Raw genomic sequence first — 72089 nt, 5'->3', positions numbered from 1 at the left:
CCATACAATAGTACATCAAGGCTAAATACCCTATGGGGGAGGGGAACATTATCGATGTCCACGTAGAAGGAGAATATAGCCACCTTCGATATGAGGGGTATCATCATTTCCACGCGAGTCACCAATATTCTAGCAATAAGACACCCAAGATTGACATGCACAAATTTGATGGATCTAACCTGTCATTGTGGATGGAACTAATGGGACAATATTTTCAAATCAACAATATATGGGATGAAGAAACCGAACTACATGTGGAGCTATTTACTTGGACTAATAATATTGGCAATGGTGGCAATGGCATTTGAAATGCTACATAGGAAATCCAATTGGAGTATGTTCTCTAAATCCATTTGTGCACATTTTGATAGGGACTCCCACTTTCTGGGTCACCTCACTAAGCTCAAACAAACTTGTATAATTTGAGACTTCACCATGACATTTGAACAACTAGCTATTTGGACCGAGGGTCTAGGGGATTCCTTTTATATGGAATGTTTCGTCAATGGCATCAAGGAATTCATCTAGGAACACATGGTTGAATGCATCATCCCACTACTTGGTTAGAAGCTTTCCACAAATCTTTAGATGTAGAAATCACTATTAATTCTCAATCCAATTATTTTTCATCTCCATCAAAGGTACATCCCACCATTTCTAATGGCCCCACCCAAACCCTTAAGGTTCAAAAGGTGTCGCATACGAAAATGGCCAAAAGGGCCAACATGGATTAGTTTCTCAATTCAATGAAATCCAAGATATTTAACCCAACCTTGCCACCATTCATTCAGATTTTCAACATGTGTTGGCTCACCACTAACAGGTATTGAAAAAACCCAAGGAGCTACCCCCCTCTCGGAGTGAGCATGATCATAACATCCCTTTGATTCTAGGTAGCCAACCACCAAATGTTCGCCCCTAAAGGTATTCATTCGCACAAAATAATGAGATTGAAAATATTGTTCGAGAGATACTAGAAGTACACATTATTTGTCCTAGCATCAACTTGTATTTGTCCCTAGTGGTCATGGTATTGAAGAAAGATAAGGAGTGGCATATGTGTCCTGAATTTCGGTCCATCAACAAGATCACCATCGAGGACGAGTTCCCTTTAATGTAGTTAATGATCTACTTGATGAAATCCATGGTGCCCAATTATTTACCAAGTCAGATTTTTGTTAGGGCTGTCACCAAATCAGAAGGAAGGAACCAGACATTCCTAGTACAACTTTCAAAACCCATGAAGGTCACTATTAATTTTTGGTTATGACCTTCGGTCTCTGTAATGCACCACCCACCTTTCAAAGTATCATGAATCAACTTCTCAAGCCATATCTCAAAAAAAAATTCCTTGTCTTTTTGATGATATACTCATCTATAGTAAAACATGGGAAACACATCTTCAACATGTTGCCACAATATTGCACCTTTTGAAGAATAATTAATTATTTGTTAAATTTTCCAAGTGTTCTTTTAGAATGGAAGAGGTGGAGTACTTGGGACACCTTGTGGGCTGCGAAGGCATTTAGGTTGATCCCAAAAATATTCAGGAAATGCAAGAATGGCCACAACCTAGAACCTTGATTTTTTTTCAAAATTTATGGATGCATCGCCAAACCCTTAATGAGTCTTCTCAAGAAAAATGCATCTCTCTAGACAAATGCAACTCAACCGACCTTCCTGGCTCTCAAACAATCCATGTGCTCCATGCGTGTGTTAGCCCTCCCAGCTTTCACCAAACCATTTGTGATCGAATGTGATGCCTCAAGAACCAACATTAAAGCATTTTCAACACTAGAAATCTAACCACTAACCTTCACTAGCCAACAATTAAGTGGCAGTAATTTGGGTCAATCTACTTATGATACGGAGATGATGGGCATCCTACATGCAGTAGAAACTTGGCGACCATACTTTCTCGGGCGACATTTCTAGATCATAATTGACCATCATAGTTTGAAGTATTTCTTAGATCATCACTTATCATCTCCATAAAAAAATAAATATCTTACCAAAATGTTGGGCTATGACTATGAGATAGTCTATAGGAAGGGTCAAGACAATGTTGTGGTTGATGCCTTGTATAGACAATTTGAGGAGGATGGCCCCATTTTATCCCTATCTTTTCCCATACCATCTTGGATTGAGGAGGCACATCATGAATGGAGCACTCATCTGCCTCTTTCCAAAAAAATCAAAAGGTTACAACAAGATCCTAACCTCCCAATGGGTTATACTTGAAAGGAAGATATTCTTCAATATAAGGATAATGTATTTCTCTCCCCTCATTCTACACTCAAACCCCGCATCTTAGTGGAGTTTCACTCACCTGTTGCAGGCCATTCCAGCTTTCAGAAAACTTATGCATGTGCACACTCCTCTTTCTTTTAGGTCAGGATGAAACATGACATCCTTACATTTGTAGCTGAATGCGACATCTGCCAGTGTAATAAAGGGGAAATAGTGAAGACACTAGGAACCTTATAACCCTTTCCGCTACTTTCTTCTATATGGATGGATGTCTCCATGGACTTCATTACAAGTCTCCCTAAATTAGAAACAAGTTATTTATCATGGTGGTAGATGATCACCTCTCCAAACACACTCATTTTTTTTGTCTTATTGTACCCATTCACTCCAACCTTGGTGGCTCAAGTCTTCATAGATCAAATTTTCAAATTGCATGACATGCCTACTTCTATTGTGTTTGATTGAGATCCCACCTTAACTAGAAAGTTTTGGCAGTAGCTATTCAAGCTACATGGCACACAACTCCAAAAGAGTACAACATATCACCCACAAACGGATGGTCAAACTGAAGCAATAAGAAAAATTTGGCGACCTACTTGAGGTGCTTTGCTTCAGACTAACAACGTCAATGGGTACCTTTAGCAGAATTATCATGAAGAAACAAATATGACACCATATGAGGTGGTGTATGGCCAACTCCCACCTTCGCAACTTCTTATATTTCAAGATCTTCCAAAGTGCAAGCAGTGGATCAGCTGCTTGAGAACCGTGCCACCACTTCTAAAGGATAATCTTCATCAAGCTCAAAACCAAATGAAGTAATAGGTTGAAAAAAATTGCTCTAAAATGTCTTTTCAAGTGGTTTAAAAAGCGTTTCTTTGACTCCATCCTTATAAGTAGACGTCTCTCAAAGAGAAGAGCTTCCAAAAATTAGCTTCAAAATTTTATGGGCCTTATCCACTGATTCAATGAATTGGCTTTGTCACCTACAAATTAGCCTTTCCAACCACTTCAAAATTCCACCGAGTCTTCTTGTCTCTTGCCTCAAGAAATTAGTGGGACACAATTACAAGGTTCATTCAATATTGCCTGAAGTAGATGAGGAAGGTTCTCTTTGGCTCTGACCAAAACCAGTACAGGATTCATAGGAAAGGCATATTTATGGACGCACTATCAAAGAATTCCTCATTCAATGGAAAGAAACCTTACCTGAAGATGTGACATGAGAACCAACAACTATTGCCCAATAATTTTTGGAGCTCCAGCCTTGAGGACAAGGCTGCTTCACAAAGGAAGAGGGCATGTTAGGGTTCGACCCTAACCCCTTTATCAATGTAATAGGACCAAAGGGCCCCATAAGATTCATGATTAGTTAATTTAGTAAATAAATCTCATAATAAGTCAACCACATTAATGGTTATTGTAAGTGGTTGACTTGCTTTATAAAAAAGGGACCACAATTAGTTAGATTAGTTAAGGATGATGAATAAATAGGCCATAGAAAATAAATAAAATGGTTAACCCACATTATGCAAGGGACCATGAGTAGATAGGGTTTTTGATCTCATAACACTATATATAGTCAAATGTAGCAAGGGAAGTCTCGTGGAGTATTTTGTAATTGAACTCAGCTATGTTGGATGTTTCCGCCTCAAAGAGGAAAGTGAGCATTATTTTCTGTTGCTCATAATAAAATATCTTCATCTTGTCTCATTGTTGGATTTATTTCTCTAGTATTTTCTTTCATTTTGATGTTATTTTCAGGTTAAGAGAATTATATATTCCCTCCAATTGTAAAATTGTTTCTAAAGGAACCTCGCTCTGATAAAAATTGTGAATATTCAACAATATTAAGAGGGGGGTGAATTATTATTGACAATTTTAATAATTAAAAACTTGTAAATGTATCCCAATATATAAAACAAATAACATAATAAATATAAACAATACACAAATATTTTTAAGTGGAAACCCAAAGGGGGAGAAAACCATTGAATGATTTTATTAATATATTAAAGAGTACATTCGAATTTATCAGCATCAACTGAAAGGAAGCACCAACTCCCTAGTTTACCAACGCCAATTGGAAGGAATTATCAACTCTCTAATGAGCACGAACTCACACTTATTAGGTATTGTTGAAGGCTCGAAAATCGTTACCTCAACAAGGGGGATAACCACCCGGTCCAGACCTTGGGACAACTCCTTTTCCGTTTGGAATAGTGGCTCTGATTGGGGATGATGGGACCAGTTTCCCAATCTATTTTTATGCTTGTGCTAATGGGATGATGTTTTGAGATTTTTGGAGTAATATCTAGCCTCAAACTAATCTAATTTAACTAATAATCATGTGCAATTTTTCCTAATAAAAAATATTTATCTAACTATAACTATCCCAGGAGTAACATGATATATGCGATCTAAAATGATGTCTGAAAGCAATTGATAATGAAGATCATTCAATTGCGATAAGAAGTGAATCCATTTAACAATGATCGTTTCGTATAAAAAGTTAGCTGAAATGATATGAGAGATATATTGCATAAAAATCATTCATGTATTGAGCATAAACTATAAATCATCATCATACAATAGTGCAATAATGGCAATCTAAAATTCAAACTTTCATACATAAATAACTTGAAGATAATGTATTGCTTGACGCATAAGTAAAAATAATTAAGAGATAAAAGTACCATTTATAATACGTTCTACTCATGTGCTCCAGCAATATTGATCTACTTTCAAATCATCCAACATCATCTAACAGTACAGAGGTGCAATTTCAGTAGAAGATGTCAAATTCAAGTAGAAAATAAATCTTGTTCCATTAATTTCACCAGAACTTCCTTAAAGGGATAGAAGTGCATCTTTCGAAGAATGATTCTGATAAAATTTCTGGACCCCTCTCTAAATGCATGAGAGGGGTTTAAATAATAACTTATGAAACTAAAAATAGATTATTACAAAAAAAGTTGAGGAGGTTTAAACGACCTGCCTCAATTTAAGCAAAATAAAACAAAAATAGAAATGTGCATAATGACTAATTCTGCATTCGATCTTTCAGATCGCAAATATCTAGCATGGTCTTGAGGAGTGTAGGTTGGCCAACTTTGACTTTCAGTTGTCTTGTAAACATGGCATTGTTGAGCACTGACACCATTTTCTTAGTACCTGCCTCAATTTAAGCAAAATAAAACAAAAATAGAAATGTGCATAATGACTAATTCTGCATTCGATCTTTCAGATCGCAAATGTCTAGCATGGTCTTGAGGAGTGTAGGTTGGCCGACTTCGACTTTCAGTTGTCCTGTAAACATGGCATTGTTGAGCGCTGACACCATTTTCTTAGTAGAAACAATTAGGCATTTCAGGGTCATACACTAGCAGTGTAGTTTTACTAGATATTGCCAATATGTCTCCTAGTTTAACCTTGTCACTTGCCTAATTGCTTATGTTCTTTCTTTTGCTGCTTTTTTCCACTATAATTCAAGTTGTTTTGCATTTGGAAGGAAACCGGGAGTGTTTTCTGCCACAAGATTAGCACTATGGAAATTTTCATTTACACTTTCAATGACGTTGTTTGCCGTTGCGGCCACATCCTCTGTTGCATGTTCTGCCTCTTTGAGCCAAGAACCCCAACTTGCAAATAAGATCTCCTTATATGATTCATCCAATTTTGGCATGTCGAATCTTCTCCCATTCTAATAATTTTGCCAAGTTATGAAATCTGAAACCTTTTTAAGAATTTCATCATATTCAAGTCGCATTTCCACAAATTGGCTTGTTAATTTGTCGCTTGTTTCGCAGTGAGAATTCCACTACGAGATTTTTTGGCATAGCAATTCTTTTTGGTGTCTGAGCTGGGAGTTGAGGCTGAGTGCTTCGGTGACAAACTGATCAATCTTTGGGTCATCCTTATGCAGATCTGTTATGCTTTGTATCTGTGCCTCCTTACCTGCCAAGCTGCTTTGGTGTTCTATTTGCATTTGTTGGAACTCCTATTGTAACTTAGCCAATTGTAATTCTGCTTGTTGGATGGTTTTGGCTTGCTGCAACTGCGGTTCGAGTGACAAAATTTTGTTTTCTTTTTCTTTAAGAAACAGTTGTACTTTTGTTTCTTTGTTAATAGTTATCGTAGCATATGCACCTACGAACTGTGAGAGCCTGGTGAGGTTGGCTGATGGGTCGGTGGATGAGTCTTTCCAGAGGACATCCATTGGCTCATTGTCTGGAGTGGTAGAAATTGTGGATTCCAATTTTATTTTCTTTCGATGTCTCTTAACAACAACCTTATGCTGTGGGCTATAAAATATATCAAGAGGGGGAATTTCTTCTATTCTTAAAACAATCTCAAAGGTGGGGGTAACAGGAATGTGTTCTATTTCTTGAGTATTCACAGTTCCCCCTATTCTAATTTCTGAAGTTGTTTCTTGATGTGTCATTTGTGTCTCCGGTGCTTGTTCCTTTGTGTTGAGTTTTTTGTTGAAATTATCCCACTCCTCTTCCAAATTAATTACCAGAGGCTTTATCAGTTGTATAGAGGGAGTATGGGTTTCAGTCTGCTTGATGGTCGAAGTCTGTTCATATGTCTTTGCTGCAGACTGGGCTATCTTCTGGATTGATTCGCTGATCCTTCTTATTTGATTTTCTGAAGACTTCTCAGATCCATTTCTAGAATTGGTTTTAGATTTTTCCTTATAGTTGCCATCTATGCTTACACTGTGAGTGGGCTCCCTTATTGGTTCAACTAACAATTGGTCCAATGGGACCTTTGATAATCTCTTTTCTCTGTAGCTATAAAATGTTTCAAGACCCTCTCGATCAAAAAGTATCTGTGCCATATGCTTCACTTCTCTGAAGGTATTCTTCTGTAAGAAAACATCATTAAATGGGTCCTTCTCATGGCTGAATATTTTTACTTTGACCATAGTGGTAAAATCCTTGAAAATACCGAATGGGTCGTATTGTCTTCAATGGAACTTAGGTAATCGTAGAGACAACATATTATCTACTTCCTTGAATGAATGTCCAAGGTCATGTAATGCAAACACTCCACATGACACAGGAAATTGAGCCCAAATGGCCTTATTTGATTCATTCAATGCTTTTCTCATCCCTCCTTCATTGCATGTTTGATAGGCTATCTCTCTAGCCATTGATTTATCTCGGGCATAGAAAGGGAGAACATGGGAGAGACGATGTTTTAAAACACTCTGATATATGTAAATGTCTCTTCCCCGAACCATCGGGCTACTAGGAGGATGTCTATCTCGGCTTCTTGGGAGAATCTGGGGGCATCTCGATTATAAATTCGTTTATGGATAGGAAGCATAACCCCGTGACAAATCTTGAAAAAATGTGGTTCAAAATTGGATTCCCACATGTCCTATAGTAGATGTGAATAGGAAGTGGATCTTGAATAGTCCACTTCCATCCCATAAGAGGGAATTTAGAACCAAAACAAATAGCATCCATAACATAAGCACACATGAAAAACGGAGGGTAAACCCTCGAAGCAATACTCCTTTTCCTTCTATACTCTATAATTTCTTTAGCTAAATTATTAGACAGGATTTGTGCCCAATCCTGTCTAATTTAGCTAATAAGTGCACAAGAAGGATTGTGCAATTTTTCCTTGGAGGCTGGGAGACTAGCTGCCAGAACTGCGCAAAAGGTAGTCTGGGTTGTCTGGGGTGGCTAGCTGGCTGCTGGAATTGTGCAATGCGCAATCTAGGTTGGCCTGCTGGCTGTTGGAATTGCGCAATGTGCCATTTCATCTAGTAGTGGTTGCAGGCCTAGTGACTGCATTGCACAATTTTCTGGGCCAATAGTCATTGTCCCTCAGAATTGCGAAATATAAGATTGGAGGACAGTGACTAGGCATAAATGCTCATTTTCTGAGAGGAAGACAAAGCCTTTCCTCTCAGGATTGCGTAATGTTGTCTTAGTGAGGTAGAGTTTGGGCCAAGGCTGCCCAGACCCTCCGACGGGCAATTGAATGCAAATGTGAATGTGAATGCATGGCGATACTAAGTGTAAGGAGGAGTGAATGATTGTGCATGCAAATAGTGAATGAAAGATTCAGAAAACGAAACAACATGCATGTGGGTGAAGTAAGTCGCCAAATCGATGACCGTTCGTGCAAAACATTTTCATGCATGTGACAATAGTGAGATGCTAACGAAAACTGAAATGGTACTAATACAAGCTAGCATGCATGTAAACGACATTAAGCGTTCACAGAAATCAAGCAAACAACAATCACACAAGCCAAAACACAAAAAGAGACAGAAATGATGCAAAATAAAAGTTAAGACGACTTACTCATGAATAGCTGAGCTGGATGTGTCGAAGACTCCTAGATGTGTTGTGGGATGTCAGAGCTCCAAGATCGATGTGTATAAGTGAGCTCTGAGGCGTCGAATAAATAAGTTTGAAGCTCATGACACGCATGCCACAAATCTAGGAAAAAAGTGACACTTGGAAGAAATATTACAAAACGATCTTTGCATGTAACCTCCAGCTGCCAAAAATAGATCCCTAAAACCTAGGGATGCTTTTTGCATGTTGCTTTTTTCTATTCCAGGAAAAAGTAGCCCATGCATGCAAGTCAAGTTTTCTTGGTCCCGGGTGGAACCGGTCAACCCAATTGCACATGCAACAATCTTCTCAGCTAAGGGGAAAAATGTGCATTTCTAGGAGGAAGTTGGGTTGGCTGCCTAGAGGGATTGCACAATTTCTAGGTAGAGCAGTTGACTGTTTCCCAAAATTGCGCAATTTCTGGGTTGAGCAGCCCTGCTAGGAGGAATTGCACAATTTTCTCAGTGAAGATTGACAGGTAGATTTGCGCAATTTCTGGAGCCCAACAGGCTGCTAGATAGAATTGTGCAATTTCTGGAGGGAAGGCTGGTTCCCCTCCAGAATTGTGCAATTTCTTGAGGGATTTGTTCAGCCTGTAGCTGGACCAAGTCTGTAGAAACAACCTGTGAGGGGGATGCAACAAGATCTCATGGACAGGTTGTCATTCTGCAAGAAAATCACTGAAGCTTGTGTACTTGACAAGGCAAGACATGCTGTTGTAAAAGGTTGGCAGGGAGGCTCCAAAACGAAGCTAAAGCAAAATTTTGGAGGGTGGTTGTAGCCGCTACAACACTGTCCTAGCCCACTCTAAGATTCATCTAGTTTTTCATGTGTCCTATTTGAAGAAGGTTGTGAGATCGAGTTACAAAGTGTAGACCAACCCACAAGAACTTGATGAAGAATATTCCTTTGGCTCCAACAAAGGTAGTATTGGATACTACAGAGCACTAGTTCCACCAATGCATGGTCAAAGCAATCTTAATCTAGTGGAAATATATGCAACCAAAAGATAGCTCATGGGAACTAGCAGTGATTCTCTAATGATTTCCTCAATTTCAGCCTTGACGAAAATGTTGATTTTGAAGGAAGAGGGGTAGGGTCCTACCCTAGCCCCCTTAGGTACATTACTAATGTATGAGGTCACCTATCTTGGATAAGGCCCATTAAAGTTAATAGTCACTCATTGTAAAAATGATCATTTTTATTAATAAGTCCCAAATTAGTTGGCCAACCCTCATATAAGGGGCCTATAGGTAGCTAAAATTCTCCATGGATATTTATATATTGAGTAGAAGGTTGTGCAATGAATTCTCAAGAATTATTATTGTATATGGAGCATTGCTTTTAGAGGTTGCCCCCTCAAAGAGACAAGTGAGCATATCTCCTTATTTTTTATCATCAAGGAGATCTTTATTATGGTATGTCTCTATTTTCTCTTGTCTTCTTGGATTCTACATTGTACTTTAAATGATTGCTTTAACGTTTTGGGGTTAATTTCACTCTAAAGAGGTCTTCTAAGAGAATTTCAATGAATGGTGCGTTAGTGTTGAATAGTATCCGTGATCAAATGTACTCTTTCATATTGATGACATAATTTTTTGTCAAATTATAATACTTTCAGATTAAATTTGACTTGTCTCATGGACCCATGACTGCGTTTTTTCCCTTTTCCAGCCTTAATTTCATTCTCCCTTCATATTTCCAAACTCTAGCCATTTTCTATTTTCCCATTCTTTTCCATTTAACTCTAGCCATATCCCATATTATTTCATTTATTATAATCCATTTTTGTTAAAGAATCCAACTCTAGTCGTTCCCCATATCATTAAACATGGCCACAAAGTATTTTGTAATACATTACGTTGTAATGTACGTAATACATTATATATAACATAAACCTCGCCTACTCCCACTGCAATAAATTGGGCCCGCAGGCCACGTGTCACCATATCGCTATCGACATATCGCATAAATCAATATAACAGCAGTCCATCTCCCCTTCTCGATTGCGATTGCAATATCGCACATCGCAAAGTCACCATTGGTCTGATGATATCACAAAGTTCCTTCCCGCCTGCTGATTGTGCTATCGTCTCGCCCGCCAATTGCGATAAGCCCCCCCGCTTGCAATTGCGATAAACCCCTCCACCTGCGATTGCAATAGTTCTCATTTCACCGATTGCAATCACAATCACAATTCCTATATGTCAACAAACTCCGTCGGCCCCTCTCTAATTGCGATGTGATAAAGCCAGCGAATGCGATATTTTATATATTGCGGTTTTGAAGTTTCGGGTCCAGCCCGTCGACAAAACAAGAAAAAAACATGGTAAAGGTACCTCCCCTGTTACGATTGGGATAATACAATGGCCCAGATCAATGACCCAGATTTAATCATCCTGGATCAACTAGCCTAGATCAATAGTCCATAATCCTCTCGGATGGTCAAAATTAGTTCATTCTTTACGCTCTGGGTTGCAATTTCTCACTATTTTTCATGTAATTTCCCATATTTTCCCAATTGAATGACCATGGCCTCCACTCAGAGGACAACGAGGACATTTTCTACACATATCCATTCTGCCTCCACTCAAACAAAATGCAGAAAAACAGGGACAACAGGACATAAAAGACAACAAAGCAACAACGCAGCTCATCTGCCAGCAGGACTAACAACACTATCTATTTGAGGCTCAGTTACTACCAGAATGCCCATAACAACACCAAAAACTTAGTCGACTGATATTATTAGTAGTATTGATCTATTTTTATAATTTTTGTAACAAATCTTGAATTCTATTTCAAGATATTTATTTTGTAAATAATTGTATAAATACTTCAAATTTCGAAGTATTGTAGGTTGGATGTTTGTGAATCATAGCTTGGAGCTAGTGTACATTTTGCAGTAATATAACAGGAAGTTGTAGTTATTATCTTGGGATTCTTGTGGTATGTTTCTGTGACAATGTTTTCTCTGATATTTCTTTTTCCTACCATCTCTATGCTTTCTTGTGATCATCTCATGAGTTTTAAACAGAATTCATAAGTTATATGCTTTGTTTTGATGAGATTTTCATGCTAGTGTTCTTTCTTCTTGATGAATGAATTCATGGTTACATGCTCATTCTGACCCTTTACCTTTTCATCTCTGCACCACCATGACAAACTATTTCTGTCACTAATCATGCCTACCTTGCCCCATTATATCTCTACAATTGATCATTAGAAACCTTAGCCTAGTCCTAGATCTATGAGCTTCATCCAGCAAACTCTAAAATCAAACACCCTTAAGCTTAATATCTTGACTAACATCTGATTTCCTCTCCGGTCACTTCATTTGCTGTGAAATCCTTGAGAGAGCCCTCTTTGATTTGGTAGGGCTAGCTACCAGATCTAAAGATTGGTTTGAGCTTACCTCCTTGGCTTCCTTTCTCAGCCTTGGGACACTGAGGAGTGTTAATAGGGTGGAAACATTTCACAAATAAAATTGTTTTTTTCAACATGGAAGTGAATTTTTCAAGGTCCTAATGCAAAGAACATGCACTCCTTCACTTGCTATATGGGAAGAAAGTGATATCAATAATAGGTTGGGTGATGATATGGTGAGATTCCTAATTTCAAAATTGTTGAAGGCATAAAAGTAGCCTTTGAAAATGTTAAAGAGGGCAGAATGAATGCATGTACAAGTGTTACGAGAACATACATTAGGTTCATGGGAAGAATCATTTTTAGGTTCATGTTACTTTGTTTACGTTGATATGGAATCTTGTGAAAAAGAGGACATGAGAGATATGGAGTTTGAGTGACAAGTTTTTCTTATTGAATGTTCCAAGCCAAGATGTAAATCTAGTCATAAGTTGGAAGACACATGGACAATATTTTAACCAATTTCACAAAATATCCATAAACACTTTTGTTTAAAAAATGGTTTGAAAACCAATCAAAAAGGAGGAATTGGTTACCTCATCCACTACCTTGCACTCCATGTCCTTTTGGGCAAGGAGGAGACTTAATCCTCAAATAGAGCCCTTGTGTGATCTTGCACAATGCCATTCCATTTATTTGCCTCGATGTCGACGAACCTCATCGATGAACCATGTTGAAACATTGTTGACCCATTAATGACTCTAATTAGGGTTAGACCCTTTGATTTGCTTATATCACCTCGGGCTTGAGAAATAAAAGGAGAAGAAAATCACCTAACATATTGAACCAATAAATCCATATGATCTAGAAGAGTCTCATCTTGTTGATTAAATGAAGCCTAGGAGATGTAAGCTACCAAAGCCCTTTGCCAGAGTATCCAACATTGCAAGAAAACATTCTTCACACACTAGAGGAACTATCTTGGAAACATTGCTACATAACTGTAAAAACATAGTCCCGTAAGGTGGCCTACCCATTATAAGGAAATTTTGGATAGTTTCCATTAATTGAGAAATATCTCCCAAAAAATCTACCTTTGAGATTCAACACCTAGAGGTAGGACCTCTAATTTGATGACTACATCAACATAATCCAACAAATTATCATTGTTGGTTTATCATTTACTACCATGCCTACATTTCAAGAGGGAGCACCCATAGAGGATCTAGTCTCCTTTCCCCTAATCTAATATTTTCTTAAGGAATCTATTGAAGATGAAAAAACCTTACTTGAAGAAAACTTGGATTGATCCCTCACCGCCTCAAACTTCTCAGGCCAATTTCAAAGAAAATGGCCATGATTCTTGCAAATCTGCAATAGAATGACAAATTTTCACAATCCAAGATCTAAATATGCTCTAAAACTCCTTTCTCAATAATGATCTTCGCCCATTCGTGAACTTCTACACTAGGATCCTTATAACACCTTCACACACAAGGGGTTTTTCTATTAAACATTAGAAATAACCTAATATTTTCTCAATAGCTTGAAGAATCCTCTCATTGCAATAATGAAGGGGAGATTTGATAGCCCAACCTAGAAGGAAATTTCATTTGTTAACAAAAAGATGGAATTAAAAGAGTCATGCCACATCTACAACTCCAACTTTATATTCAATTAGAATAAGGGCCCTTTCTTTCACACCACTCCCTCAACTTTTATACTCTTAAACAAAAAGTATAAAAACCATGGAGCAAAGGATATATTTAGATCTCCCCTTTTACAATTTTACCAAAGTTACATCATCTTGGATATATAAGGTCTTGGACCACTAAAATACATTGCTTTATGCTTTCCCAAATCCATTTTGTTCATACATCCTTGCAGAGTAGAAAAGATCAAGCATATTTCCTTCCCACTTGAATGTTTGAGAAACCCAAAAACACTAACTATTTCATCCCACTCCTCTATCATTTTTATTCTTCTTATATATACATATTCTTCTAGGTGGTTCATAGTCCCTAGAGACCGATGACCGCGAAGGGATCACTTCTTGTCAGCTCAACCATGAAGCTTGACAGCAAGAGTGTCGAGAGAATTGAACCCGTGACCTCTTAATAGTAGAAATGCTTTAATAACAAGAACTCGACCAAAACTAACCCTCAAAGTTATTCTTCTCTTATATTAATATTAACCTATCAAATTAAATTAAAACTTTTTATTTATTTTAAAAATAAACTAAAAAACTATGATTAATGTTAATTTATAAATGTTAAAATTACAAATGCAATTTTTATGAAATTAATTAAAAAGTGTAAATAGTAAAAGATGATATACACATATAAAATTTTAACCCCAACCTATTTTATAACCCCAACCTCCACAGCTAAAATAAATTCAGTAATGAATTTCACAACAATATGGGTGCTTGCAAATAGATTCTCACACCAAAACGGGAGGGGCTAAAATTGGTATTGGGACTTGCTTCCTTGTATCCTCCTCCAACTAATTCTATTCCTTTTTTTTTACTAATTGGGATAATTTTTCTCACGAGTTTCGACTAGAAAAGCCACTCATCACGCCACCAGATGAAATGAAAGAAGCGAAAGGCAACCTTATCTTATGAGAAGCAGAAGGCAGCTAAGAACGTAAACGCACAAACTGTCGAGAAATGGCGGTCTCTTCAACCGGTCAGGCGATCAATTCTTCATATTCCCTCCACATCCCTCTTCTCCGCTCTCCCACTGAACGAAGACAACAATTTCGCGTCATGACAATTCCCAAAATATGCAGAATCGAGAAGTTGAAGTCGAACAGAAGATACCCAATCCCAACTGTGCGTGCCATGTCTCCTATGTCTCTGGATTTCAAAGGCACGTTTTTTGAAGGCGGAGGAGGAGATGATAATGGCCTGGGGTCTGTGCCTCTGGAAGAATTTGGGGAGGAGAAGTCACGCGAATGCCCTCCAGGTCTGCGCGACTATGAGACCATGGCTGTGCTGAGACCTGACGTCTCAGAAGAGGAGCGCCTCGCCCTAACTCAGAGATACGAGGAGGTTAGTCACTCTCATCCATCTCAGACCATTCATATTAGCCTTTGGAATTATGACCAACTGTTTGTGCTCAATTTTAGCGTCAGGTCAGTATGGGCAAATTCGCCTTTTAGTGTTTACTCTTTAATTCATTTTTTTATTTTCCGTCATAAAATAACCTGCTTGCATAGAGGCAATGGCCCATGAGGGGCAACATGTGTCTGTGAGGAATTTGAATCTTGTTCGGGGTGTAAAGCACTCCTGCTTTATTATCTAACCAAGAAAAAATGATTTTATTCAATTTAATTCATTGATTATTAATTTACAAAAGTTGTTCACAGTAATGTCCCCATTTCATTAAAGATCATGTTATAGTTTTTCAGCATTGTTGATGTATGGGGTGGAGTGAGAACATTGCTACCGGGTTTTCCTTATTCAATGAAACTTGCCCACTGCATTGCCGGAATTTGTTTTCCTCATTTTCAACCTTAGCCTTTCTGTTGGACACCTAATCCTAAATGGTTAGTGTGGAAGTTGAATGGACAAAAGCAGTCCAAGAGACCTTGGGATCTGAAACCCAAGAGTCACATAATGTACTATAAATGTATATCTTCTGTTAATAAAAAAATGTACTGCATGATTATTTTTCATATCTTTCTTTGCTGTCCATGTGTGTTTAACATGGTATCAGAACCATGATGTGTGGCCTGTGTAGTTTTCTCACGGTTTAGCAACTGGACTGAGCTGCCTTGAATAATGCTGGCCTCCATTGATTATCCACACCTGCGCTGCCCTGACATATTCTATTTATGATTCCTGCGCTTCTCTGATCATAAACGTTTCATATTCTCGGAATGATGTCCATCAGTTAAATTCGAATTCTGTCTGCCATATTCCCTTGAAACTGCTGTTGCTTAAAACCTGACATACGTTTGAACCGTGGACGCTTGTGTTACAGTGTGTGGGGTCTGTCATATTCCATTTATCAGACCTGCGTCTGACATTACCTGCATTCTGAATAATTTCTCATTTGAATCAGTGTGTAGCGGTTTTGGACGGCCATACAGCTCCAGCAAAGTGTATCAGTGCAAGCATTGATGATTTGTTGAACGCTGCCTGACAAAGAATTGTGGAGGACGCAGCTGGTATCATCGTTCTGAATGAGCAGAGCATTAAAACTGAAATGATGGTGCACTGCACCACCTCTGTCGCTGCCCAGTGTAACGTTTGCCTGAATGCACCAAACTGAATTGGATTTTGCAATTCATTTATGCCATACGCATCTGCCTGAAACGTTCTCTGCCTCTGTCGCTGCCCAGAGATGCATGTAACGTTTGCCTGAATGCACCAATCGGATTTTGTAATTCCGCTTTCGCTCATTTAGCATAAGCCTTCTGATTTGGCATTACTACATAGTTTTCAAAACTTACCGCTCTCCATGATTCTGCACTTGAATTGATTGCAATTCCGCTTACGCTGCTTTCCATACTCAATTGATGGAACATGTGCAGTGAGCTTGGTCTAAACTTGGACGTGCTGTGTTGAACAGTGATACTGAAGTGTGCCTTTTGCGTCAATTATGTTCTAATATTGAAGGCTTTTTCTTCCTTCTGTGGTCACTTGTTGTATTAAACAATGCCTTTCGCACCAACCAGAATCTTCCTGAAGATTCAAGTTGAATTGGCCTGTTGATTCAAGTTCAATCTGTCTGCTTAATGGTGGAAACAATCAGCAAAGGCGAATGCATCAATTGAACGAGAGAGCCCGAGAATTACAGGACATCGCACAGACCAATCTTGTATGTTCTGATGCACAGTCGGTGGCAACCACAGTTTTATTCCAGATCCGGGCAGACCACAACTGTAAGATTTAGATAAACCATGGAATGCGACCATCACGGTCCTGTTTGAATACATAGATCCACTCTTCTGCTATGCCAAGGCTTTTTCTTAGAGAATAGAAGAAATTTCCAGCCAAAAGACGGTACCACCTTTTACATACGAGCCTGAGTTTCCGATGGAAGACACGTGGAACCCGAATTAAGCAAGCAATAGCAAGGTCATCTGGAAGACCAGGTACATATTTCTTAGCATCTATCACAGTTAGACCCATTTCCGCACCTCTCCTGAGTATTTTCTTCACTCTGTGCCTGTTGAAATCGTCCACGCTTTGGTCCATTAACCAGTACGAATTCCACCCATTAACATACAATTCGTTGCCATCCACCACAAAGTGAGATCCATTCCGCTCCATTATTGTCATGTCCTTGATAGGGATCTGATCAGTGTGGGGAACGAGCCATTTGATCAGTTTGTATTGCTTATTTGGTTCGGTGCAATTACAATCAACATCGTTGCTCCGTTCTTCCTATTTCGACCTCCGTTCTTGCTAGCTGCGCACATGCCGGAAGTACACTCACCATGGTGACTGAAGTGGGCTTCACATCTGCCAACTGCATTTGATTGTAAAGTGCCAAAGCCTCGCCGGCATATCCATTCTGGGCATACCCTGTTCCATCTGGTAGTAGAGCGCCAGTGCATCCTCAAAGGGCTCGTTCCAGGCATATCCTCTGATCATTTCATTCCATAAAAAGACATTTCGGTGGGACATTCTGTTAAATATCAAGCGTGCATCATCCATTCTCCCACAGGCAACATAGAAGCTCAGAAGTTTCGTTTTCAAGCTAGTTTCTTGCTCGACCCCGTTTACAACCATGTGGGCATGGAGTTGATTGCCCTGGGAGATAGATTTGGTGTCCATACAGGCCTGCAAAATAGAAACATAGGCTTCAGAGTCCAATTTCATAGAGGCCACTGCCTGCTTCAATAGGCTCTCCTTGGATAGAGCGTTGGGCTTACGATGACTGCTCTGTGAGATGGATTTAGATTGACTCGGAGAGATAAGTTTAATAGCGCCAAAAGGAAAAGGAGAATGGAGATTAGAATGGTAGAAAGAGAATGAGTTTATAAGCCATCCATTGCTTGCTCTGCTTATGGCACCAAAGAATGAATGAAGATTGGACTTCAGCTTCGTCAACCCAAAAGCAAAACTGTTGATTTTTAACAGATGCATAGCAGTTTGGGATTGGATCAATATTGAAGACACTCCATATTTATTTCTCTGTCTTGGAGCTGAATACGTTGCATATATTATCACTGTGGTGTTTTCTCTGTAATGATGGAGCTTCTTTGATGTTATAACACTTATCTACAACCACTGTTCTTCCTAACATTTGCTGGTATATTCTACTTCAGATCTCTGTTATTATTAGAGTTGATATATCAGAGGTATATGTAATCCATTCCTGTAGTTGAAGTTCGAATTTCAAAGAAGGAAGAAGTCATCTAGTTGTGCATCCATACAAAGCGTATCTTGGTATACCTGAGCATTTTAAGGGTGAAACATATCTACTGTATCTGTGTTGGAAGGACTTTGAGCCTCTCATTCTTGCTGGACACAAATCTGTTAGTGATTGGCTAAATTCTTAGCTGAATTAGTTAAGTGCCTTTTGAATACCTTCGGTGAAGTTTTTACATCATTGGGGTCTTTTCCATAAAAAAAAAGGGGGTTGAGATTCTTGGATTTATTATTGAAGGAAGAGGTCGAGCTACCCTTGTGTATATTCGTGGAGTTTGAGCCGTGTCTCCATTGCTAGTATTCGCGGATTTTTTATTCTTTTTGCATTCCTGAGCTTCTAGAAGGGATATAGAGGCAAGTTCTATAAAGTTTGAAGGAATCAGCTACGTAACTTAAAAATTTCTACAGAATTTAAAGAACAGAATCTCTGAAAGTCTGGTATTGGACAATGTATTTTTCAAACTGATATTCTTAATTCTTGAAATCTTCAATAGCTGGGGTTTGTCTAGACTTGCTGAGTGTTCATTTTTTTGTCGAGACAATGGCTAGATTTGATGATGTATTAGAGTTACTGAATACACTAATACACTCCACTATTGGTGGGAAGGTAAATGTTAGCAAAGACACTCTTTGTGACATTCAGACCTGCCTGCATGATGCACAGGAAAAGATCGATTTTTTGCAGCTTGAATCACAGCTACAGCAAGAAGAGCTACATCAAAATAGACACCATTCTGAACCTGTTTTTGTTCAGAACATTGAGACAACCACCCATCAGCAGCATGATAATAATGTTACAGTTCATTCAAATAAAGCAGCAGTTATATATGCAGATGCAGAAACTCAGTCTGCACTTCCCAAGCCCATCATCAGACCTTGGGAACAGCTTGTCCACAACAAGCACAAAACTGGTCTTGGATATGACCAGGACTTGTCCTTTCATATTCCAGACTATGCCAAGCCCATTCAGTTTCAGAGTGTTGGATTCATTCATGACAGTTCACTTGCTCCGCATGACAGTTCAGTTTCAGCTTCAGCTGTTCCAGATTCTACTCCTCTTCCTCCACAGCAACAACAACAACAGATTGTAAAATGCCAACACTGTGACCGAGTTGGCCATTTGAAAGATCACTGTTTTGATCTTCATCCATGTAAGCACTGTCATAAAACCAGTCATTCTTCACACAGATGCTTCAGAAATAAACATCCTGCAAGAACAAAGATTCATCTTGGATAGATCGCTTCTTGGCAATGGGCATCAACAGCCAAGAAGATATTCCAAACACATGTCAGAACTTGTTCCAGAGTATTCAATAGTCTTGCAGTTGAGTTTTCTCCATCTTCTCACCTTGTATCTGACAGGGGGGGAAATGATGGTCATCTACAAGCTTCAAAGCCACATCAAGCGAGCCTGAGCCACAACCTGCCACACCAGTTTCAGAGTTGTAGCCAGAGACAAAGATGCCTGAACATGCCTTCAGTTGGCAATCTGGGACACTTCCTCTAGCAGAAGACTTTAGCTTCTTACCAGTTTTGGAAGAGTTCCAGGAACAAAATTGAGAACACTTCCTCTAGCAGAAGACACCAGCTTCTTGCCAGCTTTGGAAGAGTTCCAAAAATTGCATTAAGCATTCCAGAGTTGTTGGTTATCCTTAAACCATCACAGGTTGAGACTTCCCTTTTCAGGTTGAAGTTTTACCTTTTATGTGGGGTGAGACCTCCCTTTTATGGTTGAAGGTTTCCCTCTTTAAAACAATAGGATCACTTCCTCTAGTAGAAAACTTCAGTTTCTTGCCAGTTTTGGAAGAGTTCCGGGAACTGCACTAAGCGTTCCAGTGTTGGTGGTCATCCTTAAACCACTGCCCTTTATACCAACATTTCATAGAGCACATTCAGCCTAGTGCTGCCATGCATTTTTTGCACATTTTGTATTACAGCTCTCTTCTTGGACTCATACATAACCCTTCGGATTAAGGGGGGGAATGTTGGACACCTAATCCTAAATGGTTAGTGTGGAAGTTGAATGGACAAAAGCAGTCCAAGAGACCTTGGGATCTGAAACCCAAGAGTCACATAATGTACTATAAATGTATATCTTCTGTTAATAAAAAAATGCACTGCATGATTATCTTTCATATCTTTCTTTGCTGTCCATGTGTGTTTAACACTTTCTTCTGTATAACTTGCTTATACTTTTGCTTAGAGGGAATCGTCCTCAATTTCCTCTAAAGTCAGGCTACACCGCTTCCAACAAAGGATAAAATAATGTTCAAGGCATTGTGTAGTTGGGGTCTTTGAACAAATTCAGGTTTGTGCTAAAACTGGAGTGCAACACTTAAGAGTATACAATAAAATATAATAGTTCTGGTGACTCTGTCTCATCATTTTCTCCTTGCTTTCTACTGAAGCCGGGGAACACCCATTCCAAGGAAGGACAAAATAATCTCTAGGCATTGAGTAGTCGGGGTCTTTGTATGAACCAATGTCCTCGCTAAAAATAAAGTGCTTGAACTAGAGGTAGATTACATTATTGAAGTAAGAGGGATGCCTTCCCTTTCCAAGAACAAAATCAGTGGAAGCATATTGAAAGTAGGGGAGGAGAAGCATTGATGTAGAAGGAACATGGACAGGCACTGATATTATACTCAGAATTGTTGAGCTCATTCTGCGTCACAGTGAATGCTCGTGGGAACAAGGAATCTAGTGAACCCTTATCCAAAGTAGGATGAAGAAATGAGGAATCGTGAGGCACAAGGAGTCTTCCCTTAGTTTGAAATTCCGAGATGTTTGATAAACCGCTGGAGAAGTGAGGATTGTGAGAGCAAATTTGAATGGACAAAAAGAGAAGGGCCCTTTTAAGGCACAGAGACCTGAGGTGAGGATTGGAGATGAATTCTATGCAATCCTCATACCATAGGCTCACCATGTAGTGTAGTTGAAAAAGTGTGAAACATCTCAATAGTGTGAGCAATTTCAAGAGTAATGAAGTATATTCCTAGAACCAAGGAGATGTAGGAACAAACTATAGTTGAGGTTGCCTTAGCTCATGTGGTCCAAAAAGTTTAAGGAATTGCTTTCCTATCACTCACAAAAGGCATTGAGTCATATGTAGAAAAATTCAGTGGTGAACTTTGGACCAAATCAATGCTATATTGGATGGCTCTAGCAGCAGTAAACTTTGAGGTGCATAAAAAATATTTGAATTTATGGTAGTAATAGCTTGAGCATATGAAGAAGGGGATTGCTTAATGCCATCCTCTTTTGCTTGGAAGGCCACACTAAGTCCAAGCATCTATTGGTAGTAACCTGTTTCATTGCTTGAGTTCCAAAAGGAGAGCAAGGTGAAGAATAAGACATGGGCTTGTATACTTTACTACCTTTCCTAAGTTTGTTGATGCTATGTAGACCATCACGAATGGGATGCCAATCATACTAAGGACGCCCAAGGATTAATTTAGAATAGTCAAGTGGGATGACATCATAATGAACTATATACTTAAAAGGTCTGATGGCAAATGTGATTGCACATTGCCTTATTGCCAACGTTGTATTCTTGGCACTTTTGACCCATCCCAAGTGAAAAGGAGTATCATGGATTGTGGTAGGAAGCTGAAGATTTGAAACTAGCTGCTAAGTTACTAGTTTTTTTTTACTGCCATTATCAATGCTAAGAGAAAGGAAGTGATCTTTTACGTAGCAATTCTAAGGGAAAAGAGCTTTGAGCCAACATAATAGCCTATGGTCATTAGTATAAGTTGCAATTTTGGAGTGACTAGATTATCATTGCAATATATGGATCTTCTGGTTTAGGTTGCCGCTTTGTGAGTACAGCCATAGACTCTTTCTTAGTTTGAAGACTTATTTCTGTGTTCGTCAATAGAATGACCATGCTGTAATGAACCAAATTGGTTCATCAACTGAATAGCTATTGGACAACATAGTGGAATCCATACAGATAAAAATAATGCATGGAATATAGAATTTGAGAGATGGTTACAATAGCATGAGACATTGTGTATACAAGTACATTGAACAATGAATATTGACATACTTGAGTAGAGCATTTTGGACATGTGACCTATGATTATTTAATTTTGTTTATTATGATTATTGTCCAGATATCATTCAAAAATAAAGGAATGAACATTAAATCAAAATTCCCTTTGTGATGGTCTTTCATCATGACATCTTCTAGTTTGCATCAGGATCTTGCATACACATTGACACATCTCCCAAAGATATATACTGTCAAGTGTCTCTTTCTTTTTCAGATTTCATCAGAGTCCTCATATCTTTCATGGAGATATCCTAGTCAAATTTCATAGTCCTCGGATGTTGATTGCCTTGTTCATGGTTGCACATTCCATGATCTCTTTCCTTCTTTCTTCACACATTTTCTTCCCAGGAACTTTTAATCAGAGTTCCTCCAATCATGGTCAACCACCTCATATTTCATATGAGGACATATTATGTTGATTTCATCTAGACAATGTGTGACTCATGCTTTCCTGCATCCTTTCAAAGGAGGAGATCCTTTCTTTTGATCATGCTCTCGAGATAGAGCATTTATCCATGTTTACTTGCAACCATATGACATGACTCTACAATATCGAATGTAAGCATACATACCTCATTTTCCTTTATGTCATCCAGACTTCCTTCAACAACTTCCTTGATTGAAAGAACTTCAATCCCTTGATCTGCTTCACCTCTTTTGTCATCATACCATCATCCCATGAATTCCACAAGTTGGAATTCTTGATGAAACCCTTGCTTCCTTTTGATTGGTGAACCTTCCGTCGAAGATTCCAATAGAGGATTTTGAGTATCCTCATCCAACAAATTTTTCCTTTTGACTAATGTATGATGAGCTTTGTACTAGATGACTTTTTTTTTTCTTTTCCCATAAGTACCACTTATGTTACTAATGAGGTTTCCAAGAGCTATATCCTTCCATGGGTGACTGCCATGGACTTCAATTTCAACCATCTTTCATGCTTCTCTATGATGATGTCACGAGCTCTTGCTTTCAATGCTTCTATGATGCCATGATGCATCCCATCATTTTTCTTAGTGAATCATGATAGCCATATCTTACAACAGAAGACTTAAAAACATGAACTTGAAAAGAACTTAGGTGAGGAAGACTATCTCAGTCATAGTAGAGATCTCTTACTTCCTCTTTCTTGGACTTCTTCTTTTCAGCTTCCTCCACTTCTTCGGTGATATGGGCTTCTTCTCTACCTCTTTTATTATTGTCCTTCTTGAGCTTAGGACAATCTCTTTTGTAATGCCCATATTCTTGACATCCATAACATTAAATATTAGCCATGTTCCTTCTCTTTTTCTGAGAACGAAAATTTTCAGACTTTCCTCTTCTCTTGTCATAGTAACATATGCTTGATTTTGCTCATTGGTTCCCACATTAGTTGTAGCCTTCAACTTGGTTCCTGTTGGAAATACTGAGAGGGGGGGTGAATCAGTATTTCTTTTCAATTGTTACTTTTACCAGTTAGATCACTTATAATTAGAACACAAAATGAACAATAAGAATAAATACTTTTATTAATCTCAATAAATCAAGTACAATATTTGTGTAGGGCTCCAACCCTAGATGAAGACACCAATCTTCAATCTCCCAGGCTCCAACCTGTATTTTGCTAAGCACCGACTTGGACTTCTCCAACCTTGTCACTTTGAGGCACCAACCTCTAGGGCTCCAACCCTATCTCTGGTACAGGCACCAACCTGGTCTCTTGAGGACTCCTATCCTCTAGGGCTCCAACCCTATCTTCCAAGGCACCAACCTTGTCTCTTTGAGGCTCCAACCTCTAGGGCTCCAACCCTATCTTCCAAGGCACCAACCTTGTCTCTTTGAGGCTCCAACCCTTAGCTTTACTTCATCAAGATATGTTTGGTTATACTTCACGTCTCCCAATGTCTTCTTCAACGAGCCTTGTCAATCTTCAGCTATGCCTTCACTTAGTCTCCATGTCACATTATCAATGACTACCTTGTTCTTCACATGAAGGTGTCACCATTGCTCTTCATGTCACCCAAACAAAATTCTCCAAGGTCACCTCATGATGGCTTCAATGCATCATGGTCTCCAATGATCTCCACAAATCTTCAATATGCTGCTTCACAAAGTTCTCTAATTCTACCCTATTCTGTTCTCAAGAGAAGAGTTCACCCAACTCTATTTGTCTAATCCCAATAAATCAACACTTCAACCACGACAACTATGACAACTTCAACCACGACAACTACGACAGCTTCCACCACGGCAACTACGACAGCTTCCACCATGGCAACTACGACAACTTTGACCACGACAACTACAGCAGCTTCGACCACGACAACTACGGCAGCTTCAACCACGGTAACTACGCCAGCTTCAACCACAGCAACTATGACAACTTCGACCAAGATTTTATGCCCAAACAAAATTATCCTTTTTTTTGTCCTAAACAATAGTCTCCTTGTTCTCCTCGGCCTTCTGTACTTCGTATCTCTGAATTCTTGCCCGAATTGCTGATCAAAATGAAGTGCTTAGACGTCTATTTATAGATATTTCGTTTATAACTGAAGGGACATGTCTATTTGAAGTGAGGCCGACTTGTATGACTGAGTGTAGGTCGGCTCACTGCTAGGAATAATTTCCTTAACTTAAAAATTCAATATCTCACAAACTATTGGGAGTTTCAGGGAAAATAAAGGCTTGTTAGAAAGACAAAATTATGCTCTTTAAGATGGTGTAGGTCTCATGGAAGAATTATACCTCTAAGGTAGAAAAAAATATTTCTTAATGTGACTGATTATTTATTAGTGCAGAAATGGAGTGTAGGGCTTCTTCATGGTGATTCCTTTGTTACTAATTGTGTCCTTATCATGTCCTTGTCTTCATAGGGTCCTCATTATTATGTCCTTGCCTTCTTTAATGTAGGGTCATCATCATGCTTGCCTTCATCAATGTAGGGACACCATCATTTCCTTGATTGCCTTCTTTATCACCTTGTCTCCTTCAACATTGTTGTAGGTTTGTCTTCATGAAGATCATTGGAGGTAGGGCACAAGAGTTGTAGTCATCTTCTGGCATCTTCAAGAATGTTTTCCATCCCAGCCACTTCCATAGTGACATCAATGACAACCTAGATTAACAGTTTCTTCAATCTTGCATAGTGACCATAGATCTTGGAATGGAGTAGCTTCTTTGTTCCCATAAATACTTGAAGTAAAGTTACCCCATTCCTCTGGTAGTGCATTTAGTACGACAGTTGTCATTTCATTGTCAGACATTACTTCTCCCAGATCTTGAAGTTGATCCCTTATTTCGAATATCATGAAGTATGAGGTTATTGCCTCTTCTTTCAATATCCTTAGCTTGTAGAGTTCTTGCCTTAGAGAGATAACTTCTCCTGTAGTGCTCACAAAAAACAACTCTACCAATTTGTCATATATTTCTTTTGAGGTGTCTAGTTTAAATACATATGGAATGAGGGGATCCTTGATGGATTCTACGAGAATTTTTTTAGCCCTCACTTCCCCTTTCATAAACTTCACAAGTGCTTGAGCATCTTCTTTCGTAGGTTTGGTGATAGATCCTTTGACATGTTCCACAAACTCATTTTCAATGAGATTCAGATCTGTCCTCTTCTTCCATGCAAGATAGTTTGAAGCCCCAACAAATTTGTTGCTTTCCTTGCAAAAAGACATTTTGACAGATTCAGACATAAATATACTTACTTGAGAAGATGCTTCTTCCACTTGATGCCTCCTTGAATTTGATGATAGTAAAGATGATATAGAACTTCTGCTTGATGAAGATAGATCTCTTCAAGAGTGATACCCGACTCCACAAAGAAAGAGATCACTTTAGCTCTTTTGATGGTGATGTCCTTGTTGATGATGTCTTCAATGGTAAGGACCTTGCTTCAATGAGAGGGAGATCGCCTTAGAATCATGATGACAATGTCCTTGGTCTTTCTTCTGTAGAAAGGAACTTGATGTATAAGTCCTTCAACTTGAGTAGGGTCTTTGAGGTCTCTTGAGATGACTTGAGGATTCCAAGACTTCTTCTTTGATCTAGGGTTTTTGATAATTCTTTTGTAGATCTTGACTTTAAGATGATCTTCTAGATTCACTTTGATGCCTTCCTCGAGATTTGATCCTTGAGTGTCCCTTGATAAGATGCCCTTCCTTGACTTTGTCACCTTAGCTCTGATACCATGTTGGCAAATCTAGGGCATCAAGATTAGGTGATTTCTCTATTAATGATACCTGCCTGTGAGTGCTTTTTTACTTCAATAGATTAGGATCTTTTCTTTAGTTAGATTATTATAGTGTTCTTCTTCATCAAACAACCACCAAAGCATAAATAATAAAGAGACAAGAGACATAGAATGTAGGCTATCAACTAGGGCCACAATCTCTCCCACTTGAGAGGAAAACCCAAACGAAGTCTTCTTCTTATAGAGACTTCAATTGACGAATACCAAGACCAAGACCCTTTCACAAAGATTCCTTTTCTTCCTTGAGTCAATGATAGTCAAACTCCTTGTTTCTTCCTTCTTCTTAGTTACCTTGCAGTGTTTCGACTCCTAGAACAAACCTGCAACTTCCGGCCCTAATTTAGAAACCCTAGTTGCAACACTTGGAAAGTTTCACCTTCTAGGTAATGCCCTTGATACCTTCGCTTAAGATAGAAGCTTCTTCTTGCTTGAATCAACTTCTCTTTTGACTTGTCCTTCTCCTAATTCGGCTACCTAGATGACTGAAATGCCTCAGCCCTTTTTTCTGTAGTAGACAATTCTACAATCTTGCACGTGTGGAGTGATATCAGCCCTAAAAACAAACCCAAACAAATTCGCTCATCCTTCTTCTTGTTGGCTATGAGACTCCTTTCTTAGTGATTCTTGCACTTCCTATTGCATACTTCTTCTTGACCGAAATTTTGTCTCTAAAATGAGGCCGAGCTGCCCTATTTATAGTGGTTTGCCCATCAAATAAGTTGACTTGAACTATGGGTGAGTTGACATGTCTTTTGGTGTAGATCCATTACTCCATCTTGAAGCCAACTTGAAGGAGATGCTTTAGCTTGGTCTTGGAGGGCCTTTTTATTCTTTTAATGACTCATACAAATATGTAACATGCCCAAGAAGGGTCCTTCATACATGACATTGACTCAATTTGACTTTATGACCAATCCTAAGGGCTCACAATGGGAGCCTTACCTAAAAATAAAATTCCTTGCTCATGAAACCCATGAGACAAGCATTACAATAATAATTTTATTTTTCTTCTTTGCATCAATTACATAAAATCACAATTACACATGTCATTATGAAGACCGAACCTAGTTACACTTTTCAACAATCTTGAGGCATCCCAAAACTGATTCATACAATCTCATGATGGTTGCTAGGAGGTCTCAGTTATGCTAATGTCGCATAGTATCTGGAAAAATGCCTCCCTTAGAACTATGTCAAATGCTTTCGGGAAGTCTACAAAGAAACTGTAAAACTTTAAAGAATGGTGACGAGCCTCCCCAATAATGGTTCAAAGTGCGAAGATGTGATCAATTATCTAGTAGTTGGGGTAGAAACTTGATTGCCCTTTAGCCCTGAGATGATGGTTCTCCAATTCCTCAGAAAACCATTGGTTTAAGATTGTGGCATAAAGCTTGGAGAATGTATGACCCAACATGATGTTGAATTTTATAGCTATGCTCTGTCTTCATAATTAATATTTTAGCCCTTGAAATATATATAATGATTAATATAAGACATGTTCTTCATGTCAGATTCAAAAGAGAAAATTTTGAATTTTGAATTTTTGGCTCCAAAGTTGTCAAGTTAGCCCCAATTGAAGAGACACCCATTCAGGCCAGAAACACTATATATAAGGTACTCGACCTCCTCCTTCAAGCACAACTCAATCTCACACACAACAAAGTATCTTTAGGGCATCCAATCGAAGAACGGAAGAAGGAAAAAGAAGGACATAGACTTTTCTCTCTCTATCTCTTTGTCCTAACACGTGTGGTTCTCTCTCCTCTTGTAGCTTCGTACATGTGAACTTTTTGGCAGATTCTAGTAGCAGGTCCGAAATTCTCTGCAGCAGGGCCAAGTTTCTGGGAGGCTGAATATCGGCCCAGACAGATCAAGGAAGGTCGAGTTTGTTGGGCAGAAGATTGACTTGACAAGAGGGCAGTTTGACTAGGTTTGACCATTGTATTGTTGGTCAATTTGACCATCATATTTGACTAGCAGAATTAGGTGTATCTCTTGTTGAACTAAAGAATTTCTCTAAGGAAAAGGTTGCTGGGTTTTCCCCCAAGTGGGTTTTCCTAGGGTAAATCTTGTGTTATCTTTGTGCATTGTGATCTCTACTGTCCTTGTGCATTTATGGTTGAATTTCTGAAGTGTAATTGCTTAATGATAAACTAGAAGTGCTAAAAGAATATCTACATCATTAGAAGTAATTATCAATTTTCAGAAATTAGTGCTTGTATCTATTGCACTTGAAAAATCAACATGGTATCAGAGGTTTGGTGAAGGAAAGAGCATTGAGATCACTCTTGAAGAGACCTACATCTACAATCTGATTGTTTATCTATAACCATGGGTTCCTCTATGAAGTTAGAGAACAAGTTGGAAGGAGCTACAAATTTCAGGGCTTGGAAGACTAGGATTGATCTCATTCTTGCAAAGAATGATGTCTTGGATATTGTGAAGGGCAAGGTCACTAAACCTTTAGATAATGAAGGGAAAGCAAAATATGAGAAGGATGACATCATAGCCAGGAGTATTATTGTAGATTCTATCAGAGATCATTTGATTCCATATGTCACAAATCTTGACACTTGAAAGATGTATGATGCCCTAATTGGATTATACACCATCAACAACATTGGTCAAGCAACGAGTTTGAAGAATGAGCTTCATGATGTTAAAATGACAAGAAATGATTTTGTGGCCTCATATTTCATAAGGATCTCTCAACTAAGAGATCAACTTCAAGCAATTGCTGAATTTTTTTTTTTCTGAAAAGGAACTTGTGACTACAACACTAATGGTTTACCTGACTCATGGGGCTCATTTGCATCTAGTATATGTGGCATAAAGGAAACTCCAAGTTTTGAAGAACTATGGACCTCATGTACTAAAGAAGAATCTAGACTTATATCAAAAGGAATGATTCAGAGATTTGAAGAAGGTGATTCTTAGGCATTTGTAGCACGATCCAAGAAGGTTGGAGGAAGAAAGAATTTTGGCTTCCAAAGAAGAAATGAAGGTAGAAGACTTGCTCCTCAAGAGAAGAATAATATGTCGAAGATTCAATGCTATCACTATCATAAATTTGTTCAGTATAGAAACCAATGTCTTGAAAGATTGAATGATAGAAAGAGAAAGGGAAAGTAGCATGCTACCACAACAAACATTGACGAACATCCAAAGAAACTTAAGAATGAAAATCCAGATGACAAAGATTTCTTCTATTTTTTTGCTCTTATAGGTTATGTTGCAGACAACAATGACTTGTGGTTGGTAGATAGTGGTGCCTAAAGACACATTATAGGAGATTGTGACAATCTCATAAGTCTGATGGAAAAGAGATTATCTCAAAAAGTAGAGCTTGGAGATAACAACAATTATGCAGTCAAAGGCATTGGGACAACTTCCATTGAGCTAGAATCAGGTGAAAATGTTCATCTTAGCAACATACTATATGTACCAAGTTTGAAAAAGAATTTGGTTTCTATTTCATGTTTGGAAGATAAAGGATATAGAGTAGCATTTGTTGATGGTCAAGTCCTTGTATGGCCCAAGGGCTCAAGTATAGACTCTACTAGAGTAATTGGAGTTTGTGAAGGAAGGTTGTATAGACTCTTGAAACAACCAACTCAAGCATTAGTGCATAATGATATCAATCCATGTGAACTATGGCATAGAAGATATGCTCACCTTCACTATAGAGCTTTGCCAACTTTAAATTAGATGGTTTTAGGTGTTCCAAAATTGCAAATGGAGCATGAAGGAGTATGTAAAGGTTGTGCACTTGGAAAGAATGTTAAGAAGTCTTTTCCAAGTAGTGAAAGTAGGTCCAAGGAAATCTTGGATCTAGTTCATTCAGATGTGTGTGGTCCAATGTCAATGAAATCTCTAGGAGGCTCTCTATACTATATAACTTTTATTGATGACTTCCTTTGCAAGACATGGTTTTACTCCATGAAGACCAAGGATGAAGTCTTCAACAAATTTCAAGAATTCAAGGCTGAAGTAGAGAACTTGACAGGAAAGAAAATCAAGATTTTGAGATCAGATAATGGAGGAGAATACACTTCCAAGGAACTATTGCCTTCTGTAAAGAAGTTGGGATTAAGAGGGAGTTGATAGTCCCTTACAATCCACAACAAAATGGAGTTGTTGAAAGAAAAAAAACAGGCCCATTGAAGAATCTGTTAAGGCAATGATGCATGATCAAGACTTGCCCATGTTCTTATGGAGTGAAGCATCCATGACAATAGTCTATATTCAAAATAGAAGTCCTCATTGAATCTTGGAAGATAAGACTCCTGAAGAAGCGTTCACCGAACAAAAACCAAAGGTTGGACATTTGAGAATCTTTGGTTGTCTAGTTTACATACATGTACCCAAAGATAAAAGGAAGAAACTAGAGCCTTCAGGAAAGAAAGGAATATTTGTTGGATACAACGAGTCATCAAAGGCCTATAGAATTTATGTTCTTGGACAACAACAGGTTGAAGTCAGCAGGGACATTACCTTTGATGAGAATGTTTCCTATTGGAAGTCTAAAGAAGTTCCCATGGACTCTGATGATGATGAGGAACATGAAGCTCCCAAAGAAGAGGGTTCAAGGCCATTCAGGCCTTCAGAACATCCAATAGATCATCAAGAAGAGCCAGAAGGGCCTAGTGAACCAATGGATCCAATTGTTGTTCCTAAAATCAAGAAGAGTCCAGCTTGGCTTAGATCTACCTTGCAGGAAGTAGAAGGACATGTAACTCCACGTGGCACCTTCAGGGAAAGCAAGAGACCGAAGAGGTATTCTAGATATGCAACATTGATGACTAATCTCATTGATTTTGAACCTTCCAACTATGAGGAGGTAGCTAGCCAACAAGTTTGGAAGGATGCGATGATGGAAGAATACCAATCTATTATGAAAAATGATGTATGGGAGATTGTGCCTAGACCTGAAGGAAAGTCAGTGGTGACCTCCAAATGGATATACAAGATTAAGCATGCAGTGGATGGCAGTATTGACAAGTACAAAGCGAGATTTGTGGCTAGAGGATTCTCCTAGAAAGAGGGAGAGGATTACGATGAGATTTTAGTTCTAGTTTCCACGTACATTACTATTATTTCTATTGCTTCTTCAACGCGTTGGAATTTACATCAGATGGATGTAAGACTACTTTCCTCGATAGTGTGATTGAGGAAGAAGTGTAAATGGAACAACCTCAGGGTTTTGAGGTTCATGGGAAGGAGTCTCACGTTTGCAAATTGAAGAAAGCCTTGTATGGACTTAAGCAGGCACCTAGAGCCTGGTATTCTCGAATTGATGGCTACCTAACAAGACTTGGCTTCTCTAAAAGTGATGCTAATCCAAACCTATATATATCAAGGTTGAGAAAAATGAACTTGTGATTTTATTAGTATGTTGATGACTTATTTCTGACAGGTGTAGAGCATCTCATTATTCAGTGTAAGAGGGAGTTGGCCTCTGAATTTGATATGAAGGATCTTGGCTTGATGCACTACTATTTGGGGCTAGAAGTATGGCAGAAGCCTGGTGAAATCTTCCTTGGTCAAGGAAAGTATATTATCAAGATTCATTAGAAGTTTGGAATGATGGATTGTAAATCTATGGCAACTCCAATGGTGACTAATCTAAGGAAGTTGAGAGACTCTAAGTCATATTTGGTAGATCCATCCATGTACCAAAAGTTGATTGGCTCTTTGATGTATTTGGTTAATACCAGGCCAGACATTTGCTTTGCAGTGAACACTCTGATCCAATTCCAAGTGGAACCAAGACATGATCATTGGATTGCAGCAAAGCATGTATTTAGATATTTATGTGGTACAATTGATTATGGTTTGAGATATGTCTCAAATTAAAATTTTGATTAGGCAAGGAGTGCAGAAGATACAAAGAGTACATCTGGAGGTTGTTTCAGTTTGGGCTCTGCTATGATTTCTTGGATGAGCAGGAAGCAGACATCTGTTGCACTCAACATTGCCGAGGTTGAGTATATTGCAACCAATTTAGCAAGTTGTGAAGCAATGTGGCTTCAAAAGTTACTCGTAGGACTATTTGATCAGGAGTTGGAATCGATTGTGATATATTGTGACAATCAAAGTTGTGTGAAGCTTACATATAATTTAGTTTTCCATGACAGGTTGAAGCACATCGAGATCAAGTACCGCTTCATTCGTGACATGGTGTGGAAGGTAGTAGTAAAGTTCCAGTACATCTTTACTGATGAGTAGATAGTTGATACTCTTACAAAGCCTTTGTCTAGAGTGAAGTTTGTATACTTTAGGGACAAGCTTGGACTTGTTGAGAATGCCTCCCTCAGTGAGAGGGAGTGCTGAAGAGATAGCATCAAGTACAAACATTCTCCCTGTGTCAGATGCATTGAATGGAATTAGGGAGAATGGTTCAGAAAAGGACAATCATTCTTCCCATGTCAAGTATGTTGATCGAAATTAGGAAGAATGGTCCTAGAGGCCCAAAATCACTTAGTTGAGTGAGTGCCTTTCAGCATCAGGCTCAGACTCTCCAAATAGGTTGAGTGAGCACATTTAGCATCAAGCTTGGAATTACTCATGAAGAGTGAGGCCTTTGGAGATTCACCATGAGTCAAAGATATTGACTAGGATGATGGTGAACCAAGACTAGTCTGTATACCATGTGTCAGACGGATTAGAATTATGGTGACTAGTTGATGCTAATGATGTACCATGTGTCAGGAGTGCTGACCAAGATTATGGTAATGACGCACCATAGTTTAGAGGCATCGACCAGAATTATGGTACCTAGTGACCTTGTAGATTTTACCATGAGTCAAAGTTGTTGACCGATATTATGGTAATTGAATGATGTTGATGTTGATGATGAATTGTGATAACCTTTTCTTAGAAAAATTTGTCAACATGAGAACATCTGATAGTCATTATGAATACCTCCCTAGCTAAGAGGGAGCTATGGTCACTCTTCTTAATTAATATTTTAGCCCTTGATTTATGTAAGACATGTTCTTCATGTCATTTTATTTTAGCCCTTGAAATGTATATATAATGATTAATATAAGACATGTTCTCCATGTCGGATTCAAAAGAGAAAATTTTGAATTTTGAATTTTTGGCTCCAAAGTTGTTAAGTCGGCCCTCCCTCAAGTCAAGTTGGCCTTAGTTGAAGAGACACCCATTCAGGGCATCCAAAACACTATGTATAAGGCACTTGACCTCCTCCTTCAAGCACAATTCAATCTCACACACAATAAAGTATCTTTTGGGCATCCAAGTGAAGAAAAGGAGGACAAAGACTTTTCTCTCTCTCTATCTCTTTGACCTCACAATTGTGGTTCTCTCTCCTCCTGCCGCTTCGCATGTGTGAACTTTTGGGCAGTGGGTTCGAAATTCTGGGCAGTAGGTCTGAACTTTAGGGCAACAGGGCCGAGTTTCTGGGCAGTTTTTGGGAGGCCAAATTTTGGTTTAGACAGGTCAAAGAAGGTTGAGCTTGTTTGGTAGAAGATTGACTTGAAAAGAGGGCATTTTGACTACGTTTGACCATTGTATTGTTGGTCAGTTTGACCATCATATTTGACTAGCAGAATTAGGTGTATCTCTTATTGAACTGAAGAATTTCTCTAAGGAAAAGGTTGTTGGGTTTTTCCCCCAAGTGGGTTTTCCTAGGGTAAATCTTGTGTTATCTTTGTGCATTGTGATCTCTACTATCCTTGTGCATTTATGGTTGAATTTCTTAAGTGTAATTGCTGAATGATAAAGTGCTAAAATAATATCTACATCATGATAAGTAATTATTAGTTTTCAAAAGTTAGTGCTTGTATCTATTGCACTTGAAAAATCAACTCATGATAGTCTAGTAGTTGTTCAGATCAGAACTACTCCCTGATTTGTGAATTGGATGAATATTGTGTCTTGTCTAGGAGTGGGGAGAGCTTGAACATACCACATTGTAAAATAAATTAGTGATATGGGATTCAAGGGAGTGCATTCCATGTTTAAAGAATTCAACCTGAAGACCTTCCTAATTGAATGCTTTGTTGGTAGACATAGCTTTGACTACTTTGTTGGTTGGTACATAGAGATTTGGCTGCTTTCCTAATGTCCCGCTCAGAGAAAAGGCGGCAAATGGAGGGAGCGGAGGAGATGCGAGTGGGAGGTTGCCTAGGAACGTTGTAAAGGGAGGTTGTGTGGGAGAACATGGTATGAGGCTCAAGGTCAGGTGGGATGGCATGGTGTTTAGGAAAAAGGGAGTGCTAGAAGACTTTTGGGGAGCAATGGAGGGCCTCACAAAATTCCCATCTTCTATGGGATAGAAATGTCCATTTTTTGCAGTGAAGGAGTTTATGGTATGTTTTGCAAAATTGAGGGGCGAAAGATGGGTTGTTAGTGAGGGTGAGACAATTTTGTTTGTCGAGGGCTTTGCATTAACCATCAAACTAATAGTTCATGGGGCATGAGCTAGGGGTAGGTTTATGGGTGTGTTGACAAGTAGAGAGGGGGTAGGAGTCAAGGGATACTTCCACGAGGACCGTGGAAAGGATCTCATATTTGGTTGTGGCTGTGTCTAGTGACCTAAAGTGGGAAATGGGGAGGAGCAACTCATTAAGGAGGGTGGTGTAATCTCTATCAAAAAGGAAGGTGGTTCGAGGGGTGGGGGAAAGTAGAGAGGGTGAATCTAAGGAGGGCGTGGGTTGCTAATGGGAGGCATGATACTAAGAAGTGCTAGATACGTGGGAGAAGATCCTAGTTTGCTTGGAACAAGTCAGCCATGTTGATCCCCCATATGTGGGGGAAGGAAGTAAAATCCCCTGAACCTAAAAATCAAGGGAACTCATTTAGGATGAATAAGCCATGGGATTCACCTAATTGCGAAAGCTGTCTCTTGTAACCTGTGAGGGGTCCATGCTTGCCTTGCGAACTCACATGAATATTCGCTGACTCTAGCTCTAGCTCCTAGAGGCAAAGTGCATCCTCGACTCTATCATGAAGGGATACTTGTAGGTCTCTAGTGCGAGCGTTGAAGTCACCGAGAAGAGTGACCTCCCCAATATTGGAGTAGTGGGAGATTTCTACATAGATATCAAGGAAAGGGTCCCCCTCAGACTCCTTATGAATTGCAAAGTGCAACAGGGTTGGAGGGAAATATCAAATTGCAATGTAATTGTCACAGAGGGGGTTATTTCGATGGAATAGAACCCATACAAATCTGGCATGCTCATTTGATGACACCATAGTATCCTTGCTTTGTAGGGTGTCCCGTATAAGATAAGAAACCCCCTCAGACCCTCTAACATTGTTGGTTCTAGTCTCCCATTGACAAGACCATGCCCTATGGTGCCTATGGATTGAGGGTGGCATTTACATGGGGCTCACGTGCATCTTTGCGAGGAAAAGGAGGTTGTGGGACTCGATTGGGTCATAAAGCACACGCAATGAAGACCAAAGCACATCATTACAATTCAAACAACCAATGGAGATGGTCGGCTAGCTCCCCCTTACGTACCCCCCAGCTAAATGAGAATGTCATTTGGCCCAAGGGGGGAGTACCCTTGAGGGGTTAAATCATGGATAATGGATTTGAGTTCTCGAATAATTGCCCACCTCTTTCCATGAAACTGTGATCTGGTCGCTAGACAACTTGAGCTCTGCCTGCTGGGATTTGGTGAGGTTAGGACTGAGGAAGATCCTCTTTGTGGGTGAGAGTGAAGTTAGTCTTCTCTTGGCGTAGAGGCCTTTAAGTCAGTCCTCAAGTGTCTGGAAACGAAGAAAGCGTGTGGAGTTAGGATCCATCCATGCATGTTAAGGGGTGAGATCCTTCATATTCAAAGTGTAGCAAAGGAAAGAGGTGCCTATTTGTAGACGACCCGATGGGGCCATGGGAGGGGGTGCCCACGTACTATAAAATTAAGCTCTCAATTTGGGAAATGACATTAATCGTTCAACCTTTCCTGTACCACCCCTTTGACCACGATGAGCGGAGGAGACTGTTCCCTTTTTTGAACCACTTCAGCCCAAGAATTAAGTGTTTGTTGTTGCATTTCTATCCCCTGTTTAAAAAGGTCCTGCTGTGATCTCATCTCTTCTTGTAATTTTTTTATGTTTGAGATTTCTATTTGGATCATGGGGGAGTCCTCAATCGGTTTTTGTAAGTTTTCCTTTTTTTTTTTTCATTTTAGAAACTAGTTGTTTGAGGCTTATTACCACTAAATGGAGTTGTTTGTATTCATTTTCAAGAAATTCTATCCTTCGTAGCAAATTCTTGACTTGCGATCTCCAAAATGAAAAGTCATGATCCATAGCAATAGTAATGGGACTATAGATTTGTTCTTGGTTGCTATTGTAATTGTTGAGGTTTAAATTGTTCTCCAGCGGTGATGACAATGGTGGTTCCTGCATTGAGTCCAAAATTTTGCTCAAACTAACCAAAAAATAGAGTTGGTCATGAACTGTTGTTGATTGACATTAGACCATCTTGGAAGAAACCTTGCACAAAAATGGAAAGTGGATAGTTGCAGACAAGCACCTAGCACATGGCAAAATGAGCTAGCCGCAAGTTGTGGAGGAAACCTTGCTTGAAGACAAAGACTAGCAAGGGTCGTGAATGGGAGCATGGTAGTAGTGAATAGAAGCACAAGAGTAGGGGTTGTGGGGAGCACAAGAGCAGTGGAGAGGGTTACGCTCGAGGTTTGTCGAGCAAAAAAGAGGGTTATGCTCGAGGTTTGTCGAGCAACGAAGAGGGTTATGCTCGAGGTCTGTCGAGCAACGAAGAGGGTTATAGTTGAGGTCGTAGGGAGCGATGAATGGACAGAGTAGAAGAGAGGGTTCTGCTTGAGGTAGCAGATGGTCAATTAGCGAAGATTATGTTCGAGGTCACGGGGAGCAATAGATGGGGAGCTTAGTTGTAGACAAGCGTTTGGCCCATGGAAAATGGAGCTAGTCGCGGATTGTTGTTGAAACCCTAGTAAAAAATGGAGCCAAGTAAAGGTCGTGGACGGGAATAGGGGTCGTGGGGATCACTGGAGTAGCGAGTGGGGGCACATGAGCGGGGGTCTTGGGGAACATTTAAGCATTGAACATAGAAAATTCTCTAACTCATCAATATATATCCCAAATAATGTCGGGACATGGGGTAGCCTTGTTTAACCCCAATGGTACTTCAAATAAAATCAAATGCCTTGTGAGTTGTGCGAAGATGACCAATGACCAACTCATATAGGTGCATAATGGTTGTTAGTAGGGTCTTGGATATGCCAATGTATGTATTTAAGCTTCTAAAATAGGTCAACTCGAGGAACTAAATCAAAAGCTCTCTGAAAGTCTACAAAGCAACAATAAACTTTCAGAGCAATGTTGTATCTCCTCAATGATAGCTCTGAGGGTGAAAATGTGATCAATGGTCTGGTGAGTGGGTGTGAATCCTACCCGTCATTTAGCTCTAAGGTCTCTCTCCTAAAACTCACTAGAAAGATTCATATGGAGGATTGTCACATAGAGCTTTGAGAAGAGGTGACCTATGTTGATTGTTCTATTGTTGTTGGGATCTGTATTGGAACGTGGTTTGTGTGTCAAGTGAATGGTGTGAGGCGATCATTTTGGTGGAAAACCAAAATGAACCACGTTATTGAAGAGACCAACTAAGTAGTTAGCCAAGGCAGGGAGACTGTGCTTGAAGAATTTAGCTTGAAAACCTTCCTCATTTGTTGCTTTACTGGTACTCATTGCCCAAATAGCCTCTTAGATATCTTGGTACAATAATAAGAAATATGAAGAGGGTGGATCCAAAACACCCTTAATAAAGGGACCTCATTTCTTTGTGAATCCATTTAGGGTTGTCCTCGCCAACTCCTCATTTAACACGGCTTCCCCAGTTGCAGCCAACTCATCACAAACCTATGTGATCTTGGTAAGATAAGATGCTACGGTATTTGACATGGATATCTTGGTGCTCTTGAACGTTTTCCTCAACACCATTTTTTTGTTGTGATTGTCACTCTGATACAACTTAATTAGAGCCTCCCACATTTCCCTGGTTGATTTCTTCATGGAAAGATGAGGGATCACATGATCCTTTACCCCATCCAAAATGATTCTTCTAGATTTCACATCCTTTTGGTTATGGATGGCCAGTTGTGTAGCATTAGTAGGAGGGGTGAGTTGTTGATCTGCAAACTCCCAGATCCCATTCTCCAACAACACTAATGCTATCGTCTCCTTCAAGAACTATAGTTCGATGCACCCTCCAATTGGCCTTCAAACCTCAACCGTATTGCAACCATTCTCACAACTTCCAAATCAAATACTCAAAAACTCAAACCCCCCACAAATATAACTGCTGGAAAATTTCTTTTGTTGCTATAAACACTTGTGACAAATCAATCATCTCTCTCCTCAGAGTTTTAGTACTCTTATACCATGTTAATTTTTCAATGCGAAATCTGATTTAATATTCTCAGTGATTATTTTATATCCAAAATTGAATTCACCCCAGTAAATTAATTTTCTTGAAAATTGTTGAATAAAAAAATACATTAGCATTTAGCTTAAGTAATTTGAAGTGGAAATTTAATAGAAAATCAGTCACAAAATTAGGAAAATCACTTTTCTATTACTCAGGAAAATCAGGGCTCTTTTAACAAGGAAATCAATCCACAAAGAATACATAGAAAATATAACAATGAAACTTGGCAACTCGTCCCCCTTAGAAATTCGGCTTGCACTTGTGTTGGTTGTCCTTCATAAATGGCACCCCTGTAGCAACTCAGCCTCCTCCCAAGTTTGGCGTCAACTCTCTTGGCCTGCCCTAACCGATTTGAGTGATCTTTAGGTCCATTTTGGTCCTCTCAAAAAAAGGAATTCAATGCAATCATTATCTGTATTAGGTGAGTTGTCCAAAGTGGAATTTGACTGCAGTTGCATATTTTAACACTCCCTCTGAACTAAGGAGAATTCCACCTGCATTATGTCATGTATATCTTGTCATCAAATCATATTCAATCTCAAATATCTCATCATTTCGTATCATCATTGATCATCTCAATTCATCTCTTGCTCATTCCTGCTTATCTCTTGATTGTCCTTGCTCATATGCTGAACATTCTCGAATCTAGAAGAAGAATTTGTCATCAGAGGGGAGCCTAAGCTACCACCCTCTATTCATCGGGCTACTATCCAGAGTCCAGACTCTACGTTAGCGGGCTACCACTCAGAATCTCTGTCAGCGGGCTACCACTCGGAATCTTTGCTAGTGGGCTACTACCTGGAATCTCTATCAACGGGTTACAGCCCGGGAATATTGGCGCAGAGTTAGATCTACGACCCACATCATCATTGGGGAGCATATCATTAGGGAGCATATCTCAACTTGGAACCATATTGGGAAGCTCAATCTCAACCCAAAATCTCATGGGGGAGCTACTACGACGACCCCATATCGAACAATAGGTGATATCGGGGAGCTACTACTCAACCCATCCTATTGCCCACTGATTTTCCCAACAATGACCCTTAAGAGTCATGTGGTAGAACACCTGCATCATAATCCGAGCTTGGACGAGATACCCGATTTACCAAGATGTAAGGATCACATACCTCGAAGCCTCCTCAACCCGTTGACCAGACAGGGAGGGACAATCCCAACAAGCCCTGCTTGTGGGTATGATGCCAACTGGGGTATACTCTGCAAAGACCAAAATAGGGTGAGCTACTACTCCAACCCTATGGGTAACAGATAGGGGTGATACCCTATTGTCCATAATTCCCTCAACCCCAGGAGCCCTCTATCTCAATTCCTCACCCTGGGAGTTCAGACAGGGGAGAAGAGTTGGCTTGGTGTCCTCGGTTAGTCCTGCTCTGTAATATTCCTAATTAGCTATGGCTAATTGGAATATTCAATTTTGTTCGATTTTTGCCTTCTATAGTTATTTGTAAATAAAAAATGAGGAAGGGGGAACATAACTCACTTAGCACAACATTGTGACTTAAGGGGGAACCAAGGGGGCCAAAGGGGGACGTAGAAATGGGGCCCACGCAGACACATGGAGGGACTGCGCAGGAGGGAAGGAACACATGGCAAGAAGGGGATCACGCAGGAGAAAGTGAGCCTAGGGATTGTGAGAGGTAGAGGCTATAAAATAGAGAGGAGCCCCCTCATTTTTATCATTCTGGTTATGAGCATTGTGATAGTCATTTCGACTTAGAGCACGCTGGCTGTTTAGCTAGTCTGCAGCACTGTTTAGTGCATTGAGTGTCTCCGTTCGGAGATCTCACCCTTAGCCCCGGGGGACTTCGAGTGCCTGCTCGGGCAAGGTATTTCCATTAGCATTCCAGCAGTAGATTCATCAGCATTTCAGCAGCAGTTTCATCAAAATTTCAGCAGCAGTTTCATCAGCGTCTTTGAGGAACTGCGCAGAACCCCAAGGAGGTGATTTTTGGGGGTCGACCATTTTAGAAAAGCTTTCTGGGTTTTTCTGGGTTTCTTGAGTAGAGTCTGAGCCTAGAGTTTCAGCCTTTTATGAGGAGGGGAGCAGCCCCAAATCCTCATTCGATTTCCAGCAACAACAGTGGCACGACAGTTTTCCAGCATCTGGGATGCAAATCATTGTGAGGCCGTTCCAGGAAAGCTTTCTGGGTTTTTCTGGGTTTCTTGAGTAGAGCCCAAATCCAGAGTTTTAGCTTTTTCCGAGGAGGGGAGCAGCCCCAAATCATCATTTGTTTTCTAGCAACAACAACATCATCCACGCAGTGAGGCCATTCTTGTCATTCTGAGAGTATTTCTTCACTTGCCTTGTGCAAGTCGAGGTGCCATTTGTCTAATCACCTCTTGTATTCATTTATTGGTCAGTATAATAAAATGGCTTAGCATTTCTCGCTGCATTTCTTGTGTATCTGCCTATATTTCCGGTTTACATTATTATATGTTGTTCCACTGTTATTTTATCACTTTTGGGTTATTATATCATTTGCACATATTTGGTTGGAGTTTTTGCTAGGGTTTGTGGTATATTCTGGGTTAGGAATATTACAGTGGTATCAGAGCATAGATCTGGCTCAGCCTGTGGAGCTAGCAATCTATGACACCGGGGGAAAAACTCTATATCTGTTATAGAGGTTAGAGATACAGAGACACTGGGCGTAGGTTGGAGAATACCTATGGAGAGGGAGATTGTGTTCCTGTGGCAGATGTAGAACAAGAGGAACCTCTGGTAGACGCAGAATAGAGAGAGCCAGTAGTGGACGCAGAGCAGATGGCAGAGGAGGACGGGAATGTTGAAATTTGGTACCGGAGGACAGGTGGTTCCCTAAGGCTTTGATCTTTGGCCTAGGGAAAAGTGTCCAAAAGAATTTAATTTTTCTCCTAAAGTAACTTTATAATTTTTATAAAGTTAAATCTAATTTGAAAGTGACTTTAAGTGATAAAGTTACTAAGTCTAATTTTAAAGTGACTTTTATAAAGTCAATGAAAAATTAGAAAGGAAAAGTGACTTTGGAAAAAAATGACTAAGTGGGTCTTTATTAAAGTGGAGTGAATTAAAAAATAGAAAGTGAGATTTAAATGAGCATTTAATCTCAGCCATTGATCTAAATCTATTTCAGCCATTGGATTGAGGGATCACCCAAAAGTCATTTAGGGTTGGGTTAAGGGAGGAAAAGGAAGAAAAAGATCATTCATTCTTTCATGAGCAGATTGGGAGAAGGAGAGAAAGAGAGCAAAGGAGATTTCTGGACAAGGAGGAGAAAGAGGCAGCAGTTTGGCACACATACCAAGGTAGCACTTCAGCAAATCCGTACAGCTCAAAGAACAAGCAGAAAAAGGCAGATTTAGTGAGCAAAACAGTGAAAAAAATTGATTTTCAGCACGAATATCGAGGAGGCGATTTTCTGCACGAATTTCGAGGTCTGTCCGTACAAGTCCGTACGGCCGTCCGTACGGCCCGTACGGTCCGTATAGCTCGTACAACCATTTTCCAGATTGTCTGTTAGCTGAAAAACAGATAAGTTTGCTTGCTGGAAAAATTTCTGTTTTGCTGAAAAAATTTTCTCTCTGTAAAAGGCATTTTCCAGAAATAAAGAAGAGCTCTCAAACTGGTTTTCCCCAAGAGTTGTAGGGGGTTTTTCCAGGGTCAAGTTGACCAAAAATCACTGAGTTTAAATGTGTTTTAATGGCTGTTTTTAATTGCTGATTTTTATTTCAGCAATTTCCAGCACTCTGAAAAATTTCCAGAATTTGTGTTTTCAGCAATATTTATTTTTTCAGTCTGTTAAATGTATGGCTATGGGAATGGGCATTTAACTAAATGGGAGAAATAAGGTGAAACTGAAAACCGGGGTGGGAAAACAGAGATTTTTACAGGGAAGAGATTTGCAGATATGCTCCTCAAGTCAATGCAGGATTTGTCGAGGCAGATTGAGGTGATGGGGCAGAGATTCACGGCAGTAGAGGCCAGACAACGGGAGAGCCCACGAGTTTTTCAGATCGGTGAGGGATTAGGTGCATCCCATCACTTGCCAGAGCAGCGTGATACTACGCAGCAGGGGGCCTCACATGCCCCTACACACTCTACCATGCCCACCTTCTTAGGAGCAGACACGGGGGCCGCAGCCCAGCAGGAGGCAGAGCCCAGGCATATGGGCGATTATTTTGCAGAGTACCAGGCCTATGGGCAGGAGTTCAGGGAAGCCCTCTCATTCAGAGATTTTGTTCAGCTCCAGTGGGATAACAGACCCCGCGATCATCACAGAGGGTACCGAAATTACCATGATGGCGACACCCACCGTGCAGCGAGCAGATTCCACTTGCTTACATTTGATGGCTCATCTAACAGTTTGGCAAAGTCTTGGGTGGAGAAGCTGGACATTTATTTCCAGCTTAACCAGATGTCGGAGGCAGAGGCCATCAAGGTGGCAACATCCAGGATTGGTGGTTTCATGGGATGGTTACACTAGGGCACTCCACAGTGACGACATATGCCGAGTTTATCAGGAGATTGTTGGAGCGATTTGATCGGAGGGATCCAGAGCAGCATTTTGTTTAGCTGACAAGGCTCAAATAGACAAGGCGCCCAGAACCTACATTGCAGATTTCTTGAGGGTCTCTGTGATGGTGCCAGACCTATCCACAACACGGAGGGTCTATATGTATGTTGAGGGGTTAGCAGAGCCACTTCAGGGTCTAGTCCGATCCACTAGACTAGCTACGCTCCAGGACACTATTAGCAGGACCCGGGACTTACAGGATGTCTTACCCAGGACCCAGACACCTTACCCCCAGAGACAGACTTTCCAGTCTAAAGGGAAGGATGTGAGGATTCCACCTCCAAAGGGGAATCCAGGACGTGTACAGCTTGATGATGATGCCAGAAGGGAGCTGAAGAAGAAGCGGTTGTGCTTCACTTGTTAGGAGCCATGGGCACCAGGACATAGATGTGTTGTTGGTAAAGCACATTTAATTGAGGTCTTCTCCAAGAGCAGTGGAGAAGAGGATGACGAGGAGGATGTGGAGGCAGGAGATAGCCATGCCATACAGGGACCTTTGCCACCTCCACCACCAGCAGCAGGTGGTGCATCTTTTGCACCCACCGGAGGGGCCCTTGCAGCGTTGCAGGGAGTTCCCAAGTATCTGACGCTATGCGTACGAGGGACAGTACGTGGCCAGCGCATATCAGTTTTGGTTGACAGTGGGGCAACCCACAACTTCATCGATGCCCAAATGGTTGAGCGGAGAGGTATACAGACAGAGAGCTTCGATGGGTTTTCAGTCTTGGTCCCAGGAGATCAGACCATGACGTGTGCTCGTTATGTTCCAGAGCTTTCAGTGACGATGGGCACCTACACATTGACTGACCACTTTTTCGTGGTCGATATTTCGGACACCAACATGATATTGGGTGTTCAGTGGCTTATCACTCTAGGGAAGGCCACGACAAATTGGAAGACCCTGGAGATGGAGTGGGATGATGAGAAGACAGGGAGGCATGAGAAGATACGGGGACAGCACACATATCCGCCTCAGATTGTTTCGGCTCATCGGATGGAGGCAGTGTTCCGAAAGGGAGACATAGAGTGGGCAGTGGAGCTGCGTGCATCAGAGGCAGGAACTACAAGGCAGACGGTACACCCAGAGATACAGTCTATCCTTGATCGGTATGCCATAGTGTTTGGGGAGATTCCACCAGGACAGCCACCAGATCGGGGGTTTGAGCACACCATCGAGCTTGAGCAGGGCATACAGGCCATGATTACCACCCCCTATAGGCACCCCAAGGCCTATCGGGATGAGATTGAGCGGGCTATCCAGGAGTTGCTTGCATTGCCAGATTTCACGCAGCCATTTGTTTTGGAGTGTGATGCGTCAGGAGAGGGGATCGATGCAGTATTGATGCAGGGAGGTCACCCTATAGCATTTGAGAGCCGGAAGCTCCTTTCGCACGAGAGGTTGTATTCCATATACGACAAGGAGATGCTGGCCATCATGCATGCATTGGCTAAGTACCGACAGTATTTGGTAGGCAACAAGTTTAGGGTGAGGACTGATCACAACAGCCTCAAGTTCTTTTTGGAGCAGAAACAACTATAGGAGAGGCAGCAGAAGTGGATCAGTAAGATCCAAGCATATGACTTTGACATTGAGTATGTCAAAGGTAAGAACAACGTGGTAGCAGATGCCCTTTCACGTAGACTAGCCACGTCGTCTCTTATGAGCTTGGATACAGATTGGAGGGCTCGACTCTTAGTAAAGTACTCCAAGGACAGATTTGCATGTGAGGTTCTGGATGGGCAGGTGGCAGATGACAGGTACAGGGTGGTCGATGAGATCATCTACTACAGGGACCAGATTCTTGTTGACTAAGGGGTCTCAACTCAAGAAGAAGATACTCTAGGCATCACATGATTCCCCATTGGCAAGACATCAGGGTTTTACCAAAACCTACAGGGCCATTAGGGAGAGGTTCTCATGGAAGGGCCTCAAGGAGGATGTACTCCAACACATCCGAGAGTGCGATGTTTGCCAGAGGAACAAGGGAGAGATGAGCCATCCCGCAGGATTATTGCAGCCTCTTCCCATTCCGGAGGGGAAATGGGAGAGTATTTCGATGGATTTCATCACAGGGTTGCCCATGGTACAGGGCAAGGATTGTATCTTTGTCGTCGTTGATCGACTGACGAAGTACACACATTTCTTTGCCATATCCGCACACTATATAGCAGCACAGGTGGCCGAGCTGTTCTTCAGGGAGATCTTCAGGCTACATGGTCTTCCTAAGACCATTGTCAGTGACAGGGACAACCATTTCATGGGCGGGTTTTGGTAGGAGCTTTTCCGATTGGTGGGGATGGAGTTGACACCGAGTACCAGCTATCACCCACAGACGGACGGACAGACGGAGATAGTTAACAAGTGGCTGGAGGGCTACTTGCGTAACTATGTCAGTGGGCAGCAGCGAGCATGGCTGAAGTGGCTGCATCTGGGGGAGTACTGCTACAATACTTCGCATCACATGTCCATTGGTATGTCACCATTCTATGCCTTATATGGGTATCATCCTTTATCTTTTGTCGACGTGATGTTTGGTGATAGCAGGGCTCCTAGAGCCAAGATTTGGATCCAAGAGAGTCAGGATGTCCTCCGAGCTCTCAAGGATAACATGGCTACAACGCAGAACCAGCAGAAGCTGTATGCCGACAGGGGTCAGGTGGAGAGGCAGTTCGAGGTAGGGGACATGGTCTACCTACGATTACAGCCATACCGATAGTCATCGCTGAAGCAGAAGGGGGCTGAGAAGCTCAAGCCCCGCTTTTATGGGCCATACAAGGTGATATGCAGGTTTGGACAGGTTGCATATGAGTTGGAGCTGCCCCAAGGCAGCAAGATTCATAACATTTTTCATGTATCATGCCTGAAGAAGGCATTGGGGCAGCAGGTGATCGTGACAGATGAGCTACCACCCATGGATGATGAGGGGCATTTGGTATTGCAGCTAGAGGCTATCATTCACTCTAGGGAGAGACGGTTGCGGAGCAGGACGGTTTGGGAATTTTTGGTGAGGCGGAAGAAATTGCCGGATGAGGATGCCACTTGGGAGAGTGAGGAGATCTTATAGTATCCATCACTTCAGTTGCTTGAGGACAAGCAACATTTTGCCGGGGGAGACTGTAATATTCCTAATTAGCTATGGCTAATTGGAATATTCGATTTTGTTCGATTTTTGCCTTATATAATTATTTGTAAATAAAAAGTGAGGAAGGGGGAACATAACTCACTTTAGAAAAAAAAAATCACTTCCTAGGTAGCACAACGTTGTGACTTAAGGGGGAACCAAGGGGGCCAAAGGGGGACGCAGAAATGGGGCCCACGCAGACACATGGAGGGATTGCGCAGGAGGGAAGGAACACATGGCAAGAAGGGGATCACGCAGGAGAAAGTGAGCCTAGGGATTGTGAGAGGCAAAGGCTATAAACTAGAGAGGAACCCCCTCATTTTGATCATTCTGGTTATGAGCATTTGTGATAGTCATTTCGACTTAGAGCACGCTGGCTGTTTAGCTAGTCTGCAACACTGTTTAGTGCATTGAGTGTCTCCGTTTGGAGATCTCACCCTTAGCCCCGGGGGACTTCGAGTGCCTGCTCGGGCAAGGTATTTCCATTGGCATTCTAGCAGTAGATTCATCAGCATTTCAGCAGTAGTTTCATCAACATTTCAACAGCAGTTTCATCAGCGTCTTTGAGGAACTGCGCAGAACCCCAAGGGGGTGATTTTCGGGGGTTAGCCATTTCAGAAAAGCTTTCTGGGTTTTTTTGGGTTTCTTGAGTAGAGTCTGATTCCAGAGTTTCAGCCTTTTCTGAGGAGGGGAGCAGCCCCAAATCCTCATTCGATTTCCAGCAGCAGCAGCAGCACGACAGTTTTCCAGCAGCTGGGACGCAGATCAGTGTGAGGCCATTCTAGGAAAGCTTTCTGGGTTTTTCTGGGTTTCTTGAGTAGAGCCCGAATCCAGAGTTTTAGCTTTTTCTGAGGAGGGGAGCAGCCCCAAATCATCATTTGTTTTCTAGCAGTAGCAACATCCACACAGAGAGGCCATTTTTGTCATTCTGAGAGTATTTCTTCACTTGCCTTGTGCAAGTCGAGGTGCCATCTATCTAATCACCTCTTGTATTCATTTATTGCTCAGTATAATAAAATGGTTTAGCATTTCTCACTGCATTTCTTGTGTATCTGCTTATATTCCGGTTTACATTATTATATGCTGTTCCACTGTTATTTTATCACGTCTGGGTTATTATATCATTTGCGCATATTTGGTTGGAGTTTTTGTTGGGGTTTGTGGTATATTCCGGGTTAGCAATATTACATGCTTTATGTAGATCAAAAACATAATACTGTGCTCATATCTGGTAATCATCATGTCTCAATAGCAGCGGTCTCTTGTTCATGCAGGTCATCAAATCAAATATCACATTAGAACATAAATAATCATATATATCACAAAAAGGATACCATAGTTATCCTCCCTCTCTAGGAGGCGCCAACCACAAACTTGAGCTTGTTTCATACAACAACACTATCTCAATATATGAAGGTAACTCAATCCCAGATATTTGCAGGATTCTCTGTCAATCAGATCCCACACTTTGTCATCGTAGTGTATCCATGTCTATTCGAACATCTCTCCAAAAACCTTTCTTCATCCTGCCTCCTAGCTAGCAATGCTAGTAAAAACATGCTCAATCTAGGTTGTGCATAAACCTATGGATATCTTATCCACAAATATCATGGTAGATCTCATACTAAGGCAACATCCAAATGTGCTCATCTCATTAATAACGATCAATGCATCCAAGTAGTCACCTATAGTAGAATGAATATCTCAGATCAAAAAATTGATCATCCCATGCAAGTATCTTGAAGGATGCTCGGTGGAAACTCAATGTGAATGAAGCGGCTCAATCATGAATCGACTCAGGTTCTTTGCACATCATGTATATATACGGATGGATGTTCAAAACAGAACATCAGTGCTTCAATCAAATGTTGGTTGCCAAGTCAAGTTCAACAATATCTCTTCACAACTTCTTGAAATTCAATCGGATTGTCCAAGGATTTGCATTTCCACTTCTTCAATAGCTTCGCAATATAGATTTTCTTTTCCCAACTTCAAAAATCGATTCATCATGCCATGATTCTTCATTTCGGGCTTTAGAAGCCATCTTACTTATATCATCAGAGGCTCATTACCTGTCAATAGTAGACCATTAGTATATAAAACCAAAACCAAAATCAAATTCATACCTTGGAACACTTCTAAAGTAGAGGTTTAGATCAACACATCATCCTGACTTCACCGGATAACTGTCAATGCGGACATATCAAGATCGAGGAGCTTGCTTCATTCAAAGCTCTCTGCAAACATAACACTTTTCCAAACCGATATGCTTAACCTCACATAAATCAATATTGTACAATCAAATCAACTAAGTTAGCTTATTAAATTTTAGATCCTAGATCAAAACTAATATCAAAATTATTAGTATCACAGTATCCAATTCTTTAGAGCTCTCATCAAGTCATGACTTCATCTATTGTCATGTCAACAAGTTATCATTTTCCAAATAGTATCAAGTCATCCTCATGATCATAATATAAGTCACTAGATGCAAATGTATACACCAAGAATAAGTCATGCAGGTTCCTTCAGGGGAACATCTGATTCCATGCACAAAACTTCATTTTTGTGTCCAACAGACATAGTCGCACCCATAGGCCTTCCTTTGCAGTTGGGAGACTACCGTCATACCCTTGACCTTACTCTCGTGTGGCTGAGAGGCTACAATCGCATTTGTAACCCTGCTTCCATGCCACTGAGGTTTAGAGTAAAGAAAAATTCTCTCTCCTTAGATCAAAACTTCGCTGCAGATCAACAATGTCAATTTTTTGTCTATTCATGCCCATAAATCATATTTCAATAGTAATAATGCAAATGACAATAGGAGAAGGGATCTTATGGAGAGGTTCTCCCTCTGAATGGGAATCCACTTCAGTCATCTTCATTCATGCCATCAACCTGTCTATAATGCTATCATGCATCAACAAATCTGTTAGATCATAAAGTCAAACCATATCACATATTCATCATGGTTATATTAAGTTATCATCAGTTACTTCACCATGATATCATGACATCAATCTTTCATCAAGGGTTAGTGTCAAATAGCTAATAGGAGCATACTTCAAGAATCATGATCACAACATTACTTCTTTGTCACATAACTCAATCCATTAAGTTAGGGCATTCAATTTTACCATATGCCATAATCACTAAACACATCAAAACATAACCATGGTCAACAAAAGATCATGAATATCAATCTCATTGTTACACTTCTATCATCATGGCTATCATGCTTTTCACAAACAAAATTAGTAGCATCAAGTTACCATCTATTAGAATCAAGGAGCTAGCCTTCTCAAAATGATAGATGTTAGCCAAGAATAAAGTATATCACTATATCAAAGATCAACATTAAGTAGCTTCGTAGAATCAAGAAGTTCATCATGTAAGATACTTGTTCAATATTAAGTGCACCATTTCATCATAAGAACCATGAATCCAAATCACTTTCATATGCATGCATGAACCATTTGAGAAGGAGACATTCTCATCATACCTTAGGGCTTACCTTGCCATCCAATATTATAGCTGAAACATAACATTGAAACAATATACCATGCATACCTTGTAGTATTCAAATACCTGTGCATCATTTTATTTGACATAGGCAACTTGTAGCACTTTGTCATCTTTTCATTAGGTGCCTCTTTACCTTTTCCAGCTCTAGCTTTTCTTTCCTGCATCTCAAATGATCCTCAAGAAGGATCCTCTTATTACATCTCATCAAGGAGGTTAGAAACATCCAAATACTCAAATATACATGCAAGAAGTATAAGTAATGATCAAAACAATAATTAGATCCATAAGTCTAAACAAAAGTAAGGATATAAAGAAGCATCATAAATCAGAAAGAAATTATCTTCAATGAGAGGTGATCCTCTCACTCTTGAACTAGCCTTCAAGAGCCATCACTATCCATTCATCAACTTTATCAACAACTAGGCCTACTAGAGACTATCCCATCTAGGGCTTCATCAAATTTGATACAAGTACTTGAACATTTCCACATTGACCATGCTAGATTTCATATCTCAAATCTTTTCCATAAACCAGGGTTTCTCTGAAACCCTAACCTCATAATATCCATCAAACTCTAATACACAAATTGTCTATGGTTTTCTTCATACCCTAGAATTGTTTTACGTCTCCACCATTATCTTCTTGCTTCCATCAAAGGTGTCTCCATGGGGGTGATCTCCATGAATTTTCTTCAGCCCAACTCTAATACCATGTTAATTTTTCATAGGGCTATATTGTTCTTTGCTTTGATAATTGCATTTCTTCATTAACACATTAATTTCACCCCATAACATCATAAAATTATTCAGATTTACATCATTATTCATCATGATATGCAACTATGTAGAAAGAACAATATCATCATTATCAATGCAACGAAACATAAAGGAACAATAGAAGAAAAGCATTCACACATAGAGACACCAGGATTGGTCGGAGACCAGGGCAAAACCCACTATGGGGAAAACCCTTGCAAATTCTTCTTAGATTGTCATCAAATGATTCAACAAAAGAGAGTATAATGATCCATATCTTCATCTATGCAACTAACCAACAAAAGCAACTACAACATTCATAAATGAACCCGACAAAGCCTATGCTCAAAAATCTAATTCTGAAGACTGTAATGAACTGTCACTGTTTGTAGTCAATTGTCAAATCCTGTGGTCACTAAGCAAAATCTTCGGAAGACTGAGATTTCATCTTTTAGGTCATGGTCGCACGGAGAAGTTATGCGAGCGACTATAGCTACCCAATCGCTCCCTTAAGCCTCGCAAGCAAGCGACTGGGGTTAGAACTGGACTATGGAAACCCTAATACCTAGTCGCATGCATAGTGAGTTGTTCGTGTGACTAAAAGGCTCCAGTCGCACGCATGAGCCTCTATGGGAATGACTGTGGTCAGATCCATCCTGTGTTGTGCCTGCGACTGTGGCCCAAAACCCTAGATTTGAAATGCGAGTTTCGCACCCTACAATTTCACCTTAGAGCGAACCTATTCCTCCGTGGACGAGCCTTAGACCTATGTGAACCAAAAACTGAGATAAAAGAGTATCTCATCATTGGTTTAAATGAGGTAAAGGGCACTTGTATTTATAGCCCTTCAAGGTGGTCCACTCTGCTTTAGGGTCGACCTTATCAAATGTGCACACGTGGGATTTTCTTCATAAGTACACTTTCCCTTATCTAATTTGAGTGATCTTTAGGTCGATTTTGGTCCTCTCGAAAATAGGAATTCAATGCAATCATTATCTCTATCAGGTGAGCTATCGAAAGTGGAATTTGACCACAGTTGCATATTTTAATAAGGGGCATGGCTATTGAAGTCCTTCTAACATACCCCTATTATATGCCATTGGAATTGACAAAAAATAAAATTATGATTTAAATTAGGAATAAAAAATTAAATCATATTGAAGTACTATGAAATTAGAAGAACCAAATCATAGGTAAATAAAGTTACCTAGTTGTCTTTCTTTATCAGATTGCAATATTATATCCAAATATGTCCTCGTTAGTTTTATTCTTTTCAAATCAACAATAGATGGAATCCTAAGCCATTTGAACAAAGAAAATCTTGTAAATATATGTAAGAGACTTTTTATTACCTCAAAATCAATATTAAAGGTATCAGAACAAAAGAAAGATTGGTTAAGATAGTACTTGTTACCCACCACCTGTGGGTGACACCCGTAGGAGAAAATTTTCCCCTAGATCGTCTTTAGTTGGCAACCAACAACCCCTTGCAACCCCCAAATAGCTCGATGTGCCACCATCTTCGCCATTTGAGCCAATCATTATGCACCCTCGCCCATCTGTCATGATCGTATGTTTGAAGGTGGGCCTTCCAACCCCAAAGGTATGGCTTTCATTATGTAGTTGGGTATTTTTGCTTACTTATCATGGACACTTCTGGGCATGGATTAGTGGGGGGATTTGGCGGAAAGAATGGGCTTGGTTTGTACTCTTGTCCCCTTTTCCAACTTGGTGGTTAACCTTGTATCCTAGTCCCGTGGGATCTCCTTTATTGGCTACTAGCTTTAGGAGTGGCACTACATGGGAAATCCCGATTTTGGTTGTGTGGTCCCGCTTCCCGACACCACATACATCACTCCCCTCTGCTCATTATAACCCCTTTTCACATATTTCCCATCCGGGTCCACATTTGTCCATTGGGTCCACAAGGAGTTAGCCTCCCCTCCCCTTGTCCACACTTTGGGTCAGGCCTGGAATGATGCCTTGGAGGTCGATGCAACTAAAAGAAAGTTAAAAGCATAATTTGACCACTTACAACAGGAAATGTACCATAAAATGCAAAAGATGGCTAGGACATACAAATTTAGCATATGGGCAAAAGCCAACATGAGCTCTACCCCTATCATCATGGCCATCACCCTGGTTCCTAAGGCCACTATATTGGCCCCTGCATCACTAAGGAACCCATGATTGTTCCAACCCCTGGTGGGCTATGCACTGCCCAACCTTAAAGGGGGTATTCATTGCTATATCGTTTACATCATGCTCTCATCCCCTGGAGCCTCGAACAATTATAAAAGAAAAAAAAAACAATAAAAGGCAAAAGGCATATGAAGAAGGGTGGAAAAACAAAGGTCGAGGGGACTCATGTACCACAGTTTCTCCCTCCTACATCTATACACCCAAGTGTGGGCTTCCCTCATCATAGCTACCCTTGTACCATGGCATGTGGCATTGAGCCTTCCCCTAATGCCCCACTCTATTCCATCATTATATCACATGACACCAATGATATGACAGATGTACCATGGACCTATCACTCCCATAGAGGTTGAAACCACCTAATAAGGTCCTTGATTAATCCCTTCTTGAACTTGGAGACACCTTTACACTCTAAAGCCCATTATGGAAGGGCATGCCACTGTGAAGTGCCCACTTGGTTCCATGACCTGTAAGCTCATTTGCTCAATTGAACTAATGATTTGTTGTACTAGAAGGTGAGGAGACGCATTGGACGTTATGTAGGATTGCATGTGGGTCTTCATATTGGGGTTTGGTCTCCCTATATGGGGTCCAAACCTTCCAGAGGGTCATATTGGCATTTATAGGGTGTGTTGAGAACCATGGGCCTCCACTATAGCAGGGAGCAGATAGACATGCCATGAGATCCTTCATCTCCTCTCATTGCTCGCTAGTGTTCCACTTATTTGATGATGATGATGCACCTAGAACACCTTGCCCAACCGGCTACACACTTGCACCACACACTTGGCAGTTGTTACAGGGCCTACATGGGGTTGTGTCTCGGCTCTCACCATGGGAGACAAAGGGAAGGCTTGCATCATTGTTGCAGCCCTTGTAGATGGGATACATGCTTGTTTGATTCAGTTGGAGACCCATGAGGATGCCTTAGTGCCCCCACAACCACTTGTTTGCTTGGGGATCAAGAGGTCACCCCCTTCAAACCTTCCATTCATTTTGGCACATGTTGGAATTCACTAGGCCTTCCAACAACCCTCCTAGCTATTGTATTATCATTTAAGCCCTCTTGAGAGGCTTATTTTTTATATTATGGAGGTATTTAGCGGGCTTGTCGCCAAAAAATTGTTATTTGTACATTATTTTATTATTAGGGGCATCATTAGGCCTAATTAGGCAATTCGAATCCCTTAGAGGATCATATAAATTGATGAGAGGTTCATTTCATTCCTCATCATCACTTGGATTTGGGATATATCTTTCTAAAGATTTCAGACCTGCAATTTGTGGAATGATTTGGATGATTAAATTCATTTTGATGTGTGGAATATTTTCGCTATCTCTCTTGGAGCTTCTATTTTGCAAATGTGATGGATGGATATATTCTCTTGTCATATAAGTGCTGTTTTCATGTGAATTTCTTGATAATTTATGTCTAATGTATGGAACGATATGATTTGATTTTGCTTGTGCCCTAAAAATTAAATGCGAATTTATGAAACACTTGTAATCTTGGCTCGTTGTTATTCTGTAGGAATTTACAGGGTAAGTTCCACAGAAAGAATACCAAAAGGACACCGCTCACAACCAGATCTCAAATCAATACACCAGTATTTTTGACGTGGTTAAAACCCTCAGAGTGCAAGGAGGGAAACAGTCCACGGCCTGTCCCAACGTGGGTACTACAGGCAATTTATTAATCAAAGAATGAAAATTTACATAAGCTTCTCTCATGCACGGATTACCCGAACAATGACCCTCCATGCGCTTTAAATAGAACTCATGGACCAATCGGGTGTCAAGCCACGGATCAAGTGTCGGTAATACCGAGGTGAGAGTGAACCGTCGGATCACTACATATCGTGACCGTCGGATTGTAAGTTACAAAATGTACGACGGTAAAGAAACACACTTTACCTAACTCTAACCTAACTCTATACTAGACCAAGTTGAACTTAACTATATCCTATGTGTCGGAATATCCTAACATCCCCCCTTAAGAACAACTTGGGATAGGATTGAAGGATTTACAAATATGACACAATAGGAGAAGGAAGGAGGCACTAGAGCCTATCCCCCCTTAGTGACAACTTCCTGAACTCCAAGCATATATCGAAGTTTAGTGAACTTCGCCTCTGTGAGAGCCTTTGTGAAGATGTCTGCAACCTGATCATCTGTTGGACAATATTGCACTTCAAGAACATGGTCATGAATGAGCTTTCTGATGAAGTGCATGTGTAGTTCAATGTGTTTGCTGCGCTGATGCTGGACTGGATCTTTGCATAGCTGAATGGCACTTTGATTATCACACCAAAGTGTGGTTGAATGCTGCTGCTCAAAGCCAAACTCTGATAGGATCTGACGAAGCCACAAGGCTTCCTTACTAGCTTCCACGGCACCACGATACTCTGCTTCTGCTGACGAAAGAGAAATGGCAGCCTGTTTCTTACAAGCCCATGTAATAGGTCCTGAACCAAGAGTGAAGACATAACCGGCAGTAGACTTCCGATCATCAGGGTCACCAGCCCAATCAGAATCAGTGAAACCAACTAACAGAGGAGCTGCTTTGGCACTGTAATGAATCCCAAACTGTACTGTACCTCGAACATAACGAAGTATTCTTTTAGCTGCTTTCCAATGACTTTCACGGGGGTTTTGCATAAAACGAGCAACAAGGCCAACAACAAAGGAAAGATCAGGACGAGTATGGGTTAAATACAGGAGTTTTCCGACAAGTTGACGGTATAAGGTAGCATCAACTTCAGGAGAAGTACAAGAGACTGAAAGTTTGACTACAGACTGAAAGGGAGAAGGGGCTGGCTTACAGTCTTCCATGTGAAAATGACGAAGAATATCACAAGCATACTTGGACTGGGAAAGGAAAATACCCTCTTGGGATTGCAAGACTTGAAGACAGAGAAAATAGTGTAAATGTCCTAAGTCTGTCATTTCAAATTTCTTTTTAAGGCTGGACTTCACATGGTTTATAAGGTTGGGATCACTACCAGTAAGAATAAGATCATCAACATAAAGAACAAGGATGATAAGAGAGTTGCCCACTTTCTTGGTGTAGACAGTATTGTCAGAATGACACCTAGAAAAGCCAGATTCTAGAAGAAAGCTATCCATTTTGGCATACCAAGCCCGAGGAGCTTGCTTGAGGCCATAAAGGGATTTCTTAAGTCGACAAACAAGGCTGGAGTCTGTTTGTATGAAGCCAATGGGTTGTTCCATATAGATTTCTTCCTGCAAGTCCCCATGTAAGAAGGCAGATTTAACATCCATCTGATGGACTTCCCATTTTAAAGAGGCAGCAAGGGAAAGAACAAGGCGGATGGAGTTCATTTTGGCAACAGGGGAAAAGGTTTCAGTGTAGTCAATGCCTTCAACCTGTGAAAAGCCCTTAGCAACGAGACGAGCTTTATGTTTATCAACTTTCCCATCTGGTCCATACTTGGTTCTGTAAACCCATTTACATCTAACAAGTTTGCGTCCCTTTGGTAGAGGAACAAGATCCCATGTATCATTTGTCATCAATGAATGATATTCTTCATTCATAGCTGCTTCCCAATGTGGATGGCCTGAAGCTTCTGCAAAAGTGTCAGGATCATGATTTACTGGAGCTTGAGCCAGTAAAGAAGAGGCTCTTTCAAACTGAGAACGTGTACGTCGCTGATCTGTAGGATCACCGGCAAGATCACCTGCTGCATCCCGAGTGGCACGGACCCATCTTGGAAGTTGAGGATCCTGAGAAGGTGGGGGAGGATTATCATCCTCGCTTTCATCATCTGAAGAAGAAATGTTTTCAAAGATAAAAGAGATAGGAAGAGGTGGCACATCCGCCGGACTAGGCTCGCAGGCCGATTTATTTTCATCAAATTTTACATCTCTTCTAATGATAACATTTTTGGACTTAAATGGAATAAGTCTATAACCTTTTACATCTTCAGAATATCCAACAAAAGTACATTTCTCACTCTTAGGTTCTAAAGCTTGTTGGAAATAATACTGAGAGGGGGGGTGAATCAGTATTATCAGATCAATAAAACTTTTCAATTTCATGCTCAGAAACATATACGCGACTTCAGTTAAGTGAACCCGCGTGTACACGCTACTGTGTCTAAAGCAACTAGCGTATATCCAGAGATCTTATAATTCAGTTATCTTAATCTTCAGTAGATGCATCAGAACATTATTCAGCATATTAACAGTAAACAGGTGTAGTATAACAGAACAGAACATCAAACAAGAGCCACACACATGAACACCATGATATAAGGTGGAAACCCAATGTGGGTGAAAACCACCTGCTGCAATTCGTCTCTTTCTTCTTTAATAAGAAACTTCTTTTACAATGTACTGGTGCAGTCCTTTACCAGCACGTACGCTGCAACCTGCAGAGGGCTACAACCCTCATAGGTCTTGCACTAGTCGATCCATTTACTAGTACGTAGGTGCCAACCCTACAGAAGGCTACAACCTTCACTCGTTTTCCAGCTGCTCCTGGAAGGGAGCTACAACCCCCTTGGCTCTTGTACTGGCTGATATGTTTACCAGTACGTAGGTGCCGGCCTACGATCTTCCCGGGACCACGTTTCATACATTTTCATACTGGATCCATAAGACAATCATCATTGTAGTACAACCTGCATCATTGATCACTGAAACACTGTCAACAACACAGTCACCAGAACACAGAGCAGACACAGAACTCTGCAATAACCATCAGACCCATCTGCAACTTCAAATATCAAGCTTTACAATGTACACGCTACTTGGATGAACCCAACCTGTGTGTATACGCTCTTTTACCAAAGACAACCCGCGTACAGATCTGTAAATTCAAACTTAAAACTCCGCAGCTATATTAGACATCAAAACATACCCAGATCATAACAATAAACATGCGTCAATAGATCTAGTCTATCCACAATCAAACCATAAGAAGATAATCATTCCAAGCCTTGAGATCTCGTTCCATCATTCATCATCCTCCACATGAGTGAAACCTTGGTTCAGATCACCAACCCATAACCAGCACTTGGATCTCACACTACCTCAGATATTCACAACTCACACACATTCCATACATCTTTGCCTAATGATCTTCTCCTTATATAGCCTTAGGCCCTTCACAATACCACGGGCCAAAACCATAGCAACACAATACCATCAACCTCGAAACTAGGGATCAACACGTCCGTCGAGACACCATGGTCCAAAACCATAGGCACAACTTCCAAGGAATAACCGCCACGGACCAAAGATACGTTTTCCACATACACGCTCTTTTATTGAAGCCAACCTGCGTGTACACGTGACTTGGGCTTAACGAACCTGCGTGTATGAACTTCCTTGGCATGCTATACTAAGATCTGTCCTCTGATTAAGTTGCCATCACCTGTACCAACCTCTGAGCACCTGTACCAACCTCTGAGTGAGTTGCCATCAAGGACAACACTTGAATCATAATGCCAACAAAGCTTTATGCTTTTCATCTGGAATATGGGCCCATGCTTCACTTCCAAACACACGAAAGTGACTTACATCTGGTTTAATGGAACTCCAAGCTTCTTCTGGAGTGATATTCTCTAGAACCTTAGTAGGAGTGCGATTGATTATATAATTTGCACAATTAATTGCTTCGGCCCAAAAACTAAGAATGAGTCCTTTAGATTGCAGCATACAATTAGCCATTTCCTTTAAGGTGCAATTTTTCCTTTCAGCTACACCATTTTGTTGTGGAGTGTATGGAACAGTATGTTGCATTTGAATTCCATTTTCGGTGCAAAAGTTGATGAATGTGTTTTTAACATATTCTCCACCATTATCAGTTCTTAGCTTAAGAATTTGATGTCCAGATTGTTTTTCAACAAATGCTTTGAAGGCCAAAAAAGTGGTAAATACTTCGCTCTTGAGTTTTAAGAAGTATACCCAAGTGCGTCTGGAGAAATCATCAATGAAAGTTAAGAAGTACTTGCAGCCAGAGAATGAAGCAACAGGAAGAGGACCACATAAATCACTGTGCACAAGCTGTAAAGGGGCTGAGGCGTGCCAAGAGGCACGTTTGTCAAAACTGTCCCGATGATGTTTTCCGAGTACACATCCGGAACAAACACCATCTCTGCAAGATACCATAGGAAGACCTGTCACCATATTTTCTTTACATAGATGCTGAAGGGAGCGATAGTTTAAGTGACCAAATCGCTCATGCCAAAGTTTGCTCACTTCATCATTATGAGCAACAAATACTGAGGGAAGATTGGATGACCCAAAGTTGTGAAACTTATACAACCTTTTGGAATCATCAGCAAGACCAGTAGCTAGAATCTGTTTAGGATCTTTTAGATCCTTGATTACAACATCATGAGGTGAAAATTCAACAATTTTACCTTCACCTGAATGAGTTATCTGATAGACAGATAGAAGGTTGCAGGATAAGGTTGGAACACATAATACATCATTAAACTGACCATTGTCTAGATGAACAGTTCCAGTCCCTACAACATTAAGAGATCTATCATCACCAATATATATATTTTTGGTGTTACAATCATTTAAAGAAGAAAACATGGCTTGGTTTTTGGCCATGTGACAAGAGGCTCCAGAATCAATGAGCCACTCATGAGAATGAGAAGAAGAAGAAGATACATTTAATGCATAACCAGACTGAGATGATTGATAATGACATGCAGAAAGTACCATTCCGGAAGTTGAAGTTGAAGTAGGCTCCACATGGATGTTATGTTTCTTCATTGCGGCTTCCAAGGCTTCCATCTTCTTAAAGCATTTAGATTCTAAGTGGCCATCTCGATTACAAAAGTTACAATGTCTATCAGTCTTCTTCCATTTGTTTTTATTGGTCTTATCATTTTGCTGAAATGATCTTTCATTTTGAGGCTGAGATGGTTTAGGACCATTCTTTTGAGGATATGACTTCTTAGGATTCTTTGAATTTGGTTGCTGCTGGGCGGCTAACGCTTTCGTGGAAGAGTTTCCAAGATTAAGAAGACCAAGGTGTAAGAGTTTTTCTTGTTCTCTTATTAAGGAATCACAAAAGGAGTCAAAGGAAGGGGCCTTGTAGTCTTGTCCTTGACAAATGAAAGCTTCCCTTGTAGAATGGAAAGTGGAGACAAATACAGAGTAGGCTGGTCCCAACTTAGTAAGGATGGAATAAATAAGGTTACCATCTTCTTTCTTAACTTTAACACCTTCCAAGAGATATCTAAGGGTCTTGAATTTGGACAAGAAATCTTCAATGCAAGAAAAATTATTAGGATCCAAAGTAAGCAGCTCATTTTCAAGTTGATGGGCTCTAATTTCATTTTTAATCCCAAAAACTTTAGCAAGTTTTTCTAATGCTTCATGAGGAGTCTCAAGTCCTGCAATGTGGAATCTAAGATCAGGAGAAATAGACATCCCTATCAAACCACGTGCTTGATCTTGTCTATTTTCCCATTTTGCCGCCTTGTCTTCATCTTTTGGTTTCTTCTCTTGGTTTGTCGCTATTCTGAAGAGACCTTTACTTCTAAGTAAATCTTCCATGTATTCTACCCATTGGAAGTAGTTAGTGCTGTCAAGAATGACTTGGCATGGACTTTCCATTTAAAAAAAAAAATTGAAGCTGAAGATGCTGAAAGTAAGTGTACCAACGGATAGATCTCGAAAAAATAGGCGGTTTTAAAAAAAACGGCTCTGAAAAAGGCTTCCGGATGAAGAAGTTATGGCTTTTTAAAAAAAAATTGTTGACGTTGCCGGCAGAGTGCGCGAATGTGCGGGAATGAAAAAATCCGCCCCCACAAAATGGAGACTTGAACCCAGGACCTCTACTCTCTTAAAATAGCTTTGAACCAATTGATCTATACAAAAAATTTGAGAGAGAGAGAGAGAGAGAGAGAGGGGGGGGCCTTGGTTTGCGTGCTTGCCTTGAGAAAGCTCTTTTTCCCTACAAAACACAAAACACAAAACCCAACACGAATATGCAAAGAAAAACGAACCTTGCGGCTCGAAGTTAGCTTTAGCCAAAAAAACAAGAAATTTAAAAAAAAAATCAAGGTTAGCTTTAGCCGAAAAACTAAATATTTTTCTCAATGTTTCTGATTTTCCGAGATCACACTAAGGTGCAGGGAAAAGAGCATACGCATGAGAAAAATCCTTCCTTTCTGTTTCTGATTTGCCCAGATCGCACAGAGTCGCAGGGCAAAGAGCATACGCAGAAATGAAAGGTATAGATCCGGTTAAAAAAAAAAAGGCTAAATAAACTGAGACTGAAATAAGCAGAGAGAAATTAACAGTAAACTGCAAAAAAAACACTGTATACCTCCCGATCTGAAAAAATGACGCAGCTAGGGCTACCGGAAACCTTTTCGCGTGAAATGAAAGGGGTTCCTCACTGGAACAGATGCTCCGAACGCAACAGAGCAGTCCTTTCGGCCCGAAAGCAGTCAGAAACAACAGATCTAGGAAACGACAGCCGCATGCAATTCTACCGGCTTCAGATTTGGATCACCAACGGACGCGGCCCTCAAATTGCTCTGATACCATGTAGGAATTTACAGGGTAAGTTCCACAGAAAGAATACCAAAAGGACACCGCTCACAACCAGATCTCAAATCAATACACCAGTATTTTTGACGTGGTTAAAACCCTCAGAGTGCAAGGAGGGAAACAGTCCACGGCCTGTCCCAACGTGGGTACTACAGGCAATTTATTGATCAAAGAATGAAAATTTACATAAGCTTCTCTCATGCACGGATTACCCGAACAATGACCCTCCATGCGCTTTAAATAGAACTCATGGACCAATCGGGTGTCAAGCCACGGATCAAGTGTCGGTAATACCGAGGTGAGAGTGAACCGTCGGATCACTACATATCGTGACCGTCGGATTGTAAGTTACAAAATGTACAACGGTAAAGAAACACACTTTACCCAACTCTAACCTAACTCTATACTAGACCAAGTTGAACTTAACTATATCCTATGTGTCGGAATATCCTAACATATTCATCTTGGCAAGAAGAACAAATTTTCCTAGGGGTAGGTTGTCCACCTTTTACCTTGAAAATCCATCAAATCTTGCATATCAAAGTATAAAAGTCTAAAGTTGTTGTGTAGCTGCATCCATCATCAGTGAAGCTGCTTCTTTAGGCCTCCTTGAAGAGCAAAATTCCCAAATCTTGATCGTTTTGACTCCAATCTTCCCAATAGCTAAGCACTAGTCTGAGATCCTTGGTGATCACATTAACTTAATGAAATATCATTCTTTTACCTTTTTTCTTCGTCCTCCAAGGATAGGAAATTTTCTAGGGCTTGGTGCAAAATTTTAGGGACGAGGAACTTTACGATTCCATCCCGACATATTTCTTCGTTTATGTCTCCTCTAGGCATCCTCTAGTTTTGAACGAATTCCGACGGTGGAATTTCAAATAAATTGATGCCCTAGATATCACACCAAGAGGGAACCCTTGAAGCTGCTTTGACTTGGGGATTTCTTGAAGGTTTGCACTTTGTAGTTTATCATTCAAAACCTGTTCTCTTAACTATAGGTGATCATTGGATGAGCCTTTATCATGGTATATCTCTCAATCCTTGGTCTCTTATAGTATTTCTCTCAAGGGGTTTTTCGTGGAAAGTCACCCTAGCTTCTCCCAAAGCTCACACTTCAATTGAATTTTTCCATTGAATGAGCCATCCCTGCCTACCTTTGAGCCCTAGTATGAACACATCAATCACAAGTTGATTTTGGAAGTTTTGATCTTAGGCATTCATCATTATTGAATATTCCTAAGCCCGAGGTTATTCTTCATAGGTCTTTCTTGGGGAGTCTTTCAGTTTTTCTTTAAGCATTTGAACCATTAATTGAGCCTCTCCTTTGAATGGGCCTTGGAAATCACGTTATACCTTGCCATTGATCCCATCATTCAAGTGATTTCCTCCATACCGGGATTCCTCACATCGGTGAAAGCCTGTAAAGAGCAGGGGACATTGACTGAGGTGACAATGGGTCCTTGTCCTGTTGTTGCCACTTGGTCTAGTAGTTATCCCTTTGGAACCCCTACTAGGATCCCTGCTAGATTGAGCAGTAACAGTACCCAACAGCATGCAAGGGTTTATTAAACTGAAGCTGCCTCTTGAAGTCAATATTTTCGTACAGAGACTTGCATTTATCCTTCTTGCCCCCAGTTGTAGCTCAAACAGACTCCTTGGCCATCTCTGTGTCCACATATATCTAGCCCACTGGGGCTTTATCCACATCCACCATCCTAAGTACCATAACTAAAGATTCTGAAGTAATGTTCACCTCACTAACATCCCTCCAAAACATATCGCTAAACACAAGTGCAACAATGCCTATGCTATTGCTAGTTTTGTTGTATTTTGATTGCGCCACTCCTGTCTCACAAACATTCTGTTTGAGTTCATCTTTTGGGCACAGAAAGAGATGATTTTTCTTCCATTAAGAATCTACCAGGAGCCACATAAAAGCAGTCGGTTACAATGTGAATGACATACTCCACCCTCATCTCCAACAAAACTGCTCAAGCAGCTCACACAACGACGAGGTACTCTTAACCTTGTGAAAAACATGTACATATTTAAGAAAACATTGTGCTTCACACAAACAAGGAAATTTAAAATGGTCATGTTCTTGCTATTAGTCCAACCAATAAGAATTTTGTTCACCTCTTGGACACTATCTGTCAAGATTCTACTGTCAAGAGTTTTAGGAATGGTTTTGAAACCCGGGCCACATATAACACTAGTATCGACGATGGAGGGCACAACAAGGGGATTTGGCAATGCTTAAAACTGAGTCTGAATAGAAACAATAGTTGCCTATGGCTTTCTCAGCCTGTTTGTGAACATTATTTATCCATTTAGTGCTCTCCAAGTTGGAATGATGACATGTACGGCACAAAAAGCAATGACTAACAATTAGTAAACAAGTTGGGGATGTGTATGTGGGTCAGGCACAACAGAATTATTAGTAGTAACGCTATCAAGAGCAGATGACCCTTGCCCAATTTCTAATCATCGATAGCAGATGAGCCTTGCCCAACTTCTAATCATCGATAGCAGATGAGCCTTGTCCAATTTCTTTTGTTTAACAAGAACAAGAAATTTGTATTAAGCAAAAATTTGTGGCTGGAACATGCAGCTGAAGTACATTGAAATAAATACCACTGGGAAAAATTCTTCAATGATTCTGGAAAGAGGAGGGCAAAAAACCATCCTTCTCCCAATGAAAGAAGAAAGCGGGGAGATCCAATACTAGGCCTTCGGAGACTTGAGCCTATTGCTTCTTGAGAACAAGAGTAGATTCTTACAAATTGCTTGCACAAGATGGTACAAAAACAAAACATTTTAAAGATTTAATCAAAACCGACCCCCCACTACAACCATGGAGGCTAAAGAATGATAGGCACCAAATTTTGATTATTTCTTGCTTCAACCTTTTCTACTTCTTGTGCTTTTTAGAACATCTGAAAAGGAAGGAGAAGAGGAGAGATTGACCTCCTTCTCTTCCTTTGAACTCGTCTCTTCTTCCTTTCCTATCTGAAGGAGGGATTTTGTCAATATCCTTAGAAGTAGTCTCTTCCTTGACGGGTAAACTGATATTCTCTGCAGACACTTGATCTGGATCTGGCTGATTTTCTTCAGCTATGAATTTTGCCTCCGAGGACTTCAAAGCTTCATATCTATAACTGGAGGGAGGATGTTAATGAGATTCAGGCCTACTGGAGTGAGGCCTCTTAAACAGATTATTCTTGTGCCTATTTGAAACTGGATTGAATGCTTCTTGCTCATCATTACTTTGAGAAGATGGTGGAGGGATAGGAAACTGAGATGCTAGAGGTTTTGGACAACTTTTTGCAAAGTGCCCATACTCGTGTCAAAAATTACATTTGAAAGAAACCTGCTCATAATCAAAAACCTAAAGATGGGACCAGCCCTCCAAGTCAAGCTGAATTGTCTTAGGGATGCCTTTGGCAAAATCCATATTAACACAAATTCTGGAATAGGAGAAGTTATTTTCCTTTCCCTAAGAACTAGTAATATAGCGGCCCAATTTGTGTGGCTTTGAAAATACCATCGCTACCGGAAAAAGGGGGAAGATACGGCTCTCTATTTCAAACATGTGCAAAAGAGATTTCCGTGGTAGGATTAAAATCCAGAGTCAAGTGGGTGAGAAACATTCCCTTGAAGCACATGAAATAGGGCCCAGATAAGTAGATCAATTATTTGTCCTCGTTGCTTTCAAAATAAAAGCAAAAATAACCATTTCTAAAATATAAAGAGCCAATGGACTCATGATCTCTGCCCAATTGTTAGAGATCCATTCTAAAACGGAGCTATAACTGAGCCAAAGTCAAGTGAATTTACCAATCAACCCTCTTTCCTTAAGGGTATTCATGGTCTTCTTCGCAGAGAAAACAAACCCCAAATCAATAGAAGGAATTGTGTCTGCCCCTTTTACAAATCTTCCACGAGGTAGAGAGTCATGAAGATCCACGCCAGGGTTTGAAAGGTCACCCATTGTGCCAGCAATGATCTCAACGCCCTGCTTGATTAATCAGGAACAGCACAGAAAACACCCCCAGATCTTAAAAACTGGCACAAAGCAAATCAGCCAAGTGAGCTGGGCAACTAAAAACTGGAACTCCAAATCTGTAGCAACACTGAAACAGCCATTCTCATGGCATTCTATGCAATATTTCAGACTCTCAGGGAGAAGCAGCGGCAGCTAGGAAACCCTAGCAGCACGCTCCCCGTGCTTCATCCACTCCATCAGCCTTGCTCAATTTCTAATCGTCAATCTTTTAATCTTATTTTTTGTAGCTTCAGTAGCTTCTATATTGGCATTTACATGATGGGTGACTTCTATAGGCACATGTTGCGTTTTGCATAATGGCCTAGGTATTTTTAGGAAGGCATTATTTCAAACAGTCTATTTACCAACTCAGGTTTATGTAAAACTTACAGTGAACCTTACCCTTACTAAGGTCTTGCAAAATGACCAACAGAAATTTCTTCACCACTTTGAAATTTTATTTCTTCTTGGGACTTCAGACTTTATGGGGGAACCTGGTATTGGATTTTCTTTGTATGGGAAAATAAAGGCAAAATCACAGGCAGAAGTCTACGAAGTACTTCTTTGATGTTGAACATTCTACCCAATGTGCTCTGTGTCCCAAATAGACGTCCTCGATCAAAATCCAATGTTGATTTTTCTACGCGTTTTGGACATTACGGTATTTCCCCTTTTTGAGACAAATTTAAAGCGCAAATAAAATAAGTCGAGTTTTAATGAAAAGGCCTCCCCAACATGATTGATTGCTAGCGAAAGCACTCCTGAAACAACATTCAATTAGTTTGAAATCAGCAAAAAGATATTTATTTTTGCCGGTATGGGCTTCTCCTGCGCATTTGGCAAGTATGCATAGATTCATTGAGTGCTCTCCGCGCAACTCTCTGTCGATCTGGATGACTTTGATTGTGAGTGAGAACTTGGCTCAGTTTCCCAAGATGACTCGGGAAACTAGCGAGTTGAGCAAACATGCGGACACTAAGCCGAGTTGGATAAGTTGTGTTAGTTTGAGTAGGCACGAGTTAGTTGGAAGGTTATGCTTCTCCCATGGGAAACGCTAAATCATATCGGCAAAAGTAGATTGTTATTGATGTAAATTTAGACTGGCATGCATTTGCCATATGTGGTCTATAAGGGTTTACATAATATCATGAGGGGTAAAGAGCATTTGTAATAGATTAATTTCATGTGACTTTTGCTCTTGCAGGTTTCGTTTTTGCTTTGTATTTTTGACCTTTTATTTTCGAATCTCCTAATATACAGTATTCTGTGTATCACACATTTTGGTCATTAAATTTTAAAATAATTGGAGAAGCTGGGTGGAGGGAATATTGGAAGGAATAAATATGATAGGGTTAACCGATGTCTCAGTGCTTGCCATGTTTGTTTCTTTGATGATGTACAGGCTTATTTTTCAGAGGGCAAAAGATTATATATGTAAGTCTGCCAAATATAAAATATCTTCACGCCACAGAGATTTAGGGTACTTGTTATTTGTGATTATGTATTTGAATTTACTGCAAAGGTTATCTTTTATGGCAGAATTCTCTGCTACGATCAGCGTTGTACTTGTGATTAACTTCCACTAATGATATCTTGGAGGATAATTTTTCATCTGCTGCTTTTAAACAATAATCAATGTGGACGATATTCGTACTCTTTGATTTTGGAGTTGCAACCCCCAATCTTAAGGCTCACCATCTGATGTTTCAAGTTCTGATTTATATTATGTATGTTCAGATAATTGTTGCTGGTGGTGGCATGGGTGTTGAGGTATTCAATCGAGGTATGATTCCACTAGCATATGCTATAAAGAAAAAATCTGTCAGGTAAATCAAACACATATTTGGACGGGATCTACCTGCTATTCACATACTTCACCAAGCCAGAGTCCATACCAGAACTTGAAAAGAAGCTCAGAACAGATGACGATGTTATCCGTTCATCGACTTTCAAGGTGAAGGAAAGGAAATATTAGTTTCTCTTTGTATATGTTTCATGCGGCTTCTATCGTGGCACCAGTGAGGATTGCAGCAGTGTTATGCTTTAACATAGAAGGGAGCAGACTGCCTTGGAGTATTACATGTGTGAGGATTTCATTCGGTCTGATGCTGGATACATAGCATGATACATTCAGACGGTCAAATAAATTTTCTTTTTCCTTGGATTAATTCTTTACATAGTAATTTATTTTAAAATTTCATCATTATTTGGACTGATAAAAATTATATTAAAACTCCTTTTCTGTATCAGAGAGCAGCGCAAGTATATTAAACACATTTTTCATTTGTCTTGTTTTAATTATGCCATTCTTTTATATATATATATGTACAGCGCAAGTATATTAAACACATTTTCCATTTGTCTTATTTTAATTATGCCATTCTTATATATATATATATATAATAGCAATAAAGAATTATAGGATCATACCAGGTGGTTTTTATAGTCAGGGAACAAGGTGATGAATATTTCTTAAACATTGTGTAATCTTGTTGGTATGTCTAATGTTTGAGGTGAATACTTTACCCATCTTCAGGGACAAAATCCTTGAATGATGAAGCAAAGAGCCCCAGACCATTACTTGATCCTTTTTTCTATTTATTCTTGATCTGGCATCTTCACTTCATCATTTGAGCTTTGTCCTTGAGGACGGGTGAAGGACGGGTGAAGAGTTCACTTGAAAATGTCAGACATCCCAACGAAATTACTGTGTTCCAAAAATACTCATCACTAAGAATTATGAAATTTTCTTCTTTGAAATGTTTGGATGAAGGGTGATTCAACCTCTAGTCTTTTGGATTGGTAAATTTGAAGGATTCAACTATGTTTGAACCTATGATTTGCTTATGGCTTGAATGGATTGTTTAACAAATTGAATTAACCTTTATGGCTATTTGTATTTTTTAGATTAATAAAATTTTGCATCCAACTGTATGAAGATTAAATTTGAATTTGAAACTTTCATATTAAATTTAAGTTATTATAACACATCTTTACAATCTTAAACAAATATGTTTTGTTTCGTCAAATATGTTTTTGTAGTGTTTTATTAGAAAATACTAGTGGTGGGAAGTAGTTTGAAAGAAGCTACAAATTTTTTAAATAGAAGTGCCACTTTTTAAATGTTGACCAAATCCACTTGAAATTAACAATCTAAATTAAAAAATCACTAATTCACATTAACAATCTAATTCAAAATAATAGTAACTCATAAGGAAAATGTTAATGGCTTGTTTTTAGTGTTATAGTGTAAGTGAAGCATTATTATTATTCATAATGGTGGTTTATATGAAGATTAAATTTGAATTTGAAACTTTCATATTAAATTTAAGTTATTATAACACATCTTTACAATATTAAACAAACGTGTCGTGAAATATGGTTTTGTAGTGTTTTATTAGAAAATACAAGTAGTGGTGGGAAGAAGTTTGAAAGAAGCTACAAATTGAAGATGTAATATTATTATTTCATTGATAGATTTTAAATAAAAGTGCCATTTTTTTTAAATGTTGACCAAATCCAGTTGAAATTAACAATCTAAACTAAAAAGTTACAAATTCACATAAAGAATCTAATTCAAAATAATAGTAATTCATATATATATTAGGAAAATGTTAATGGCTTGTTTTTAGTGTCATAGTGTAAGTGAAGCATTTTTATTATTCATAATGGTGGTTTATGAGTTGGGAGAAAAAGGGCAGTTTAATTTGCATGGAGTTTTTTTATTTATAAATATATATTTTTTTTCATATATATATAATTAATTTTTTATTTATTTATTTTTTATTTATTTATTTTATTTTTATTTTTATTTTTTTTTCTAGTTCTTAACACTAATGAATGAATCATTTGAGACTATATTTTCATTGAATAAGTAAAATGAGTGGAAGCAAGTGGGTGACATAAACACACACCAATTGGTGTTAGGAGGTAGCCGCCATGGCTTTCCTAGAGGGCAATGTAAGAAGTGTGCATCCCACTTATTAAATGGGGACTCAAGGTCTATAGAACAAGAACAATTGTGCTTAGGGAGCACCAATTTGAATAACCTAAGCATTAAAAACAAAATGGGCTATTCATCCTTCGGGCTAAAGAATCAAGGCCAATATTTGGACAAAACTAATGAGAGCATTTGTTATGTGGTTATCTCTAGTAAGATGGGCAAATTTATATAGTGTATGAGAGATTATGCACTCATTTGTAAGTTCATGGGATTTTGACTCTGTGACATGACCTTAAAATGGCGGGTCAACTCTAGTAGGAAGGAAAAAGGAGTGTTAACATTAACGCTTGAGATAAAGGCTTCTTCATAACCATCTTTAGTGACATGGAAGATCACAAATTCATTTTTGGGAGTGATCCCTTTTTCTTGAACTCTTAAGTTCTCCACTTACAATATTAGATATAGAGGTTTACATGACAAAGAGGAGATTTCACCTGGGCATATGTTTGGATTAGAATATACTTCCTCTTGTGAGAACTGTAGGATGATGAAATATTGGAAAGCTACAATGAATATCACAATAATAATAATGATAATGATAACAATATAAGATATAATAATAAATGAAGTGACACAACCTAAAAGACACGACCCTTCACTATAGTGGTTAGCCAATGTGTATTATTGCGTGATCACATGGCATGTTTCAGTCATCAATCTATCTTATGTGTCTCATTCATTCATTTATATATTATATATCATTCATCCAATATGGATTTTAGCTCCTTGATATTCAATCTAATGAATAATAATTCGCTAACATTTTAATACTAGTATAATGAATTAAAATGGTTCAAACTTTGATGTCAATGTACAGGTGAAACACTTTTCCTACCTTCATCAAGGCTTTGAAGTCATGTAAGCATGTAAATACACTTTATATGAACAATTTGTGTTTATATGAATGTATCCGAACTTTACATTATGAACATTACCCTTCAAAGGCAACATATGTTATGCTTATGGGCATTTATTCTAAGATTGCCCTCTCAACTTGCAAAAATCTAGAGATATTGAAGGAAACCAAATAGATAATGACATATTTACATAGGGACAAGGTAAGTGGAGTTCTACCAAAAAAACCCATTCATTTTAAAAGTAAAACCTTGTTGGAGAAGATAGGTTTGAAGATTTTATGTACTGTACCTAAAGGATAATATGGGGTACCCAAAGAGGTGCTGAAGGGGATAATGAATGTGATGTGACCATAATAATTGAATAGGTCCACTACGTAATTAATACAAAATATTATAATAATAAGAGGTATTTGACATATCCCTCATGGAATACTCGTGAGAAAGTATAAATACACACATAGAGTATCATTGTATTGAAGGTGTTGACATATATTGTTATGTATCAAGCATGACTCATCGAGTGATTCCTTCTATAACTCTAGGAGCCAAGGGGTGCTTCATAACTATCTTTAGCGACAGGGAAGATTGCAAGTTCATTTTTAGGATTGACCCTTTTCTCTTGAACTTTGAGGTCCCCGCTTACAATATTAGATAGAGAAGCTTACATGAGAGAGATGAGATTTCACCTAGACATATGTTTGGATTAGAATGTACTCCCTCTTGTGGGAATTCAAGGATGATGAAATCTTAGAAAGCTACAACAAATATCATAATAATAAGAAATGAAGTGACATAAACCTGCACTATAGTGATTAGCCAATATGTATAATTGTATGGTCACATGGCATTGTTTCAATCATCAATATATTTCATATATCTCTTTCATTCATTTATATATTACATATCTTTCATCCTATATAGATTTCAACCCTTTGTATTGATGGAAACACTTTTCTTACCTCCATCAAAGCTTTTGAAGTCATGTAAGCATGTAAGTATACCTCATACAAACAATATATGTGTTTATATGGATGTATTCAAAACTTACGCCATGAACATGTACCCTTCAAAGGTAGAAGATGTTATGCTCTATTGTAAATATTGATTAGGGGGAGGGGGAGTGGGGTGAATTAGTATTTCATAAATTTCAACAATTTAAAAGATCACAAAACATTAACCAAACACATCACATTAAAGATGCCCAAGATTTATATTAACAATCTATTTATATGTTGAAGGAAGTTACGACTTCCAATTTTGCTAACCACTACTAGGAGCTACAACCCCTAATTATTTATATCTCCACTGGAAGGAGGCGACAACCTCTTGAAGGAAGCTACAACTTCTTTACCTA

The 72089-nt window shown here is 39.7% G+C and overlaps 1 pseudogene across 1 annotated transcript; it reads left to right on the top strand.

Moving 5' to 3' along the window:
• Positions 1–14548: 14548 nt before the first annotated feature.
• LOC149186036 (small ribosomal subunit protein bS6c-like) lies at positions 14549–68173 on the top strand (annotated as a pseudogene). The gene is made up of 2 exons (XR_016255681.1): positions 14549–15033; positions 67613–68173. The product of XR_016255681.1 is annotated as a small ribosomal subunit protein bS6c-like (transcript).
• The last annotated feature ends 3916 nt before the right edge of the window (positions 68174–72089 follow it).

The sequence above is a fragment of the Pinus tabuliformis genome, chromosome 3_1 (genome assembly GCF_031772625.1).
Source record: "Pinus tabuliformis cultivar Carrire ecotype Pingquan chromosome 3_1, CPIR1, whole genome shotgun sequence".
Classification (NCBI taxonomy): domain Eukaryota; kingdom Viridiplantae; phylum Streptophyta; class Pinopsida; order Pinales; family Pinaceae; genus Pinus; species Pinus tabuliformis.
The sequence above is the reverse complement of the archived record's forward strand: the minus strand, read 5'-3'. Positions and strand labels throughout refer to the sequence as shown.